This window comes from Mustela nivalis, assembly GCF_964662115.1.
Source record: "Mustela nivalis genome assembly, chromosome: 20".
Classification (NCBI taxonomy): Eukaryota; Metazoa; Chordata; class Mammalia; order Carnivora; family Mustelidae; genus Mustela; species Mustela nivalis.
In genome coordinates this window covers 31,106,315-31,178,403 of record NC_139039.1, presented here as the reverse complement: position 1 = coordinate 31,178,403, position 72,089 = coordinate 31,106,315, and the positions used below count along the sequence as shown (strand labels likewise).

At 35.7% G+C, this 72,089-nt stretch overlaps 1 long non-coding RNA gene across 1 annotated transcript; it reads right to left on the bottom strand.

Moving 5' to 3' along the window:
• Positions 1-20,105: 20,105 nt before the first annotated feature.
• Positions 20,106-26,066, bottom strand: LOC309855472. The gene is made up of 3 exons (XR_014306822.1): positions 25,990-26,066; positions 23,956-24,019; positions 20,106-20,709 (listed from the first exon to the last, which is right to left on the bottom strand). It is a non-coding gene; the product is annotated as an uncharacterized lncRNA (long non-coding RNA).
• Between the last annotated feature and the right edge of the window lie 46,023 nt (positions 26,067-72,089).

The window sequence follows — 72,089 nt, the reverse complement described above, 5'->3', positions numbered from 1 at the left end:
CTCTCTCTCTGCCTGCCTCTCCATCTACTTGTGATTTCTCTCTGTCAAATAAATAAATAAAATCTTTAAAAAAAAAAAGAAAAAGAAAAAAATAGGGTATTCGATTATAGAAAGTTCAGTATTAAATATCTTGGTTGTTAGGTGCAAGTGAAATGTCACATACATGATAAATATACTCATGTGTACCTTAAGAAAGAGAATGTTAGTATTTCATGCAGTTATGAGTAACAGAAAACCATCACTTGAGTGGTATAAACAAGCAGAGGTCATCAGATTATGTAAAGTCTTGAGACTGTCAGCCCAACATAGACATGGTGTCCAGCAATGCTGCTGAGGACCCAAGCTTCTTTAATCTTCATGTTGCACTGGTACAAAGAGGAGAGTATTTTTTACTCATATCATAGGACTAGTTGCCATAAATTCAGGGACTGTGCTTGTTCCAGGAAAGAAGAAGGGAGTAGAACAAAGGACAAAAACTAAACTGCTTTTCCTCTGTGCATGTGCACCTGTAAGAGAAAGATGGAGATAGACTCCTTTCCCCAGGGATTTCTGTTTGTACCCCATTACATAAAACCATGATAAATGCCCCTTCTCCAGCAATGAGAGACTGGGATGTTGAGTATTTTGGCTTTCCAGACTCTAAAATAAATAAAGGCAAAGAAAACATGACTTGAACTTCCTAATGAGTAGGTAAGCCATTAGTCTCTGCCACACTGGTGGTATCTAGAAGCACAGGGAGAAGTAGGATCAAAGATATGAGTATAAGTGAACTGAGGTTATGAGATGAGAAAAAGACCAGAGGTGTTAAAATTATATCTTGGACAACAAATAAGGAGTTCACAAAGTAAAATGGAAGGGAGTCATCCAAAATATACAGTCATAATATAGTGATGTCAAATAAGCCAAGAAGAAAGGAATTTTGAAAAAGTATATAAGAAATTTATACATGAAAAATATTGAAATTTGAACATTAGATTTGTAAACTAGGGGGTAAAGTATGACTTTTACCAGTTTCATCCAAGTATTTTTCATGCAGTAGCTTTATTAAGTGACTAATATAGTCACTGTGTTGGGTGCTGAGAATATAGTAGTGATGAAGACATATTGCTACCTTGCCTCTGTATATATATACACATAAAATGTATATATATATTTAGAAATGTATACATTACATGTAAATCTGTATAGATTCAGATACAAATATACATTTTTAAAAAATGAATTAAAGGAGACAATGAATAAAACAATAAAATAAAATACAAATCAATGGATTAAATAAGCAAGGGACTGAGAGAGAAAATCAGAGAAGGCAACACCAATTAGGTTGGGTTCTCATTGATGGTCCCCCTGATGAGATCCAAAGGAAATATGGTGGGAAGGAAGAGACCCTCTTGCTGAGCAAGTGGCAGGTGAAAATTACTTAAGGTGGGAAAAGCATGATGTACTTGAGAATCTAAAATTCAAGGTAGTTAGAGCATAATGAAGACAGAGGAGTAGAAAATAAAAGGGTGAAGAGACAGGCTTGGGCCATATCAGGCCAAGTTTCTTGGACCATGAAAAGGAGTGGATTTTATTCCAAGTAAAATTTAAAACTTTGATGGGTCTTAAGTGGAAGCAACCCCATGATATGACTTACATTAAATGATCACTTCTGAAGGAAGGTATGTTTTTAAAGGGATACGAGTGAAGGGTGGGGGGAAGAAGATGATGATGATGAATTCCAGTAAAAAGGTTGTGTATTTCTCCAAGAGAGAACGGTAGCTTGGATTCGGGTGGTGGTAGTGACCACAGCAAGATGTCAGTAGAGTTGAGATAGTGTGTTTAACAAACAAGAAACAAGGGTAAGTTAGAGTAAAAATTATGAGCTCTTGTCTTAAGTCAGGTTCCCTAGAAGGAGACTCTGACATAAAGATTTGTACTCGGGCATTTTTGTGGAAGTGCACTTGGGAACGATGCTGTAAGGAAATTAAGAAAGCAGGATGGGGCAGAGGGAGGAGTTTAGATGCAGTTGCCACAGAGGTCACAGCCAATTTCATGGGTGTTCTGAGGTGGATGATGCTTTGGAGTTGTCCAAATAGAAACAATGGGATTGGTACTTGGACCCTTGACTGACTAGTCATTTAATAAGGCTACCCTTTGTAGGGGCATTAACCTTGGGGTAAGGCAGGTTCCTTGGGTAGGAATTAATTCATAGAAAGAGATATACTAGAGGCGTCAGCAAATACTCCTAGAAGATGGGAGAGATTCTGGAAGAAGGGATTTGAATAGTACATCACTTCAACTACTATAATGCTGTAAAATGCACACACACACACACACACACACACACCCCACAAACATCTGTGGTTAATACAACCATGGTCTGGATTTTTTTTTTTTTTTTTTGTATGTGTCTGTTGTTGTTGTTGTTGTTTTCCCCCAAAAAAGTCCAAAGTGAATGTCCTAGGCAAATCTACATGGGTCTCCTATGAGAGTTCCCTCCTATAGTGGATGCAGGAGATGTCCCTGGATATATCCAGAATCTCTCCAGAATATGAGAAGCAAACTCCTTTGGTCATTTCCTCAGTAGCCTTTTCCTGACCTTCTGTAATTTTAGTTTATTTTTGTTATTGCTAATGGCCACAACTGAAATGAGTGTTGGAGAACACACCCTCTTTAGGGTCTTCATAACTTTCAGAACCCAGGTCCTGCTCGGACAAGGCAGGAGGGCAGGTAACGAGGATTGTTTTAGCCTTGAAGAGTCAAAAAAGTTTTCTGAGTTCAGGACCATGATGCATTTGTCAATATAATTTCTTTAGAAATGGAGTCGGCATCTGATTTATTCCATTTCAGCCAGTTCTACGTGCCAGTAATCACCTACAAGGTTCTTTCCCAGACATTGTTCTTAACTGCTTTATTTTGCTCCCTTGCTCTTCGAGTTCTCTTGCCAGTTAATGGAGACTATTCTGAGACTCTGTGGAAGAATAGGAAGAAAGACCTTACTCTGAACCTGACCTTTGGCCTAAATTGCTTTTTTTTCTTTTCTTTTCTTCTTTTCTTTTTTTCTTTTTTACTGAAATATTTTCCCGGGCCCTAGCCATGAAAATCCCTTTTAAATCACAACTCCTACTTTTTAGGATTTATTACCTGTCATCTTTTCCAACCTTGCAAAGCTCTGAATTTCTGAATCCTTTCATTTCTGCTGGCAGACTGGCCCACTATACCTTGAGTTCATCTCTTTCTGTTCAAACAGAGTCAATAACAACCAACCAATAAACACACCTTGAAGATCTGTCTTCCTACCTCTATCCTAGAGATGCTGGCCAATACGGCATATGTTCCAGAGATGGCGGATTTATCAAACATTTTTCTGTAGACGGTTACCATTTTTTCAGTCTTTTGTGTGAGTGTCCCTCTTGCCAACCATCATACAGTTAAGTCAATGTCATATGATTTAGATTTGTTACCTTTACTAAAGTAAATAAAATATATTCTCAAGGGACCAACTTCTATATTAGGGTAAACATGAGCTGCTATGTTAAACAGTACCCAAATTTTAGTGTCTCAGTATAATAAAGGTTTATTTCTTAGTTTGTTCAGATAGAGATCCCAGGGTTCTCATATACGTTATAATTAAAAATTTGAGGGAGTTTTCATTTGGAAGCTATAACAACTTGAGAGTACTTCCCTTCTGTCAGATACCAGGGATAAAGTTTGAGACATTGAAGAAGTCACAGTTGGAAAAGGTGCTGTCACTTCTACTTATTTCAGTTGGCCAGAATTCAGTCTTAGGATCTCATAGAAAAGTACTGGGGTAAGTTTCTGGGAAGCATAGGCTTCCTGTGTATTTAAGGAAGAATGAAAAAGATTGATAGGCACGTGGCACTAAAGGGATGCTGTGATTGATATGATTTTTTTAAAGATTATTTATTTATTTGACAGACAGAGATTACAAGTAGGCAGAGAGGCAGGTGGGGGCGGGGAGGGGTGGGTGGGAGGGAGCAGGCTCCCTGCTGAGCAGAGAGCCAGATAGAGTATTTGATCCCAGGCCCTGAGATCATGACCTGAGCTGAAGGCAGAGGCTTAACCCACTGAGCCACCCCGGCACCCTGATATGATTTTGTTTTGATAGTTTGTGTATGTGTATGTATGTGTTGGTGGGTTGTGCAAAGAGTAGGAGATGCTGAGGTAAAAGGAGTATTAAAAGAAACCAAAGGCATCTTACGGATTATTGTAAGATGGTGTATCAATGGTTTCCACATCTTCATTGGTTGGCACTGGGAATACTTGAATGAATCAGCTGAAAAGAATAGGGACCAGTGATAATAGAGATAGATTTTGAAATCAGAAGTTCAGAGTTAATGCAAGTTCTACAAGTAGGGAAAAGCCTGATTATGGTGCATTAAGAAATAAATAGTTGGTAAGTATATAATGATCATCACAACAGAGGAAGTTTCAAGAAGTTTAACAGAGAAAGGAGTGAGAATATTAGCATGGTAGGTGATGCGGACAAAACCCAAGGTCCACGTTTCTCAGTTATTTTTATACCCACACCTTTTCTGAAGTAGCCTTCTTTAAGTGTGTCACCATATATTATATGTAACTTCATACATATATGTTATGTGTAACTTCATAAGTTATATTGTTATAGCAATGTCCGTCATTAGGACACTGAACTAGAAGTTCATGTTGTAAAATATACGTTATGGTACAACTAAATACATCTCATAATAGGGATACTGAAATATATTAAGTAAAATTTCAATAAAATAAGCTTCATGTTACAAATATATAAGAGAATATGATTCAAGTGGAAAGCTAATTGAATAAGGTAATGCCTGGGATGCTTCCCTTCGTACTGTAAGTTACAATTTTGGGAAAGTGCTCTATTATAATCAGTCATCTACTCGTAAATGCTTAACAACTGCTCTCTTTGGAGGAGGCGGTGTTGGGGGTAGAAGCAACTCACAGGGTAATCTCTGTTCTCTCCTCCCAGTACATACTTCCACCACAGCCTGTTTCAAGCTGTGGACATGACATCACCGAAGGCAGAGTTTAAAAGAGAGGAGATGGGCACAACAACAGTTGGCTTTGGCAAGAGCCAACTCCAGAACATTATTGGCTGTAGTTATGGTTAACTAGTTTAGTGCTGCTTTGGATCTCTTAGCACCTTGGAAATGTCAGCCAGATATTCTGGTATTTGGGATGTCTCAAATGCAAACTGTTTCAAAGAGACTGGTCCTCCACAAACTGTTTTGTTTACTTCTTTAAAGGAAGAGAGATTTATAGGAAAAAGCATGTTAAAGAGGCAACCCTGAGGAAATAAAAAAATATTGAAAGAAGTACAGAGAATGACACAGTCTTGATGAGAAGAGAGAGGTGCTTTTGTCCTTTGAGGTCGGAGGGGAAGTAATGTTGCATATGGATTTGTATGTGTGAAAGGACGTTGAAGGATCCCATGCCTGATAGATTCTTTTGTGCCCATGAAAGAAGAAACAAGGTCACGTGATAGAAGGCTTGGAGCTGATCACAGCCTACTTCTCCAGTTTCATCAACCAACTTTCTCCTGCTTGTTCATTTGTATCACACACTAGCTTTTTATCTGGTAACCAACAGTTAAAACTTCTCTGCGTGGAAACCCTTCACACTTTCTACTCCTCAGTCAAGGGTCACTGTCTCATCCATCTGTGTTCTACTAACTTCTACCCAATACTGTGGTTCCAACTTAAATATCACCTCTGAGCAGCATTCTCTGGCTTCTCTTTCACATTAGCTTTTTCCTATCATACTACCTCATAAGATCTTATATTTTTAATAATACTTACTTCCTAATTTCACGTTTATTTCTGCCCTCATTATTTTTTCCACATGAGGTAAACCATGAGATCAAGTCATACATATCACCTTCTCCTCAGTATTTAATGAATGAATGCATGAGTAAATGAATGAGGGAATTAACAACCAGATGAACAATGAAGACTACCTAGCGTAATTTATAACTTCATCCGAGGGTATCAATAGAGGATGCTTATCAAGAGTGAGAAAGAAAATCTCATTGTCAAGCCATACAAATAAATGTCCCTAAAAATTTGATTGACAAGTTTGTAGGTTTGACAATTCAGTATACACTTATTCCCATGTATCTTCAGACTTTTCTCAAATTCGTGATTGTCAAAAGAGAGGAAGTATTGATCTCCTCAAAGCTAGTCTCCAAATGCATCTGTGAAGAACAGACACAAGCGAGCCCATCTCAGAGACTGTGATGGATTGGATTCTCTGGAAATACAGACATATTAGATGCCTTCCAGACATAACTAAAAGGCCAGTGGAGTTCGGAGGGAAAAGATAAACACAGTAAACACACAGAAGCAGGAATCTCATAGCTCACCTCAAACATTTTTTTCCTACTTTTTAACCTCATTAGACAATGACAAATGGGACAACAATGAAAAAGAGGCAGTGGTGGGAAGGAGACAGGGACAGGGACAACATCAGATGAGCATTCCGTACTCTATCCTCGCACTGTGTGACTAGTTTCATAATGCAAGAGGGACATAGTAATGACAATGATGACGATGGTGATAAAAATTACTGTGAGCCTACAATGTCCTGAGTGGTTTTCATTTTAGTAATGCATTTAAGTGTCACAGCACCATGAGTTAACTACTAGTAGGATCCTCATTTTACATGGAGGAAACTAGATTACTAATTCTACCTAAATAATAGATTTCTTTTATCTATAATAAAATTAATAACTTTTTGAAAAGTTGATCTTTGGTTCTTGAGCAAACATGTGCTTAAGTGGCGAAAGTGTTTAAATGGCATTTAAACAAAAATAGGTCAAATACAGTGAAATTAAAAAGTGCACTCTGATTCCCTTTACCCAGGATGTCATGGAATCATTATCAGTCACTTCAATATCCTATTTTTGCAAAGACCATAAATGTAAAAACATTGTACCTCTAAGCTCTCGGAGAAAAAGCTATTTAACCTTCTAAATCAATGCCCAAACTTTCTATAGTAGTGGGCATTGACACATCTTTTCTATGAATGTATAAAATCAAAGAATCTTGGAACCTGAGGTAATTCTGCTTTATAAGGTTTTAAAGGTTAAAGGCATAGAATGATTTAAGTATTTAGAAGAGTAAAGGAGTGTTTTCTGAAGCAAAGAAATCACTCTAAGTTATTCAAAGGCTTCTTTTTCCTCAGGGTAGCTTAAATAATTGGATTCATGGGTATCTGAATCACTGGCAGGGGGTAGAGAGGAACTAAAGTCACTTTTCATATTCATCCTAAAATATTTGCTCCACTTTATTATGTCTTTTAAAAATAAACTCTTTCAGAGAATTAAATACTGAGTATGCAAAGTAGGATCTCAGGCAAACTATTTTTACAATCATGTAAAGGAAATTACATAAACTTCCTCTAACATAAATTTTATAAAGTTAAACTGGGTAATCATTTAACCATTGATTATTGAGGACACTTTATTTATTATCATCTATACGTTTAACTTATAACTTTATAAGACTGATATTACCATTTAATAAAACAAATGCCATATCTAATACAATTCCAGGTCTTGAATTCTGGATTTTGATGTATTTTGATAGTTAGCTGCCAACTAGTGAACAACACTCTAGCTATCATAAGTTATAATAAAGGTTAACAATTATAAGATTAAGGTGAAATATTTACAGAATCAGCTTGACTGTCACATGTTCTTATATGTCAATGTCAGAATAATAGGGGCTATGTCTCCAGATTAGATAATTCACATAGTATAAATTTTTGTGCAAGGTTTCAAGTTAGGTTAACATATTAGGGATTGTTGATGAGATTAAATACATAAAGAGAAATACTGACTTTTACATCAAGGATATAATCTAGTATAAAGATGCAGTTTTTCTCAGTGGAAAGAAATTCTTAGTGATAAGCTTAGTAAAATAGTTGGCACTAATTCTTAAATAGAGAAAGACAAGTTAGATTGATAAAAACTTAAGAAAAAAGATAACTGAGGAAGCTTGGGTGGCTCAGTTGGTTAAGGGTTTGGGCTCAGGTCATGATCTCAGGGTGGTGAGCTAGAGCCCTGCATCAGGCTCACGGCTCAGCCGGAAGTCTGCAGGAGCTATCTGTCTCTCCCTCCACTCCTCCCTCTGCTTGTGTCTCTCAAATAAATAAATAAAACCTTAAAAAAAAGAAAGATAACTAAACTGATAACAAAAGAGTCAAAGGATAAAACCCTTAAACTATTGCCAATACCATCTATTTTTTTATTTTTATTTAAATTTTAGTTAACATAGAGTGCAACACTGGTTTCAAGAGTAGAATTCAGTGGTTCGTTACTTCCACACAACACCCAGCACACATCACAAGTGCCCTCCTCAATCCCCATCACCCTTGTAGCCCCCTCCCCACCCACCTCTCTCCATGAACCCTGTTTGTTCTCTACAGTTAATAGTCTCTTATGCTTGGTCTCCCTCTCTCCTTTCTTCCCCCGTTCCAATATGTTCATCTATTTTGTTTCTTAAATTCCACATATGAGTGAAATCATATCGATACCATCTAATTTTGACATCAAAAAAACAAGGTATTGGGCGCCTGGGTGGCTCAGTGGGTTAAGCCGCTGCCTTCTGCTCAGGTCATGATCTCAGGGTCCTGGGATCGAGTCCCGCATCGGGCTCTCTGCTCAGCAGGGAGCCTGCTTCCTCCTCTCTCTCTCTCTGCCTGCCTCTCTGCCTACTTGTGATCTCTCTCTGTCAAATAAATAAATAAATCTTAAAAAAAAAAAACAAGGTATTTGCAAGGATCATAGGAAGGAACATTAATGTTTATGCCCAGATTCCTGAAATGACTATCTTCCTACTACTGATAGAATGTCTGTAGCTCCCAGGATTTGGAGTAGATAGTAGTATGCTTATCTAGTTGGTGATTAGAGAAGAAGAGTAGTTCTAAAAACAGTTGGTCAGGAGAAAATGTTGGGTTGGGTATGCAACCACTTGTCTGCTGCTTGTTAAGTTATGGATCAGGAGAATACATCCATATCCTCCTCAGTTGGTCTTCCTGGGCCAAGTGGGAATAAAATCCAAGTAATAAGACTGGTGAAATATTTCTATCTCCTGTTACTCTGAAAATGCCAGAAAGGTCATGATTATTCACAGAGGTCCTTTTTTTAATACTGAACCTTACCAAAAATCCTGATGTCACACAATCAAATATGTGGCTTGCAGTAAAGGTTACATTTTTTTAGCCACATTATGGTTTATAAAATGGCTTTTACTGGATTTTACTGAATTTTGAGTGTTAATTAGCTGATATAATACATGCAAAGTCTCTGCATATTACATTATTAATATATGTAGTTATAGTATTATAAAGAGTATTATTATTATAGTATTACTAATTAGGTACAGAAAGATTTTTTTTAACTTCAAAGTGTTAATAGTTCCCATAATTTTTTTTTTAAAGGGAAAGACTGAGGACACTGATTATAAAGCCAAAGAACTATTACAGAGGCCTTTCCAAATATTATTTAATATTTACTGACTATGCAATAAGCATTTTTATAATCTTTTATATAAAAGAAAAATCTGGGTTTATCACAATATTATAAAGACTAATGTTTGTAATTTAAAATTTATAAAGAATTGTGTATTTCTCACTCATTGGCATTTAATGTATTTTAAAAGGATTTAGAAGTGAATTGGGGATCATTTCACATTTTCAAACCACTTTACTGTTTACGTACATAGCTTATTTCCTTGATTATAAACTTAAACAGAAAACTGGATAACACCTAACTTAACCAAGGTTTATAGAATAAGTAGAATTATTTTACATTAGGAAAGAAATACAATCTAAAGCTAAGTCACTAAAAGATGATCTAGAAATTATTAATTCAAAGACAATTAAAAATCATTAAACTTTAAAGCCATATTAAATGTTTACCAGAGAATGTCTTAATTATCCAAAGACACTGAAATAATTTCTTTAATAACAGAAAAACAATAAACAGCACTGTTTCTTTTCACAGTGAGTATAAACACAGTAAATGTCCTGGGTGGGGCTTTAATGTGCCCTCATTAGAACATTGAGCATGTTAATACCAGAATGGACCAGGAGCTCTTTTGAATGCATATTTAACATATATTGGTGCTCACCATATTTGTATGTTAAAATTTAAGAATTTCCTGAAGAGATAAATTTAAATAATTGAGTTGACATAGATTGAAATTTGATGCAGAGATTAAACAAGCAAATCCTTTTGGCATATCCTAAGGGAAAGTGAATTTGGTTCTTAATAGGAAAAAGTCAAAGTGTTTGGGCATCATCCAGGGAATAACCTCTGTAGAGAAAGAAATTGTAGGCTCAATAATCTGTGATATAACTTGTGCACTTCTAAAAATTTGAGAACTATGAACTTGAACATCTTAAGATAAAGCACTATAAAAAAATCAATAAGTATAAGTCAAATATAATTGTAATCCTAGGGATTCTGGGGGAGAAAATAGAAGAAAGTCCACTCTGTTCAAGATTCCAACTATTAATTTTAAAATCGTAATAGTAGTTGGCAACAAGAGTTAAAAGGAAAAGGGGTCAAACGCAACAACTCAGACTACCACCTTGAGCTGAAGTTAAGCTCAGAAGGTTGCGTAAATGGGAGGGAGACAAACCATAAGTGACTCTTAATCTCACAAAACAAACTGAGGGTTGCTGGGGGGAGGGGGTTTGGGAGAAGGGGGTGGGATTATGGACATTGGGGAGGGTATGTGCTTTGGTGAGTGCTGTGAAGTGTGTAAACCTGGTGATTCACAGACCTGTACCCCTGGGGATAAAAATATATGTTTATAAAAAATAAAAAATTATACTTAAAAAAAAAAAAAAGAAGGTTGCGTAAAAATTTTTTAATGTATGTGGGAAACCAAAATGCCTGGAACAGAACATATAAGCTACTTTGAAATCTGTGAGAGATTTTATTAAAAAGTTAGGTCAGGTGAGAGCCTAGAGATATGATGCAAGTCAAGGATCAAAGAGTATTATTATTTTTTTACATTGTCTTCATTACCCACACCCAGGTCTTGAATATATGAATGCTACCCAAGGAGTAATTATGCAAGACTTAGTTAGAAATAAAATATACCTTAAATATTCCGATTTTGTATTTTCCATAGAAACATAAATAAAACTGAGAATTACGACCCAGACTTCTATTCTCAGAATGTGGCAACTGAAAGACACTTATAGATAGGTGGTCAAGAACAGGAATTTAAAAAATAATAATAATAATTTCTTTGAAATAATTATCCATAATAAAATAATACCAGAACTTTCTAAAACAGAAAAGAAGAATAAAACCTTTGTGAACAATTGTCTGTTGCTGAATATTCACTGCTATGAGCTTAATTATGTGCCCTCCAATATTCATATGTTGAAGCCTGAACACCCAGTCCCCCCAAATGTGACCCACCTCCCCCACTGTGCTGACAGCAGAAGTAAGTGTGCTATTTAAAAGATAGCTAGTAGGAAAAGCTAGTAGGAAAAGGTCACAGGACTTCTGGGAAAGATGGTGGAGTAGGAGGTCCTAACCTCACCTTGTCTGCATATCCAACTAGAAAATACCCCCATTAATGTACAAAAAAAAAAACATGGAAAAGACCCAGGACACAGGCAGAATGTTAGTAAAGGGATAGAAAAGCTTTGATCATGAAAAAGGAAGTGAAAAAAAGGCCAGGATATCACTACTTATATCAGACAGAATAGACTTTAAAACAGATTATAACAAGAGACAAATAAGAACACTAGATAATCATAAAGGGAAAAAATCCAACAATATAACAATAATAAATATTTATGGACCCAAAATGGAAACACCCAAACACATAAAGCAGCTAACAACAAGCTAAAAGGAAGTAATTAATGATAATACAATAATAGCAGGGAACCATAAAAGCCCACTTCCTCAAAGAACAGATCATCCAAACAGAAAACAAGGCAACATTGGCTTTGAATGATACATTGGAGCAGAAGGATCTAACATATATATGCAAAAACAGTCCAACCTAAATACCAAAAAAATACATTATTTTCAAGTGCACATGGAACATTCTCCAGAATAGATCATATGTTAGGCCACAAAACAAGTCTCAACAAATTCCAAAGGACTGAAGGCATACCAGGCATCTTTTCCAAACACAATGTTATGGAACCTGAAATCAACAACAAAAAAAAAAAATCTGGAAGAACACAAATACATAGAGGTTAAATGACCTGCTAATAAACAATGAATGCGTCAACTGGAAAATCAAAGAGGAAATAAAAAAATACATAGAGACAAATGAAAATGAAAATACAATCATCCAAAATCTTTGAGATGCAGCAAAAACTATTCTTAGAGGAAAGTATAGGGCAATACAGACCTACTTCAAGAAGCAAGAAAACTCTTAAAAAAACTAAAATTGTACCCATAGGAGTTAGAAAAAGAACAATAAACAAAAACCCAAAACCAGGAGAAGAAAGGGAAAGATAAAGATTAGAGCAGAAATAAATGAAATAGACACTAAAATAATAATAATAAAATAGAATAAAGAAACCAGAAGCTGGTTCCTTGAAAAAAAAAATTCAACAGAATTGATAAACCTTAGCCAGAATCATCAAAATTAAAAAGAGAGCGAGAGAGAGAAAACTCAAATAAACAAAATCACAAACGAAAGGGGAAAAATAACAATAGACACCACAGAAATACAAAGGATTATAAGAGAATATTATGAAAAACTACATACCAAAAAATTGGAACACTTTAAAGAAATGGATAAATGCCTAGAAATATTTAACCCTACAAAAATAGAAAATTTGAACAGATCCATCACAGCAAGGACATTGTATTAGTAATCAAAACCTCCCAACAAACTAAAGTCCAGCGCCATATGGCTTCACAGATGAATTCTACCAAATATTTAAAGAAGAATTAATATGTATTCTTCTCAAACTATTCAAAAAAAAATAGAGGGAGGAGTCTATGAATCCAGCATTACTATGATACCAAAACCAGATAAAGACACCACATAAAAGAGAGAACTCCAGGGCAATATCTCTGATGAACATAGATGCAAAAATCCTCAACAAAATACTAGCAAACTGAATCCAACATTAAAAACATCATTTACTGCTATTAAGTGGGATTCATTCCTAGGATGCAACAGTGAACAATAGTTGCAAATCAATTAATTTAATACATCTCATCAAAAGAGAAAAAATGAAAAACCTGTGATAATTTCAATGCAGAAAAAAAATCATAAAACACAACATCCACTCACCAAAACCCTCAGGAAATTAGATTTAAATGGGAACATACTTCAACATAATAAAGATCATAAATGAAAAACCCATACCTAATATCATACTCAGTGGTGAAAACAGAGCTATTCTTTCATGGTCAGGAACAAGATAAGGATGCCCATTCTCACTGCTTTCATTCAACCTAGTACTGGAAGTCCTAGCAATCAGATGAGAAAGAAGAAATAAAAGACATCCAAAATGGTAAGGAAGAAATAAAACTTTCAGTATTTGCAAATGACATGATACTATATACAGAAAACCCAAGACTCCACCAAAAACCTACTAAATAGATATATAGAACTGATAAATTTCATAAAGTCATAGTATACAAAATCAATATACAGAAATCCATTGCATTTCCATACACTAATAAGGAAGTACCAGAAAGAAAAAAAATTAACAATCCCATTTATAATTGCACCAAAAAGAATCAAGTGCCTAGTAATAAACATAACCAAGAAGGTGAAAGATGTTATCTGAAGCTATAAAACATGTATGAAACAAATTTATGAGTACACAAACAAATGGAAAGATATCCCATGCCCTTAGGCTCAGAGAATAAATATTGTTAAAATATCCACCCTACTCAAAGCTATTAACAGATAGGAGCCTGCTTCCTCCTCTCCATATCAAAACACCAACAGCACTTTTCCACAGAGGTAGAACAAGCAATCCTAAAATTTGTATGGAACCACAAAAGACCCTGCATAGCCAAAGCAATCTTGAAAAAGAAAAGCAAAGCTGGAGGCATCACAATTACAGACTTCAAGTTACATTACAAGGCTGTAATGTTGAGAACAGTAGGTTACTGGCACAAAAATAGACATATGGATCAATGGAAAAGAATAGAAAACTCAGAAATCAACCCACAACTATATGATCAATTAATCTTCAACAAAGCAGGGAAGAATGGCCAATGGGAAGAAGTTTCTTCAACACATGATGTTGGGAAAACTGCACAGCTACATGCAAAAGAATGAAACTGGACAAAATTCTCACACCGTATGCAAAAACTCAAAATGGATTAAAGACCTAAATGTGAGATCTGAGATCTAACATCCTCATAGAGAGCACAGGCAGTATTTTACTAACATTGGCTACAGCAACATTTTTCTAGACATGTCTACTGAGGAATGGGAAGCAAAAACAAAGATAAACTATTGGGACTACATCAAAATTAAAAGCTGCTTCACAACAAAGGAAATAATCAACAAACCTAAAAGACAACTTACTGAATGGGAGAAGATATTTGTAAATTGTAGATCTGATAAATGGTTAGTATCCAAAATACGTAAAGATACAACACCCCAAAACCTCAAATAATCCAATTAAAAAGTGGGCAGAATACACAAATAGACTTTTTTCCAAAGACAGACAGATGTCCAACAGACATATGGAAAGATGTTCAACATCACTCATAATCAGGGAAATGCTAATCAAAACCATGAGAAGATATCACTTCACGCCTGTCAGAATGGCTAAAATTAAAAAACACAAGAAACAACAAATGTTGGTGAGGAGGAGAAAGGAGTCCTTGTGCACTGTTGGTGGGGATGCAAATTGGTGCAGCCTGTCGAAAACAATATGGAGGTTCCTTAAAAAATCAAAAATAGTTGGGGCACCTGGGTGGCTCAGTGGGTTAAAGCCTCTGCCTTCCGCTTGGGTCATGATCCCAGGGTCCTGGGATTGAGCCCTACGTCGGGCTCTCTGCTCAGTGGGGAGCCTGCTTCCTCCTCTCTCTCTGCCTGCCTCTCTACCTACTTGTGATCTCTGTCTGTCAAATACATAAATAAAATCTTTAAAAAAAAAATAAAAAATAGACTTACCATATGGTCTAATAATTCTACCGCTGGATAGTTACTGAAAGAATATACAGACTCTAATTTGAAAATATATATGCACCCCTATGATTACTGCAACATTATTTATAATAGCTGAATTATGGAAGGAATCCAAGTGTCCACGGAGAGATGAATGGATAGAAAGAAATGGTATGTATATGCATGGAAAATTATTCAGCCATAAAAAGAGTAAAACCTTGCCATTTGCTACAACACGGATGGAGCTACAGAATATTGTGCTAAGGTAAATAAGTTAGTCAGAGATAAATACTATATGATTTCAATTGTATATGGAATTTAACAAACTTAACACATAAACAACAACAGCAAAAAAGAAACAAAAAAAAAAAAAAAAAAGGACCCTTAACTATGGAGAACAAACTGATGGGTACCCAAAGGGATGTGGGTGGGTAGAGGGGGAAGATAGGTGAAGGAGATTAAGAATACATATACTGGGGCGCCTGCGTGGCTCAGTGGGTTGAGCCTCTGCCTTTGGCTCAGGTCATGATCCCAGTGTCCTGGGATCGAGGCCCACATTGGACTTTCTGCTCAACAGGGAGCCTGCTTCCCCCTCCCCCACCCCCGCCTGCCTCTCTGCCTGCTTGTGATCTGTCAAATAAATAAATAAATAAATAAATCTTAAAAAAAAAATACATGTACTGTGTTGAGCCATCAGTAATGGGCAGAATTGATGAATTGCTATATTGTGCACCTGAAACTAATATATATCTGTATGTTAATTATACTGGGATTAAAATTAAATTTAATTTAATAAATTTAAAGTAATATAAATACTGTAAACAAGGAAATAAGCAAAGAATAATAAAAGACTACTACTACTTAATGACGGGTTATTTCAGATCATCATTTCATTTTATGGGTAAGTTACAGGTATGGAATCAGTTCACCCAATTCACTTTACTTGTGCTACGTTGCTTCTCGCTCTGACCCCCTGGGGTTTTGACTCTTCTATGCTTCTCTTCCGGCCACTGTGAGATTCTTAGGTTCAACCCTGAACCAGATAGAAGAACCTTCTTTTAAAACTGTGAAACTACCTCAGACACTAACGACTGATTTTTGTTTCCTGGGGATTCCATAAAATATCCCAGGCAAGAAAAAGAACAAGTTCCAGAATAATCAATACATCACAATATGGACAATAAGTGTTAACTATTAATACTGCAGACATAAAGAAATTACTCTAATATTTTAATTTATTGCTTCAGCTTTATTATTACTCTTAGTGCAATCGTATTCTCATACTCTTTTGTTAGTCATTTACTTCTATGGTTTATAAAATGTTATTTAATAAGAACATTTAATTATTTCATACATATGAAAAAATGTTAGTTCTCCTAAGTAAAATAGTATATTAATCTCTTTTCAATTTTTCTCCATTTTCATTATCTTTAAAGGGTTCTATACTGTAATCATAAATGTGATTTAATCTCTCCCACAGGTAACTTAAAAAGATACTTTACTCATGATCAGGTTTCTTTTGATCCACTGGTAGATCTTTATCAGGCTTCTATTTTCTTGAAGTCTTTGATACTGGAAAAGCTATTCAAAAGTAATTTTATTTTCTAGAACTTCAATGCGAGAATCAAAGATTAAAACCTCTAATTAGATGATAGATAGCAACCAAAGATCCATTTGAGTCTACTAAGCCCTCGTTTAAATTCCAGATAATTCTTCCTTTAAGTAAAAAATTGCTCATTCTGTTTTAACAAAGATTCTGTTTTATCATTTTCTTACTTGAAGAAATTTATATAAATATAAATGAATATGAATTTATAGATTATTGTATAATATAGATGTTAAAAGAATAGTTTCAGAATAACCATTACAAGATATCCATGTAGTTAAGAATAAAATGTCACTAAATATGGAATTTATTTTCAAAAATAATTTTAGTATTGAAAATTATGTTACAAATGGAAATGGAAGTGGTGATTAAAATAATTATTTCTGTAAACTGTGTAACCTGCTGGTTTCTAAGTTTATATAGACATGAGCTTTAAATTTTTAACTTTTGACTGCTTTTCTTTTTCTGGTGAAGCTGGACAAATTATACAGATTATGTTTTTTAAAAAGAGGCACTCAATAAATAGGGCCCATGGATTGTCGCTGTGTTAAATCTCTCCCTCTAGCAGGATTTTTTACCCTTAGTCTACTCACTACCTGGGCTTTCTGCCTCTCCTATGCTCTCAAGATTTTCTTTACACACAGAATTCTGTAGATTATCTACTTGGAAAAAACCTCAGGACATTCTTTGACACATTCATTAACCGATGATTCTTGCTAAGTACATCCCATAGGATATGATCCAAATGAAATCATGCAATTATAAGAAAGAGACAAAAGGAAGGCTTGAACCAACACAATGACTGAGGCCACAGAACCAAAGACAAGGCATTCAAGATGGCTCATTGACCTACCCAGAGATGGAAGGAAAGTGTCTTTTCCCTCTTGCTTTCTCATGACATCATCTTTGCCCTGGGCTCCATTCTCAGTAACGGATTCCCACTGCAACACAGTCAAATACAGCTGTTTCTCAAGGGTCTGTTCTCTTCCTTTTTCAAGATGAAAGGCCATAGAAATAGAAGGGTCTATTCACTCAATTCTAATCTAATCTCCTGCAAATCACTGTCACTAACTTTTATTTATACAACTGGATCCATGACAATTCTTTTTTCTTTTCTTAAGATTTTATTTATTTATTTGACAGAGAGAGATCGCAAGCAGGCAGAGAAGCAGGCAGAGAGAGAGGGGAAACAGGCTCCCTGCGACCTGAGCTGAAGGCAGAAGCTTTGACCCACGGAGCCACCTAGGTGCCTCGATCTGTGACAATTCTAAATATTTTCAACAGATCTAAATGGGATCAATCCTCTTTTAAAAGACTGCAATATTCTTAGTCCATGGTAAGCAGAGCCTTAACATTTAAGAAACAAAATATGCTACGAAATTGAAGATTCTTTTAAAAATTTCTATATGAATACATTAACAATAATGTATTAGTTTGCTTTTTACACTAGGGAAAGACATAAGATACAAAGATTTTATGTCGGTATCTATGGACATTGGGGAGGGTATGTGCTTTGGTGAGTGCTGTGAAGTGTGTAAACCTGGTGATTCACAGACCTGTACCCCTGGGGATAAAAATATATGTTTATAAAAAAATAAAAAAGTTAAATCTTAAAAAAAAAATATATATAATTAGAGATGTAAAAATGTTTATTGCCTTTGTCTGAAGCCAAATCTAGATTTAAAAGTTTATATTGTATTTGGTCTTGATTTTTTTATTTTGAAAGGTCAAATGTAGGATGTGATTAAGCATGGGGAGACTTTCAGCTTGCCTAATTAAAAATAAAAAGCAATACTTTAAAGAATGTAACTTTTACATCTACCAAATAAGAAATAATTAAAAATTACTAAAACCTTGTGTTGTGTCACAGCAAAAAAAAGCAAACTTCCAGTTGATCAGTAAAACCACAAATGGACATCAAACATTTTGGAGGGTATTTTAATAACAGGATTCAAGACCTACAAATTGTTAACAACCTTTCAACAAGGAATTTATTAAGGCAAGGGTCATGGACCTAGGATACAATAAACTGTTGAAATAGGTTGAAAGTCCAAAAGCAGAAGAGATGTTAGGGTTTGGTATATTCGCAGAATGAATCATCACTTACCAGTCATCAATGTAATAGATATTTAGATACTATATTTGAATACCAAGTGGAATTTTTTACTTCCTCTGAGTATGGAGACTAAGAGCTAGAACAAAGTAGTATAAAGTAATTCTACTTTCTAAAGTGAGATCAATAGAGCCAGGCACCCTCTACAGGGTTCTCATGTCACAGACTGTATTAAACATTCCTCTTTTGAGTGTCATTTCTGCCTTTACTACTACAGATAGACCATACCTTTTGCCCTGAACTTTCCAGTAGCCAAATGGTGTTGATTCAGTGGGCTAAAATCACAAAAGTATCATGAAATTTCTAATACGAGGTCCTAGGTTTAAGAGGTACTTGTCCCAGGCATCCTCAGAATGAAAGCTTATTCAGCTGGTAAACAGTGAATAATACCTGTATAGCAACATAGCAACTCTAAATGGTAATACTTATTTTTTCTAAATTCCAATGCAGTTAGTATAGTGTATGGTGTTCTATCGGTCTCAGGTGTACAACAATGATTCAACAATTGCACACATCACTCAAGATAAGTGTTCTCGGAATCCCCTTTACCTATTTCACCCATTGCTAGGACTTTTATTAGTACCCAGCTTTTTCTTAGCCAATATATACATCCTATTGCCTTGAGGAGAACTAGGTTGATTTGGAGGAAGCATAAAGACAAAAAAAAAAAAAAAAAAAAGTTAATGAATTAGTGTTCCTTTTTGGTTTCTGTGTCTTCCAAACTGAATTTGTAAAGCCAAAAAGGAAGCCCCAAATAGTAGATCATAATAAAATACTGCACAACTACAGAGGCAAAAGGAATAGAACCTTTGGGTCATCACCAGCAAGGCTAGAGAAGGAAAGAAGCAGGATGGGGCTAACACTTGGGGTATCGGGAGGCTGAAGGGTGGGGGCTTGGGACGTCAGGAAAGAGCAGCCCTGGTGGAACCACTGAGGATGTACGGTCCTCGCTGGAGCCTCCCAGTACCACGTGGGCTCAGCATAATACTGCAGCCCAGAGACTTGAGCAATCCCCTGTCAGCCCCAGGTCAGGAGTAGATGACCCTCCTTCTGAGGAATCATCAAAAGGTCGACAGTCACCCAGAGCTACGTCACAGTGTCTACATCATTCACCTCATTTCATCGCAGCATGATGGTGCGCCATCATCTCACATCATCACAAGAAAGTGGGGGAGGGGGGATGATTACATAATTTGAGAGATCACATTCAAACAACTTTTACTATTGTATATTGTTAACCTTGTTTCTTTTTATTGTTAGTTATTGGTCTCTCAAGGTGCCTAATTTATGAAGTAAGCTTTATCATAGGAGTGTACATATAGCAAAAAACACAGTATGTATAGGGTTTGTATCCCTGCTTACAGGCGTCCTCTAGGGATAGGAACTACTGGATAGGAATCTCACCATGCAAAGGAGCTATCTTAGCTGTGTTTGCTATTGCCAGCTCTCACAGCTCACTTGCAGTGTTCTTTGGAAACAGACTCCTGAGGCTGAACAGGGAATACAGTGTGGTGTTCTCTTGTTACTTGGGTGGTGGTGGTGGTGGTGGTTTTTTTGTTGTTTTCTTTTTCTTTTTCTTTTTTTTTAATACCTGAAAATCAGTGATGATAAGAAAGGAAAACCTCCAAGATTTGTCCTTGAGCGTGGAACCGGAGAGTGATAAAACCCTCACTCTCGACTACAGATGAAGACATTTTAGAGGAAGAAAGTCCATAGACTTAACCACATTCTCCAGCGATGGCAAATCACAGCAAAGCCCCAGTAGCTGGTAATGAAGGCTGAGGGCTGCATTCTTGTGGCTGAGATTGGGTCCTGCTGGATAAGTAAGCTTAACCGAAGAACAATCCATAGGACAACTGCAGGAATAAATACACCACGGATCATTCAGTCCATATATTGGTCCATTGAGATCTCCAAGGGGGTAAAAAAAAAAAAAAATTAACAGTGCTATTTTTATTCATCATTTGATTTAAATACCTGTGCTAACTGTGCTATAGTATTAATGGGTAAATCCAGAAATTATTCTGGAACAAAAAAAAAATGAGGCCAACTCCAAGGTCTAACAGGGGAACTATTGATCACTGCCAGTCTTGGGGCAGCTAAAGAGGAGATCAAAGAGGGGAAGGAAGAGGAGGAGGTCCACACTGCCTTGAGAGTGTAGACACTCCTCTGGATTTTAGCTGTGGGGTAAGAGACTCATCTGGAAAATGGGTTCCAGAATGCAAGGATGTCACCTGGAAATAGGAAGAGAGGTTGAGGAAGGGCAGGTGAGCAGGCTATTCAAGGTCCACTCTAGGCACGTTAGGGCAAATACCTAGATTTCTGCCCCTACTTGTTCATTAAATAATTTAAATCACTTCCCTGTCAGTTTTGCCATTTGAGGTGTCTGTTGACTACTTTCTCCAAATACTTACACTCCACACTGCTACAAAATTATTAAAGAAGACAGTTCAAGTGATACAAAATGATACAATTTTGCCGAGTTTCCAAATAGCCTTTCCCCCAGTTTTGGGTTTTTTGTTTATTTGTTCATTTGTTTTCTTCCCTTCTGAAGAGCTGTCCTCAATTTATAGGACAGCTGTTTTTCATTCCTCAAAGAACTGGGTTGCAACCTGACCAATATCAAGGTGCCGACTCGGCAATCCAACTATACTATCTTCCCTTTGCTTCTGTGTATCAAGGAAAAGATCCTCGGCTAAGACAGAAATCAAAGATCCCTAATGTTCTAGATGTAGAGCAGTTTGTCTTTCCCTCTGAGTATACAGTTTCATTTATTTTGGGAGAGAAGGCATAAAAAAAATTCTGAACAGGCTCTGAATATCATCTTCCAATATGGCCAATTTCAACCCACAGAGCGAACTTTTAAAAAGCAAAACAAAACAAAACAAAGCATTCCTTTGAAATATCTTGTCAGGTTTCAGTAGTGCTGAACAGTAAAATATTCGTGGCAAAAGTGAACAAACCCTGGACACAAGAGGCATCTCTAAAGAAGGTGCAAAACCTCCTGCCAACACATGATCCAGAGCCAATCCCAAAGTCAAGCAAAAGAAACAAAGACAAAGTAATTCCCCAGAGAGCCTGCCACAGTAGGTAGGATTCAAGTTTCATGCAAATGGGGTGCGACCATCACTTCTATCTGGCCATATCTGAGAGACCTCCAGCCTGACAGCTGCCAAGTTCTCAGGATGGGAAAGGAGACAGACAAGGAGGTGATGGCTGTCCCTAGGTGAAAAATAGATCAATAAATAATAGGTCTAAATTTGGAAATGAAGAGACAAGTTGAAATTTTATTTTCCTCTGGAGACAAATTGAAATTTTATTTGCTTGAACCAGACAGAAGAGCTCACTCTGGTAAATCCTCACCCTTGGCCAGTTTCTACCAGTTTTCCCAGGATCTCATCAACTTTGAGCAAGTAGAGTTTATCACAGAGAATAGAGCTCACATATTTACCAGAATTTGGTGTTTTTTTCCATGAATTTTAATTTCAGTTTCCCTTGGCTGTTTAAGGGAATAAGTGGTAACATTTTATCAGATTCATCAATCATCCCATCAACCCTTGGAGGGGCCCCATCCTGGGGCTCTTCAGAGATAGTATAGGAGCATCTATAAGACCACTAACTTGGGGGTCTTCTGTTTACCATATTGCAGTCTCCTTAGATCGGAAGGCAGTTCAAAGGATTAGCAGGCTCTGAGTACTCTGGTAAATGTGGAGATAGGGGAGTAGTAGGAGTCACATCTGTCTTACTGTCTTTGTCTTAAGTACTACCTCTTGTGTCTTTAATTTTTTATTAACCTTTTGCAATAAATATTTCAATGAAATTATTTTTAAATTTTGGAGTTTTTGGAAGTTTTCTACATGCCAGTTAAAACAACCCATTCTTTTTGTTGATTTGGGAGCCCTTGTGGTCAAGGACATTTCTTTCTTTCTTTCTTTCTTTCTTTTTTTTAAATAAAGATTTTATTTATTTGACAGAGATCACAAGCAGGCAGAGAGGCAGGCAGAGAGAGAGAGGAAAAAGCAGGCTCCCCTCAGAGCAGAGAGCCCGATGCAGGGCTTGATCCCGGGACCCTGGGATCATGACCTGAGCTGAAGACAGAGGCTTTAACCCACTGAGCCACCCAGGCACTCCAAGGACATTTCTTAACTACTAAGCTACTCAGGCGTCCCAAGGACATTTCTTAAATAAAGAGCTTGTCTCTCTGGAATGTTCCCCATAATGGCCATTATAATTATAGGTTGTTTTAGTAAGATTTTGCCATTTCTGTAAATATCCACAACCTCCAGGACCATGATTCTCAGATACAAAATAAGCTGTTATGCTGGAAAGTGGCAGGGCACACTCAGTTCTCTGAAACTTGAGGACCCCATTCCTCTAGCTAAGACTTGGGTTCCTCTGACTGGAATTAATACCTAGGAAGGCTGTGCTTCCTGGCTGAGGATCTTACAGTGTTTTCCAGTGAAACTTGTCTCACATAAATTTTCTTGAGGTTAGCAGGGGGTGTGGTGTCCATCTAGCTGTTCCATGACCAATGTACCCTAGCACAAGAAATCTTAGAGCTAGGTGGTGAGCACTCTAACAGCTTTAAAGCTCTCCAACCACCAGTTTGACAGCTTTGGCTTCCAAGATTCCCATTTGCAAAAGATTTATTATTCCTTTCACAAGATTTCTTCATAGTGGTGGACACCTTGATGGCTTTTAATGGTCTGGCTTTTCCCCACATAGACATTTTTTTATTAATTTTTAAAATTATTTTATAAACATATCATGTATTTTTATCCCCAGGGGTACAGGTCTGTGAATCGCCAGGTTGCTCACTTAGATTTTGATTTTGGTGGTCAAAACAGTCTCAGTTTCCTGTGTTAATTATTTCTGCATGTCCCTCCATGATTTATGCTGTGGACTTACCTTATGGCATTGTGAGTCTCCTCATAGCCATCACCACTTTTGGACATTTCCTTCTGAGTCCCCCCATGGTGCCACTCATTGCCGACCCCCCATTCCTGGCAACTCTCCAGGAATTTAATAAACTCCAGAACCGTTCTAGGGCCCCCAAAACCTTTCTGGGAACCAGAACTTTAAGGACTCAGCCGGCACCTCACCTGTGCATCTCGTCCTACAGGCCGTTGGCAGTCAGCCCTGAATTTCATTCCTGGTTGTCCAACACTGTTTAAAAAAATGATTAAAGAAGACAATTTAGGTGACACAATCCAAATTTAACACTGCTTGAAGTAGACCTTTTTGGTTACTGTTTTTCTTGAGAACTTCCAAATGGGGTGGAAGACAAGAAGCTTTTATGGGCTAAAGACTAACACAAGGAAGGAAGAGACAAAACACTTGATAGGCTGGGGTCCCACAGTCACTTTGTTTGTTGAGAAGACCCGGAGGAGGCTTTGTGCTTGGGAACAGGCTGACTGTTTATACTGTGTTTCTGGTTAACTGGGGCATTACAGGGACACGGAAGTTATCTGAGTTTCGGTTTGCTGACACGGCACCCCAGGCAGGAGCAGCCCCAGCATGGGCCTAGAAATGTATTTCAACACTACTTATTAAGTTGGCCAATGTTGCAAAACAGAAATAAATAAAAACACCAAGCATGCTAAATTCGGTTGTGATTCCTGGTTGTTTCACACAGTTCACGTAATATATGCATCTAATAAATAGGAAAAGCAAATAATAAAGATAATAATAAAAAAAGCAAAATAGGAAATCTCTTGTATTAAATATCTCTTGTATTAAAAACGCAGCCAAGCCAAAATAAAGGTTTCTATGAGCATGACAGAGATATAAATTCACCTGGCAGCCATGAAATCTTGGTTAGATGCAGGAGACAGGTTTTGTGTTACACACTTTCAAAAGTTGGAAGATTTTTCAGCTTTCTTTTTTTTTTTTTTTTAAGATTTTATTTATTTATTTGACAGACAGAGATCACAAGCAGGCAGAGAGGCAGGCGGGGTGGGGGGGAAGCAGGCTCCCTTCTGAGCAGAGACCCCCCGATGGGGGCTCAATCCCAGGACCCTGAGATCATGACCTAAGCTGAAGGCAGAGGCTTTAACCCACTGAGCCACCCAGGTGCCCCTCATCTTTCTTATTTTCACAAACATTTTTCACAACCAATATTTTGGACACTGTGGACTAACACAATGTTCAGGATTACACCCCTTATATCCTGGTAACATGAATATTTATGCTGCCAGTTAAGACAACTGTAGAGTCCTAATAACTTGAATGATGGTATTTTGTAAAAATTTCAAAGCCCATTGAATGTGTTTGCCTCAATACAAACCCATACAACCTCCAGATCTCTAACGTCCTAATGCTAACGACTGCCAGACATGGCACACTAGTGCACTCTTCATTTATATAACCAACAGCTGGTTGGTTGTATTTCTTCTTGGAAGTCTCACATTGAAACGTTGACATCAAAGTTAACTTGACCACAAACTAACTCCTGATTCCTCTCCTCAGAGATGTCTTCAGATCCTCCTCCACTGCAGTAAATAGTAGCATTCTCCACGGTGTGGTTTAATCAGGAACCTAAGGAGTAGCCCTGTTCTCCTCTCTGCTGTACATCCACATGAATCAGTAAGTCAGACTTTTTACATCCTCAACATATCTCCAAATTGCCCAGTCTCTATACATTTTTGCCAGCATCCTAGTTATAATTTTTCACCTGGACTATGGTGATAGTTTCATAATTTATCACCTACATCTGTTCTTGGCTTTGCTCTCATTATTGTCCACATACATAAAAAGGAGTAGTTTTCCCCCAAAGATTATTTACCATGCTGTCCTCTTTTCTTCTGGCTACTCATCACTTAGCTCTCAACTCAAGCTCCACTTCCTCTGAGAAGCCTTTTTGATCTCTGTCACAGGGTAAGGTCTCTTCAATAGCTTTCATAGCACCAATCATCAGTCTCTTAGAGAAATTCTAATATTACCATTTTATATTGACTACATGATTACTTAATTGGTAGTTATCTTCCCCACAGCCTCATGTGAGCTGAGCCATGCCAATTTTATCTATTTTACCTTAGTTCTAAGAACATCAGGCTCTCAGCGGATGCTCTAAACCCATGTTAGGAGAGTAAGTATATCCCTTAGATAAGTCCCTATAGATCTGGACATTAGCGAACCTTGCCGGGGGTCTCTTTCCTTTGTCAACTCTACCCCAGTCACACTGAGCTTCTTTCACTTGCCAGAAGGAGTTTCCCATCTCAGAGTATTCCAAAGAGAATTCTCAAAGTAATTCTAGATATTACTTCTACTTGGAATGTTCTTCTGATGGTTCTTGATAGAGGTGGCTTTCTCTCACCGTTCCATGGCCTACATGTATCTTTCTCAAGGCGCTATTACTTGAACTCTTTTATAGGTTGGTTCAACTTCTTGGTTTTTCTAAGTTATTGGTATATCATTATTTTCCTCCCACTGTTCACCAAAATCATAATTCATATGCAAGTGTTACTTATAGATCATTGCCTCCTCTCTTCTATATAAGCTTTCTGTGGAGAATAACATTATTTTATTCACCAACATATACTCAGAATCCAGCACAGTCCCAGACACCTAAGGACTTAGTAAATATCAAGTGTCTGACTCTTGGTTTTGGCTCAGTTCATGATCTCAAGGTTGTGGGATGGAGTCTTGTGTTCAGTGTGGAGTCTACTTTGGATTCTTTCTCTCTCTTCCTCCTGGTAATGCTCTCTTTCTCTCTCAAACAAATAAATAAAATCTTTTTAAAAATAATAAATCATAATCACATAAGAACACTTACAGTTAGGTTCAAGATTTTTCTCAATAAATAATTTAGGGTCTACATTATCTCATATTTGAACAGGTAAGACTAGGTAATAGATCACTGTGAAAATGCTTTATATCTAAATAATTTTAAAATAGGTCTCAGCAAATATGCACGAAGGCCATGTAAAAAAAGAGTACATCCATAGAACATCCAACATTAACCAAGGTAATTCTGGTGTACTTTTAAGGGTAAGTTGAATGGGGGAAAAGTCCAACTTTAGTTAACTGAATATGACAGGTTGCTGTGTAGGGTTTTTAGCTATAAACAAGTTCCATATTTTGAGAAATGGCATTTGTCCAGAATAGTTTCTTTCTTGGCAAGATTTAGATCACAATATCTGCTATTTCTTACAGTCAGCTGGAAACAGTATATTCTACTGATTTAAGACTGTGGGCTGTGGTTTCAGACATACTTGGATTCTAATCCCATTTCTATCCTAATAAACAGCTATGTAGAAATTTGGACAATTTGTTTAACATTTGTCAGCTTAAAATGAGGGAAAAAATGTTTGCCTCTTCTGTAAAATTAGGTAACATTACTTAAGACATTTTCATCATGACTTCCAATTTGTCAACCTAAACTAGGGTCACCTGCATATAGAAACACATATTATCTTTTGCTTTTTTATGATAACATCCAGGCAGAGAAGGGCTAGACAGCAGGTGACCTGGGCAGGCTCCTGGAATGCCAATCTACAAATAGTACTGTTTCTCTGGGATTCTAAATATTACTGAAAATGTAGAGAACCGAATTTATCAGATTACATCACACATCTGCTTCCTATGTGTCAGGCAATGTTATAAGCTTTTTAAAATATATTATACTGCTTAAATTCGGCTGCTAAATAAAGATAAATGGGACAAACACTTTGCTGAGCCATCTAAGGCATGCTGAAAAGCCTTATAAATAATGCGTACAGCAAAGTGCTGTGGTTGAGTGGCATATGCAAGTTTATGACAAAAGGGGAATTTCTAGGGACACAACATTGAGAGAGGGCTGGCCGCAGTGGTCTTACTTTGCCTGTCCCTTTTGCATCGTTTAACCACTTTCCAAGTAAATGTTGAATAAATATTTAAATAATTGGGTTTAATAGGGGAACCACTCTTTCTAATATACTTTAAAAAAAAGATTTATTTATTTGACAGAGATCACAAGTAGGCAGGAGTGAGGATGAAGCAGGCTCCTCGCGGAGCAGAGAGCCCGATATGGGGCTCAATCCCAGGGTCCTGAGATCACGACCTGAGCTGAAGGCAGAGGATTTAACCCACTGAGCCACCCAGGTGCTCCTATAGACTTTATTACTTGTTCTACTTTTAGATGCAAGCATGTGACTAACATACAATTATGCTAGCAAATCACTGAAATCAAACTTCTATAAGAAGTTTAAAAGATTGGGGCACCCGGGTGGCTCAGTCGATTAAGCATCTGCCTTTGGCTCAGGTCATGATCTTGGGGTCCTGAGACCGAGCCCCACATCAGGCTCCCAGCTCAGCAGGGGAGCCTGCCCCACCTCTCCCTCTGCTCCTCCCCCCTGCTTCCGTGTGAGCTCATAGGTGGGCTCTCCCTCAAATAAATTAAAAAAAAAAATCTGAGGCAGTTTAAAAGAGTATATTCTTTGTTATCAAATACAAATTATTACAGAATTTATCAAAGGACCATTTGAACCAACCCTGACTTTGGGAGTAAAAATCAAATGTAGGTCATTCAGGGACACCAGTAGCGGGCTTTGGAATTGAGTTCATTGAACTTAGTTGGCAACATGTTCCTATCCGTTAAGGAATTAAACAAAAGTCAGAAACGCCCTGACTTTAGGTTTTCCCACCTGGGTTTTGAAGTGGTAAACAACCACCAGAGCAGACGCTTATATGATCCTCACGCACACAATACTGGCCTGAATAGCTCTGTTTAGCAAAGTAGCAACAAGAAAATTCATAACTTTAGAAGGAATGCATATTAAGAATACAGATTATGATCTGGACGAAACAAAAAAATTATATATCTTATCCTAAAACAATATACTAATATGTATTGCTCTTAGGAAGTCTCAAAGTATTTAATTTATGGAATAGTCCTACAAATTAGCTACAAGATATATTTGCATTCTCAAGATAAAAAATGTTAAACAATATTTTAATCTATATATCTATACTCTATTATATATCTATATGTTATATAGATATATTATCTATAATATTAATCTTTGATGAATACCATTAATTTAATATAAAATACTTCTGGGTTTAAAACTATATTTTAATGCAATAGTGAGCAAGTAGATATATATAACCTTACATAATGCCACACTGGAAGAAAAAAATAGGCTTTCCTGAATATAAAATTTATAATGCCCAATAAGTAGTAAGGGAAAAAAGCGTTCTGTTGCTTAAAACACAAAGTTTAGAAATAAACTAAATGATAATGCAATGATAAGGATAGCAACATCTCAGACCTCGTCTTGGGGGCCTCCGCCTCTCCTACCCTGCTCCCCCCACCCTGCTCCCTCTGGCTGTCTGAGACCACCTTCTCACCTGCCGGCGCCCCTCAGCAGCGATGTGCCTTCTTCTGGGACACGCTGGGTCCTGCTAACCTCCTGCGCCTGTGCCACCGTGGACTGGGAGAGAACCGGGTGATTATAACCAGCGTCCCGTGAAGGGGGGGCGGGGCAGTGTCAAAGCTCCTCCTCGGGCCCCAGACTCTGACGCCCGCCCTCAGGGGGCAGCCCAGCCCCCCGCGCTGACGTGCCCCCCGCAGCCTTAATGGGCGCCTTCATCCCATTAAGCTCTCAAATTCCTTCCACCTGCGGAGGAAGGCACGCAAACACAAAATTTGGAGGTCAATGAAGTAACACGAGGATGATAATGATTTCAACATTTTTGGACTTCCTCTAGAATAAGATAACATTTTTTTAAATATATGTTCTAGACGTAAGTGGAGCTGCACAAAAATAGAGGAAGGTAGAAACTCTGATTCCTCTTTGATAAGTAGAGGGGCGGAAACTTGGTCTGATTAACTTACCCACGGAAACGGCTAGTAGGTGATTGAAATGAACTGTAACCCATCGTTGTGCCCAGAACCTACCTCCAAGTCAGTTATAACTTTATTATGGAATGGCCATTTCATCAAGATGTTACAGTAGTAAGGAAGTCTTACAGCAAATATTCTTGTCTATAAATATAACGCATGCTTAATACATCTGTATATAGTAATGAGTTATATCAAAGAAATTCATGACATATGCATTATATAAAGCTTTACGTATTTTTACTCATTTATATCTTTATCCTTATTTTTTAATTTCTTCATTCATTTCATAATATATATATATTAAACTCATCCAAATTTCCAGCTACTTTGCTAGTTCTTGTTCTCAAGACTCATAGTATTTCATTTCACAAATATAAAGAGCAAGAGGATATTCTATAAATTCGGCAAATACTTTTTTTAAAGATTTGCTTGATTAAACTTGTGAAACTTTTTTTAGCAAATACACAGAAACATGATTAAACTACTTTTGGTTCTTGTTATAAGACTGTCTTAGCACATAAGTTTGAGGAGAAAAATATTCACCAAAGTTTTGCTATAGATTCTATCAGAACATTTGTTTATTTTTTGCTACTTCTTGTTTGTTTTAATTTACAAGTAACCATCTAAGCAAACTAGAGCAGGCTTATAAGATATGCATTATAAATTAAAGTCATCTATTTGAATCTCCAAATATTTAGATCAAGGCAATATTCATTCTTGACATATGCAGAAAGGAGAAAATTGACTTCCTGTTCTCATCATGAGCCCTGGCTTGCAAATGAGGAGTGTATACTTTTAAATGCATACAATTTTGACCTCAAAATTACAAACTGTTAACTTCAAGAGCTATAGATATAGCCTCTTTGTAATGCTCTTGAAAAACCTCTTTAAAGTGCTCAGAATTTCTGGGCGCCATCCAGAAAACCAATTAAAAATGTCCTGTATGGAGATGGGGAAATACAGTTGTGCCACTAAAGCTTTTGCCATAAGGAAGGGAGGCATTAGCTACATTGAATAACCTTACATATCCTTAGCACAATCACCTCAGAAAGTCTTCTCTTAAATACGCGATAAAGGAAACGCTCCATTTTCATTACAGTTCATTTGTATTGATTCACCACTGCATTACCTTTGAGAGTTTTGATACACTATATTGAATTTATGGAATTATAGAAATTAGGGTTGTAAAAGACCAATCAGCCTATCTCGCTCAACTCATCAGTTAAGGATTATTTGGTGTGACTTATTCTTTAGGGTTTAGCAAAATTGTAAATTAGTTAAGCAATAGTGCTTTTGGGAAATGACCTCAGTGATAAGAAAAGTTGGGGCACGTATTTTTCATCATTATCACTAAAAAACAAGTTTTTAACCATATCCTAGCCATTGGGATTTCAAAAATACAAATCAGTTTTTTCCAGTATTTGAACTTTCCCATAAGGAACATGGCAATGCTCTAGTATATTTAGTACTAAATACTAAGATAAGTATACTAAGTTAAGTACTAAATACTAAGATAAGTATACTAAGACAAGTATACTAAGTACTAAATACTAAATAGTAAGAAATATTACACAAGTGCCCAAGGTTATGCATTTAAAATCATGCTAATATCTTTATTACCAGGAAAAAAATGATTGGATTTTTTTTAAAACATAGAATATAACATCAAGAAACCCATTCTGTGGGAAACCCATTCTCAAATGTTCTTATTCATGTCATGAATTTTCACAAGTCTAACTTACTAGAAAACTTTCCATGACTGCTTTCCTCACCCTTAGTTAACTCCCATAATCCCTACAACTCTATCAACTCCTTTATTCACTCTGACAATCCTCACTTTCTATCTATGGAAATTTAAAAAAAAAAAATGGCCACAGAATCTTTAAAATATTTCAGTGCAATCACCATAGGTTAATTTTCTACAAATGACATATTCAAGAACATTTCCTTCAGTAAGATGAAAGTTGAATAAATCCCCTGATCCCTCATCAAACTCTGTAAGTCAGTCTATGTTGATGAATATTCTGTTACAAACTATTGTGTCTGTTTCCTAGATTTAGCATGGAGTCTGAAATGGGGAAAATGAGAATTGCTCTCACATCCAGCTGCAATCAATCATCTTGGAAAATACTCTCATCCCTGTGAGTGACACAACATAATAATTAAAGTCCTCTTCTGTCAGAAATTGAATAGATTCAGAAACAGTTTTTGATAGAAATAGACTTTTTAACTTTTAATTTTCAATTGTTCCTAATGAATTCCCATAAGCATACATTAGCTCACTTAATTCTTTATTCTTTCTTGCAGAAGTGAAATCCTTTAAGCAATGGGGAATTATTATTTTTTCCATTTTTATTTCCCTCTGCTCATACATTTTATTATATTTATATCATATAGTAGAGGTTTTGACAGGATCATGTGTTTGGGAACTCTCTTTTCAATGTCTATTACTTATATACATCTATTGATCAGATGTAAAATACTCTTGATGCAGCTTAAAAAGTAATTTGAATGTGTTCATTGTAAAATAAATTAATTTTTACAAGCATATTTTATTTAATACCATTGTTTTTGTGGTCACTGTCTCTTAAAATTCAAAATCATCTCTATTACTAATCCATTTCTCTCCTCCTTTTTATTTACTTTTTTTCAGTGATTCTATCTCAAAGTGATCCAGTTGAGTAACATTTTTCTTTTTATGTATTCTGATTTTTCCTTATAAAATATTTTTTTCATAAGCTACCTTGAAGAAATGGAGGAACCAAATTTCTTACCTTGGTTCAAAATAGGTTCCCTTTCACATTTCAAATGCCCTTGAAACCATTAAATAATTAACTCAGCAGTAACCTCATCATAGTATCTGATCACTTACTCTGTTCAAGTCTCCAAGCTTAGCTATTCTGAGGAAATTAAAGTTTTGATGAATTTTAGATAAAAATAGATTTTTATGAACGATAGAACTCTGTAATCAGAAGTGATGGGAAGCTTTAGCAGAGAGTTCTGAATGCATCCTTTAATTCACAGATTGATCAAGAAGGCACCAAGGATTATGCTGAGTGAAATAAGTCAAGCAGAGAGAGAGTCAATTATCATATGATTTCACTTATTTGTGGAGCATAACAAATAGCATGGAGGACATGGGGAGTTAGAGAGGAGAAGGGGGTTGGGGTAAATTGGAAGGGGAGGTGAACCATGAGAGACTATGGACTCCGAAAAACAATCTGAGGGTTTTGAAGGGACAGGGGGTGGGAGGTTGGGGGAACCAGGTGGTGGGTATTAGAGAGGGCACGGATTGCATGGAGCACTGGGTGTGGTGCAAAAATAATGAATACTGTTATGCTGAAAATAAATAAAAAATAAATTAAAAAAAAAGAAGACACCAAGGACAGAGAAGCAGGAGAGAATGTTCTCCATGACAGAATAATTAAAAAACAGCTGCCAATAAAGAAAGATGTTTAATTTGCATGTATGCCTAAGGATGCTCATTAGTACTTTTTATATATTTCATTAAATGTTGAGAAGGCAGTTAATGTATGTGAGGGACTGTGGTAGGTATTGACAGAAAACGATTTCTTTCTTTAATATTAGGTAAGTGGAGTAGATAACAATTTTGCTGAGATATCCAATAGTTTCTATGCAATGAATAGTTCCTTCAAGTTGCTGGCAATCTATTTAAAGAAGGAAGCAATAACCACCAAGAGCAAAATTATAATCTAAGACTTTACTAACAAGATATCTCACAAAGTAGTCTGTGATTAAGTCAGAAGTGATTCATATAGACATCATATACCATTGAATGGAAGAAGGAGCAGTAAAATAACCATCTACTGATTTCATGTCCTTGAGTTCCTCATCTGTAAGGACCTCATAATGCATGATACTGTGGTACTGTGGTAAGGGACAAATGAGATTACCTATACGATAAATAATATCTTGTATTATTATAACTTGTGTCTATAATAAAGGTACGTTGTAAAATGTTCAGAGCTATACAGAGGTAGGATTTTTTTTTTTTTTTAGTTTCAAAAAATTGTTGTTATTTCAAGCAGTGATTCCCTACTTGGGACAGTTTTATCCCACAGAGAACATTTAGCAATGTCTGGAAATAATTTTGGTCATCAGAACTTGAGATGTGGAGAAGCTACTGGTAGTTAGTGAGTAGAGGCCAAGACTGATGTGAAATATCCTGCAATGAACAGAACAGCCCCTTCACCCAGCATAGAAATTTCCAGCCCAACAAGCCATTCTGCCAAGGTTGGGAAACCCTGTTTGAGAGCATTTAAGAAGTGACTCATAAGTGAATTGTAAAAGATACTACATCCTAAAGAATGGTTACGTATTGAAGAGAGAGGAAGTATTCTTAGATGAGGAGGAAGACTGAGTGATAGTGAAGTTTCTGGAAGGAACTTTGTTTTTCATCCATGGATTGTGAAGGCAGCCATAGAGCAATAGAGTGAAGTGGGCTTGTTGGTGCAAATATCCTGGGCTGTGCTTAAGAGAGTGATTACTTAGTTAACATGGAGAAATTTAAGACTAGTATGATTTTGGAAAGTTTGTATGTTTAAGTTGTAAGGAAATACTGAAGCAGAAAAGACTAGAAACAAGGGGGGAAAATCCAAAGGCTATTATAATAGGCCTTATTTGTGTTAAGGGAGACATGGCAATGAAAACCAAATGGAAAGGGTAACTGAAAGTATGAAGAAATGCCAAAGATTTTGGATTGTAGGAAGGGAGATGGAGGCACGTAAAAAGAGGTTATCACTGGTTTATCTCAGAAATGAATATTCATTACTTCAGACAATGTAGAATACCATGATCTGTACTGATTATTTGGTGAATTGCATATATTAGGATTATTTTTGCTGAAGAACTCAAATTCTGCTTCTCAGAGATTTTCATTATCATAAGGTAAATAATATGGAATATCTATAATCCAATGTACAAGGAACATGAGAGCTTAGAGGAGTTAGTACACCCTAGTCTCATTTCTGGTTAAATATGTTGCTTAGAGAAAATGAAATTAAAACTGAATCTTGAATTAGGGAGAATTCGTCAACTCTGGGATATCCTATCATTAACTATCTTCAACTCTTTCATCTAACTTCTGCTTTCTTGGGGTATACAAAGCTTTCAGTGTTCTCTCACCTGTTGGTAGGTGCAGAATATTTGGGGTAGGTACTTTAGTCTCTTCTTTGTCCCCTAGCTGCTTGCACAGGCACACTATTTTTGCCTTAACTCCCAGGACCCAACAAGAACTGGATAATAAGCATTCTTGGCTGTCATGTTCTCACAATATTCCAAAAACTGTATTCTCTCTCCAACTATAAAAATACTGCAGCCCCACCCCCATCTAACCATGCTGAAAATCTAGCTTTCTCTACAGAACTTACTCTTCTCAAAACAAAACTTAAAGAATTTTATCTTGGCAATGAAAACTATAATGTGGGAGGCAAGGGGAAGATAGTTTTGTCACATAATGTATACTTTCAAATCTTCCAGTCTTCCCCTCTTATAAGTGATTGAAATTAAAGTCCAAAATAAGAAAGAACATCTCCTCTCACTCTACAAGAGTCTCTGCGCCTCCAAAGATGAAAAGGGAGTATTTGGGGGGAGGTGTGGGGGTGGGGGTGCTGGCAGGGACGCTGTCTCTGGATATCTCATAAATCATTTCATCTGGATACCTGTATCATCAATTTGAATGAGAACTGGCATTACTGACTCATTTTAGGTGTGCTATCATATCAGCCAGGGGGAGAGACATTTAAACTTGCTTAACGCTTTGCTATTCCATAGTAGGGTCTGTCAAAAGGAGTCATTCAGTAAGAGTTCAAATGGTCTTTCTCAGTTTCTTTATATTACCATTCCTGCCAGTCACCTTGTCATTCTTCCAATCAGCCAAGCTAGGAATGTGAGTATTAGTCTTTCACAATTTTCTTTTCTTACTCTATTGTGTAAGTTTCATGTCCTTCTGGTACTTTCCTTACAATATTTCTTAGGGTTGTTCTAATCCCTTCTGTTTCTGATATTCCTACTCAGGACAGCATTTAACACAGTTGAAAGAATATAGATGTCCTGAGTGCATTTAAATCTTTGGTCTCTCACCCCCAGGCTAACCTAAAAATACAACCCAACCAACAGAGGGAATGTAACTTTAATGTCACTGAATCTAAAAGTCAAAGGGTTTAAGACCATTTCTATGCTATTATGATCATGGGTTTCCCTCTCATTGTTACTTTTACTCATCCTTATTTTTGTTTGCTATATGTGTAATTACAAATTGACACATATAAATTCTTTACATTCCATATTTACTTTTCAATGTTAAATGAAAAATGTTGCATGTTTATAAAAATTACACCATGATTTTTCATAGAAATAAATGTATTGAAGGGGAGGAGCAAGATGGCAGAGGAGCAGGAGACCTAAATATCATTGGTCCCAGGAGCTCAGCTCAATAGTGATCATACCATTCTGAACACTTGCAAACTCAACAGGAGATTGAAGAGAAGAAGAGCAGCAATTCTAGAAACAGAAAAGCAACCACTTTCTGGAAGTCAGGATGTGCGAAGAAGTGAATCTGAGGTAACATATGGGAAGAGAGACCATATCATCAGGGGAGGGGGAGGAAGACTCTGTCAGCCACTTACCGGCAAGCGGTAGAGCAGCAGAACAAATCAGAACTTTTGGAAGTCGACTCCACTGAGGTCATCGCTCTAGAGGCTAAGCGGAGGGTGGAGCCCTCGTGGGGACAGTGTGGTCTCAGGACACTTGGGGTCACAGAAAGGCCAGGGGTGTCTGAGTGTGGCAGAGCTCCCAGGTATCAGAGCGGGGAAGCCAGATGCAGAGATGGAGCCAAGGGGTGAGCTCTCAGCTCGGGGTTACCTTAAACCATGATCTGAGGCTCAATCAGGCCACTGCTTTTTGAGCAGGGACTCCCCAAGTGGCAGATCCAGGGAGGCCCCTTCCTTCCTCCTCTGGGAGGAGTGGCACGGGAGCATGCGGCAGGAATTTGCTGGGTTTGGAGACTCCAAATGGGGCCGTGCACCAGAGATAGCAATGCTCCATCACAGGCTGGGTGAGCTCGGAGTGCAGTCGGAGACAGAGACGGGACTGCTTTTCTCTGAGGGCGCACTAATTTCCCTAGTTAGGCAATGGAGGAGTAGGGCCCCAAGCCCTCAGCTCCTCTGGGCTGGAGATTAGGAGGCTGCCATCTTCATTCTCCTCCTCCAAGTTTGTATAGAAATTTTGAAGGGAACAAAAGCTCCTAAAAGCAAAACCACGCAGATTACTTAGCCTGGCCCCTGGCAAGGGCAGTGCAATCCTGCCTCAGGCAAAGACACTTGAGAATCATTGCAACAGACCCCTCCCCCTAAAGATTAGCAAGAACATCCAGCCAAGACCAAATTTATTAATCAATGAGGACTGCAGAACTCCAGAGCTAGGGGAGTATAGTACATAGTATTCATGGCTTTTTTCCCATGATTCTTTAGTCTTTCACAGCTTTTAAATTTTATTTTTTCTTATTCTATTTTTTAAAAAATTTTTCCTCTTTTCTATTTTAACATTTTTAACTATTAATACCTTTTTAAAAAAGGGTATCCCTTCACTGTATTCAACCTTATTTTTTGTATACATGTAGGTTTTTCTTTCTCTACAATTTTGGGATACAGTTTCTTCTAATAGATCAAAATATATCCTAAATCTAGTGCATGGATTTGTTCTAGTCTCCAGCCTGATCACATTATTTCCTCTTTTTTTTGGACCAACTTCTTATCTTATCAACTCCTTTTTTAGAATATTTTTAATTTTCATCTTTACAGTCATAATCCATCCCTTCATGTTTACCCCATATATCTGTGTTTTTCTTTCTTTAAAATTTTGAGAGGCAGGGCACCTGGGTGGCTCAGTGGGTTAAACTCTGCCTTTGACTCAGGTCATGATCTCAGGATCCTGGGATCAAGTCCCACATGGGGCTCCCTGGTCAACAGGGAGTCATCTTCTTTGTCTCTCTCTCTCTCTGCCTGCCTCTCTGTCTACTTGTGATCTCTGTCAAATAAATAAAATCTTAAAAAAATAATTTTGAATTTTGGGAGGCAGTTTCTTCTAACAGACCAAAATATACCCCAAATCAAAATAAAGTGTGTGGCTTTATTCTATTCACCAGTGTGTGTGTGTGTGTGTGTGTGTGTGTGTGTGTGTGTATTCCTCTTCACCCCCTGGTTTCAGGTCTCTTCCAATTTGGTTAGTTTGGTTAGTGTATATTTTTCTGGGGTCATTGCTACCCTTTTAGTATTTTGTTCTCTCATTCATCTATTCTTATCTGGATAAAATGACAAGGCAGAAAAACTTACCTCAAAAGAAAGAACAAGAGGCAGTATTGATGGCTAGGGACCTAATCCATATGGACATTAGTAAGATGTCAGAACTAGAGTACAGAATGAGGATTATCAAGGTGCTAGCTGGGCTGAAAATGGAAGATACTAAAGAATCCCTTTCTTGAGAAATAAAAAAAACAAATCTAACCAATTTAAAAAAGCTATTAAGTTGCAATCAAAAATAGAGGCTCTTACTGCTAGGATAAATGAGGCAGAAGAGAGAATTAGTGATATAGAAGACCAAATGATGTCGAATAAAGAAGCTGAGGAAAAAGAGAGATAAACAACTACAGGACCATGACGGGAAAATTCGAGAGATAATTGATACCATAAGGCTAAACAATATTAGAATAATTAGAATTCCAGAAGAAGAAGAGAGAGGGGGGGGAAGAAGGTATATTGGAGCAAATTATAATAGAGAACTTCTCTAATTTGGCAATGGAAACAAGCACTAAAATGCAGGAGACACAGAGAACCCCCCCCCTCAAAATCAATGAAAATAGGTCAACACTGAGTCATCTTATAATAAAACTTACAAGTCTCAGTGACAAAGAGAAAATCCTGAAAGCAGCTTTGGAAAAGAGGTCTATAATATACAATGGTAGAAATATTGGATTGGCAGCAGACCTATCCACAGAGTCCTGGCAGGCCAGAAAGGACTGGCAGGATATGTTCAGAACACTCACCAAGAAAAATATGCAGCCAAGAATACTAAATCTAGCTAGGCTATCATTGAAAATAGAAGGAGGATACAAAGCTTCCAGGACAAGCAAAACTAAAAGAATTTGTAAACACCAAATCAGCCCTACAGGAAATATTGAAAGGGGTCCTCTAAGCAAAGGGAGAGCCTGAAAGTAACAGACCAGAAAGGAACAGAGACAATATACAGTAACAGTCACCTTACAGGCATTACAATGGCACTGAATTCATATCTTTCAGTAGTTATGCTGAATGTATATGGGCTAAATGCTCCAATCAAAAGACACAGGGTATCAGAATGGATTTAAAAAAAAAAAAGACCCATCAATATACTGATGGCAAGAAACTCATTTTAGACCCAAAGACACCTCCAGATTTAAACTGAGGAGGGTGGAAAACAATTTGCCATGCTAATGGACATCAAAAGAAAGCTGGAGTGGCAATCCTGATATCAGATAAATTAGATTTTAAGCCAAAGACTATAATAAGAAATGAGGAAGGACCCTATATCATACTCAAAGTGTCTGTCCAATTTTAAATATCTATGCCCATAACATGGGAGCAGTCAACTATATAAACCAATTAATAATAAAATCAAAGAAATGCATCAACAATAATACAATAATAGTAGGGGACAGTAACACCCCCCTCACTGAAATGGACAGATCATCTAAGCAAAAGGTCAACAAGGAAATAAAGGATTTAAATGACACACTGGACCAGATGATCATCACAGATATATTCAGAACATTCCATCCCAAAGAAACAGAATACGCATTCTTCTCTAGTGCACATGGAACATTCTTCAGAATAGATGACATCCTGGGTCACAAATCCAGGCTCAACCAGAACCAAAAGATTGGGATAATTCCCTGAATATTTTCAGACCACAGTGCTCTGAAGCTAGAACTCAATCACAAGAGGAAAGTTGGAAAGAACCCAAATACATGGAGGCTAAAGAGCATCCTCCTAAAGAATGAATGGGTCAACCAGGAAATTAAACCAGGGAATTAAAGAAGAATTGAAAAAAAATTATGGAAACAAATGAAAATGAAAACGCAACTGTTCAAAATCTTTGGGACACAGCAAAGACAATCCTGAGAGGAAAGTATATAGCAATACAAGCCTTTCTCGACACAAGAAAGGTCTCAAGTATGCAGCCTAACCCTACACCTAAAGGCGCTGGAGAAAGAACAGCAAAGAAAGCCTAAACCTGGCAGGAGAAGAGAAATCATAAAGATCAGTGCAGAAATCAATGAAAATGAAACCAAAAGAACAGTAGAACACATCAATGAAACTAGGAGCTGATTCTTTGAAAGAATTAATAAGATTGATAACCCCCCTGGCCAGACTTATCAAAAAGAAAAGAGAAAGGACCCAAATAAATAAAATCATGAAAGAAAGAGGAGAGATCACAACCAACACTAAAGAAATACAAACAATTATAAGAACATATTATGAGCAACTATACACCAGCAAATTTGACAATCTGGAAAAAATGGATGCATTCCTAGAGAGGTATAAACTATCAAAACTGAATCAGGAAGAAATAGAAAACCTGAACAAACCCATAACCAGTAAGAAGATGGAAGCAGTCATCAAAAATCTCCCAACAAACAAGAACCCAGGACCAGACGGCTTCCCAGGGGAATTCTACCAAACATTTAAAGAAGAATTAATTCCTATTCTCCTGAAAATGTTTCAAAAAATAGAAATGGAAGGAAAACTTCCAAACTCATTTTATGAGGCCAGTATTACCTTGATCCCCAAACCAGACAAAGATCCCATCAAAAAGAGAATCACAGACCAATATCCTTAATGTGAAAATTCACACCAAAATACTAGCCAGTAGGATCCAACAGTACATTAAAAGGATTATTCATCACAACTAAGTGGGATTTATTCCTGGGCTGCAAGGTTGGTTCAACATCTGCAAATCAATCAATGTGATACAATACATTAATGAATAAAAGAACAAGAACCATATGATACTCTCAATTGATGCTGAAAAAGCATTTGACAAAAGTACAGCATCCTTTCTTGATGAAAACTCTTCACAGTATAGGGATAGAGGCTACATACCTCAATGTCATAAAAGCCATCTATGAAAAACTCACAGTATATATCATTCTCAATGGGGGAAAACTGAGAGTTTTTCCCTTAAGGTCAGGAACACAGCAGGGCTGTCCACTATCACCACTGCTATTCAACATATTACTAGAAGTCCTAGCCTCAGCAATCAGACAACACAAAGAAGTAAAAGGCATCGAAATCAGCAGAGGTCAAACTCTCACTCTTTGCAGGTTATATGATACTTTATGTGGAAAACACAAAAGACTCCACTCCAAAACTGCTAGAACTCATACAGAAATTCAGTGAAATGTCAGGATATAAAATCAATGCACAGAAATCAATTGCATTTCTACACACCAACAGTAAGACTGAAGGAGAAATTAAGGAGTCCATCCCATTTACAATTGCACCCAAAACCATAAGATACCTAGGAATAAACCTAACCAAAGAGGCAAAGAATCTGTACTCAGAAAACTATAAAGTATGAAAGTAATTGAGGCAGACACAAAGAAATGGAAAACTGTTCCATGCTCCTGGATTGGAAGAACAAATAGTGTGAAAATGTCTATGCTACCTAAAGCAATCTACACGTTTAATGCAACCCCTATCAAAATACCATAAACTTTTTTCAAAGAAATGGAACAAATAATTCTAAAATTTATATGGAACCAGAAAAGACCCTCAATAGCCAGAGGAATGTTGAAAAATAAAATCAAAGTTGGTGGCATCACAATTCCAGACTTCAAGCTGTATTGCAAAGCTGTAATCATCAAGACAGTATGGTACTGGTACAAAAAGAGACACTTAGGTCAAAGGAACAGAATAGAAAGCCCAGAAATGGACCCTCATTTCTATGGTCAACTAATCTTCGACAAAACTGGAAAGAATGTCCAATAGAAAAAAGACAGTTTCTTCAACAAATAATGTTAGGAAAATTGGACAGCCACATGCAGAAGAATGAAATTGGACTATTTCCTTATACCACACACAAAGGTGGACTCAAAATGGATGAAAGACCTCAATGTTAGACAAGAATCCATCAAAATCCTTGAGGAGGACACAGGCAGCAACCTCTTTGACCTCAGCCACAGCAACTTCTTCTTAGAAACATCACCAAAAGTAAGGGAAGCAAGGGTAAAAATGAACTATTGGGACTTCATCAAGATCAAAAGCTTTTGCACAGCAAAAGAAACAGACAACAAAATCAAAGGACAACCAACACAATGGGAGAAGATATTTGCAAATGACATATCAGATAAAAGGCTAGTATCCAAAATCTATAAAGAATTTATCAAACTCAACACCCAAAGAACAAATAATCCAATCAAAAAATGGGCAGAAGACATGAACAGATGTTTCTGCAAAGAAGACAGCCAAATGGCCAACAGACACATGAAAAAGTGCTCAATATCACTCAGCATCCCAGAAATATAAATCAAAACCACAGTGAGATACCACCTCACACCAGTCAGAATGGCTAAATTAACAAGTCAACAAATGACAGATGCTGGTGAGGATGCAGAGAAAGGGGAACCCTCCTAAACTATTGGTGAGAATGCAAGCTGGTGCAGCCTCTCTGGAAAACAGTATGGAGTTTCTCAAAAAGTTGAAAATAGAGCTACCCTACAAGCCAGAAATTGCACTATTGGGTATTTACCCTAAAGATACAAATGCAGTGATCCACAGAGGCATGTGCCCCGAATGTTTATAGCAACAATGTCCACAATAGCCAAACTATGGAAAGAACCTAGATGTCCATCAACAGATGAATGGATAAAGAAGATGTGTATATTATATATTATATGTAATATATAATATATATATAATAAAATACTTTATATATATAAATATATATATAAAGAAGATGTGTGTGTGTATATATATATATATACACACATATATATAAAGTATTCCATTGTAATAATTGTAATAATTATTCTAATTGTAATAATTCCATTGGAATACTATGCAGCCATCAAAAACCCTGAAATCTTGCCATTTGCAATGACATGGATGGAACTAGAGGGTATTATGCTGAGAAAAATAAGTCAATCAGAGAAAAACAATTATCATATGATCTCTCTGATATGAGAAATTTGAGAGGCAGGCCAAGAGGTCATGGGAGGGGAGGGAGGGAAAAAATGAAACAAGATGGACTTTGGGAAGCAGACAAACTATAAGAGACTCTTAATCTCAGGAAACAAACTGAGGGTTGCTCGAGGGAAGGGAGGTGGGAGGGACAGCATGGCTGGGCGATGGACGTTGGGGAAGGTATGTGTTATGGTGAGTGCTGTGATATGTGTAAGCCTGATGAATCACAGACCTGTACCCCTGGGTCAAATAATACATTATATGTTAATATACATTATATGTTAATAAAAATAATCTTTTAAAATGGGGTATTTACTATCATGAAACTACATAAAACTTTTAAAGATTTATAGAAAGTAGAATTGTATATAAATGTAAAATGATAAACTTGCAAGAAAATTCCAATTACCGGCCCATCCTGAGTAACCTAAACTATTAATCATGTGTTTATGAGTAGCCAGTAAGAAAAATTTTCTTCTTACATCCACACAAAGGCCAGTAGGAAATCTATATGATCCCCTTGGATTAATTCCCCAGTCCCGCCACAACAAACTGACACAAACTCAGTGACTTGAAACTACAGAAATTCATTCTCTCATAATTCTGGAGACCAGAAGTTTGAAATCCAGGTGTTGGCATAGCCCTAGTCCCTGAATGGTTGTAAGGGAGAAGGCTTGGCTGTGCCAGCTTCGGGTAGCGTGCCTCCAAACTGAACCTCCAGCTTCACATGGCTTTCTTCTGTGTTCCTGTCGGTTCTTCTTCTCTTTCTCTTACAAGGACAGGATTTAAGACTCCAGCTAAATGGATGATCTCATCCCAAGACCCTTAACTTTGTTATCTCTATGTATAACTTTACATACACAGGTAGGAGGTTCTGACTTGTATTTTTGAGGTACACATTTTTAGCTCATTAGACCCATGGAGGATTAAATTTGAGCTAATAGCTTTCCTTTACTACTGTCATCCCCCTTACCCTAAAGTGAGATTATCCAAGGCAAACTTTTACCTCTTTTATTATCTGTATAACTGTGTTATGGTATCTACTATTACATATCAATTATAGCATAATTCTAAGTGCATATTAGTTATTAGTCCTATTAATAGAAACATTCTGATTTGTGATGGTTCCACTTACCTACTTCATATATATCATTTGAATATAAGTTGTGTGTGCAAATTAAACATTTTATTTTAAGAGTAAGAGCAATTAAATGATCAGAAAACGTCTTTCCTTGATAAAAAGGATATTTAAATGAACATTTATTCAAATAAATTTGGTACCTCAAATAGGCCATGTGTCATTTCTTTTGGTGACACTCCACTTTATACATTCTTCCTATGTTTGGGGGAATTTCCTTTATCATTAGTCTCTGCCACAGACCATAAATGCCAGGTGCTCCTTGTCCCAGTCCCCTTTGTTGTTAGGGTATGGGGGAGTGACTTTGTGCTTCAGCAATAAGATGAACCCAACCCATTCTCTGGGCTATCCAGCAGGGATGTGGCACTAGCTGTGGGAGTGGGGACATTTAGTTCTCACAGTGGCAGATTGGGCTGTGTGACAGTCACATGGGCTCTGCAGCCATGTAGTGTGCTCTGGGGTCTTACTCCACGTGGTACAGCGTTCAGACCTGCTGCGGGCCTTCCCAGAGATTACGTGGGCTATCTGTCATTACTTATTAGACTACTTTCTTGTGTCACTGGCAACAAAGAACAATGATTGATATATCAACTCATCAGACTCTGTTCAATGGCAACAACAAATAATCCAATATTTCAATTTGAATTTAAAAACTGATGAGGCGGCACAGGGAATGAAAAAAGATCAGAATGTAATGGCTTCTCGTAACACAAAGAAATGAGTAAGACCCCAGATTTCTTCATCAAATACTTTATTTATATAAAATATAAGTTTTAATATGTAATCCGTTCTTTAAAACTTGTCCAGAAGAAAAGGAATATCTTTATTTTGGTAGCTTGTCAATCTGCATGGAAAATAATAAGTAATAAACAAGACAAAATGTATCTTGGTGAAAATGATTTATTTGGTATTGTTAAATCAGGCACAAGAACTGATGTCATCACCATTGTTAGTTTTTTTTTATTATAAACTATAAATTTCTTAGAAATCTCTCTTATACTTCATAAATATTCTATTCTTTTCCCCAGTAATACACAAAGCCAAGATAAGAAATTTTCATTTTTATTTAATTTCACTATATGTATTTATTTTGCTACCAGTATTGTAAAAAAAAAAAAATAGCCAAGTTAAGGATCTAATTTCATACAAACATAAATAAACTTTGGAGAAATTAACCCAAGTATCTAAATATGATTTCATACAACTTATTTTAATCAAATGAAAGAATGCGTTCTAAGTTCCAAACAACAAACTTTATGTGAAGTTTTGTAACATCACTGCCTGAAAACAGAACTTACTAATTAAGCTTCTTCTATAATGAAATAATATGAAGAAGTTATTAAACAATGTCATCGCTGAACGTGAAAAATAAGTTTCGCATATTGGAAAGGATGAAGGTTTCAGAATAGACTTTGAGATTTGAAAAGTAGCTTTAACCTTCGTCTTCACTTTTTGAGAATCATCACGCAAATTGCTTTCATAAGAGCCATGGAAAGCTGATAGGAAAATAGAAAATGACAATTGTTGCAATATTAAATGTTGGAAAATAAACTTTTGTTTAATTAAGAACTTAAAGAAAATCATTTACGTGATGAAATCAGCAATGAAAAGTAGTGCCTTCAAATCTGTCCTTAACCCTGTGCTGTCTGAACCTTCAAACAAAACCATTCTGCAACAATAGGAATCAATGACTCATTAAGAACCTTTTAAGAAAAAAAATCAATGTATTTTAAACTCCCTCTACATAGAAAATACATAGGCCACTTTAGCAAGCACTTAGAATACGTCCCCACTACAGCTATTTTTATTTGCATATTTGCTGAGCACCTGTAATTTGTTCTCCAGGCTTTTTCTCTCAGCTAATTCTTATTGTCTGAGGAAGAGAGACATTCCACAGCTCATGTGCTTGTAAGAAAACTCGTAAGTTTTCTTACATTTTTATTTTTTCTTATTGTGAACATTGATTTTTGAGGAGAATTAGGCTGGAAAAAAAAAGAAGTGATTTGTATTTACCATTGAGGTCAAAGAATGCCCTCCTGAGTCAAACATCTTTAAGCACATTATCTTATATTTTACAGAAAGAGGAAAAATAACGCAGAAAATTGCTGTAATTTAAGGTATAAGTTCTAAAATTTTAAAATTATTTATATTTAAATTAATTTGGGACAATGCTTTTCAGTAATTTCTAAAATAATTTTAAAATTGTACTTATAAAAGTAATCAGTACTGATTGATTGATTGGTTTGTAAGAATATTACATGACTACAAAATTTCTGAAGCTATAAAGCTTGCTTAATGGTTTATGTGCCCTTAAAAAGTTAGAGATAGACAGACACACTGAAAAACACAAATAATGTAGGCAGTTGGATTAAAGAAATTTGTACAAGGTTGAGTCATAGCTTTAAAAAAAATGAACGATGATAACTGTGTCTCAAATAACATATTTTTTGGAACTCAATCTTGAAAATTAATTGGTGATTCAGTAATTAAACAAAATTTAAGGGAACAAATGATGGGAAGAAAGAATAGATTATGTGAAGGCACAGAGGCATGAAACAGTATGTTTGGAACTATAGATCCTTTATGAGTTCTAATGTTTGAGGCAAATGTAGTACATGGTTTATTTCCTATTTTATTTATTAAGACAAAATTCACATATTGTAAAATTCATTTTAATCATTGTTGAGTGATTCAGTGGTTTTTAGTGTATTCACAGTATTTTGCAACCATCATCACTATTCAATTCTAGAACATTTAATTAACCCCTAAAAGGAATTCCTGCTAGTAGTCAAACCTAATTTCTCCTTCAACATTTAATCTACTTTTAATTTAATTTTTTAAAATCTATTTTCTATCCCAGTGTTGCTTATTCTGGACATTTCATATAAATGGAATCATGCAATAAATGGTCTTTTGTTTCTGGCTTCTTTCAGTTAGCGTCTTGTTTTCAATATCCATCCATGTTGTAGCATGTATCAAAACTTTTTTTTTTTTTTTGCTGATTAATGTTCCATTATATGACTATACCACCTCTGTTTATCTCTCCATCAACTGATGGACATTTGAGCTATTCCCACTTTTTGGTTATTATGAATAATGCTACTATATACGTTTGATGTATATATATATATATTTTTTCATTTCTCTTGGGTATATACATAGAAGTACGATGATGGGGTCATATGAAATATCTATGCTTAACAATTTGAAGAACTGCCAACCTGTTCTGCACATATTGTAGCACTTTACATTTTCACAAGCAGTGAAATAAATACAGATTATTATATCTTATATAAACATAAACTTTATATAAGTATATAAATTATATATATATAAAACAAATTCTATAGGATGTAGAAAATATATATACAATTATATATATGTAATTATAGCCAGCCTAGTGAGTACATGATTGTATCTCACTGTGGCTTGATTTTTACAGTTCCATAATGAATGAATATGTTGAGTATCTTTCATGTGCTTATTGGCCATTCATATATCATCTTTGAAGGAATGTTTATTCAAATACTTCACTTATTTTTATTTATTTATTTTAAAGATTATATTTATTTATTTGACAGAGAGATCACAAGTAGGCAGAGAGGCAGGCAAAGAGAGAGAGGAGGAAGCAGGCTCCCCGCTGAGCAGAGAGCCTGACGCAGGGCTCGATCCCAGGACTCTGGGATCATGACCTGAGCCGAAGGCAGAGGCTTTAACCCACTGAGCCACTCAGGCACCACTTCACCTATTTTTAAATTGGCTTATTTATCTTTTTATTCTTAAGCTAAGAGAGTTCTTCCTATATTGAGGATCCTAACCCTTTATCATATATAGGATATGCAAATATTTTCTCCCATTTGGGGTTTTCATTCACTTTCTTGATAGTGTTCTTTGATGCACAAAACTTACTTTTTATGAAGTTTATCAGATTTTCAAGTTCTTACTTTCTGTGAAGTTTAATTTGTCATTTTTTCCTTTTGTTGCTTGTGCTTTTGGTGTTCTGTAGAATGAAGTATTACCAAATCCAAGGTCACAAAGATGTCCACCTATGTTTGTTTCTAGAAATTTTGTAATATTAACTATCTTATATTTAGATCTTTGATCCATTAAAAAAATGTTTATTTAAACAATCTCTACACCCCAACATGGGGCTCAAACTCATGACCCTGAGATCAGAAGCCACATGGTCTTCCAACTGAGCCAGACACGCACCCTCTTTGACCCATTTGGATTTAACTTTCATGTTTCGTAGGGATCGAGATTCATTCTTTTTGCACGTGGAGAACAAGTTGTTCTAGCACCATTTGTAGAAAAGATGATTTTCCCTGTCTACATGGTGATAGCATGCTTGTTGAAAATCAAATTTCATAATTGATGGATTTAATTTGGAACTCACAATTATATACCATTGATCTGTATGTTTATCTTGTGTCAATACCACACCATTTGGATCACTGTACTTTTACAGTAAGCTTCGAATTTAGGAAGTGTGAGTCCTCCAATTTTGTTCTCCTTTTGCAAGATTATATTGGCTATTCACATCTTTGGCATTTTTATTTGAATTTTAGAATCAGCTTTTCCATTTTTGTAAAATATAAGTCAAAATTTTCATAGAGATTGTATTGGATCTGCAGATCACTTTAGGGAATATTAGCAGTACTGAGTCTTCAAATCCATGACCACAAGATCTCTTTCCATTTATTTTGTTCTTCAATTTCTTTCCACAATGTTTTGTAGTTTTGAATCTAGAAGCCTTCATTTGCTTGGTTAAATTTATATCAAAGTATTTTAGTTTTTAAAATGCTATTACAGGGGCGCCTGGTTGGTTCAGTGGGTTAAAGCCTCTGCTTTCGGTTCAGGTCATGATTCCGGGGTCCTGGGATTGAGTCCCATGTGGTGCTCTCTGCTCAGCGGGGAGCCTGCTTCCCTTCCTCTCTCTCTGCCTGCCTCTCTAACTACTTGTGATCTCTGCCAAATAAGTAAATAAAATCTTTATAAAAAATAAAATAAAATAAAATGCTATTACAGAGAGAATTATATTGTATTCTTAATATCATTTTTCAGATTGGTCACCATGTGCAAATACAACTGATTTTTCAATCTTCGTTGTGTATCCTGCAACTTGGCTGAACTCATTTATCAGCTTTAATCTTGTATATATGCATGTGTATTCTTTGGGGGTTTTATGTATAAAGCCATGTTTTCTGCTAATTTTTTTTAGTTTTAGTTATTCCTTTACAATCTTCATGTCTTTTATGTATTTTTTCTTTACCAGGTGCACTGGGCAGAAGTTCCCCTGCAATGTTAAATTGAGGTGAGGAAAGGGGACATCAATAATAATCAGGGAAATGCAAATCAAGACCACAATGAGATATGACCTCACACCTGTCAGGATAGTAATTATTAAAAAAATAAAAATTTTTAAAAAGATATCAACAGTTGGCAAGGATGTGGAGAAATTCGAACCCTGTATACTATTGGTAGAGATGCAAAGGATAAAACTACTATCGAAAATAGCTTAGAAATTCCTCCAAAAATTTAAAATAGAGCCACCATGGGATCCAGAAATCCTAGTTCTGGGTATTTATCCTAACGAACTGATATCATGATCTTGAAGATACAAGCATTCTTATATTTATTTCAGCATGATTTATAACAGCCAAGATGTAGAAACAAACTGAATTATTTCTTTGTGCATAAAGAAAAATGTGGTAGACACATACGATGGAATTCTAGTCTACCTTAAAAACAAAAAAAGAGAGAGCAATATATCACAACATGGGTAAACATTGAGAACACATGACCTCCCTGATGCCCAGGTAGAAGTCAGAGTTTTTTCAAAGCCCTTTCTTCCCAAACGTTTAGTTGGTCTACTCTTTGCCCCAGTTGTTATCTGTTGCTTTAGGTAGTAACACCAGAACATTTTCTGTAAATATTTTGACAATGTTCCCCAGAACAGTGGCTTTAAGCACTCTGTGATTTCCCAATCAGGAGAGTTAAAGACACACAATTTGAGCTGTTCTTCCAGGGAGTCTCCAGTCAAATCACATAAAAATTCTTTATCAATGAAGTCTGTCCTGCTCCCTCAGGTGCAGGGACCAGAAAAATGCAAATTATTATTTTTAAGTCTTCTACTGAAATAGAGAACAGAGGACAGGAATAAGGTAAATTAAGACACCACAATTTTTGCTCTCACAGAAAATCAGCTGAGATTTGGCAGGGGGGGAGGGAATGGTTTGTTTGCTTGCTTGTTAGTTTTTTTAATGAATGATTTATCAGATGGCTACAAGCTTTTGGTTGGGTTCCAGGTTTACCAGCTTCCCAACAAAAAAAAATTGGGGGGTAGTTTTTTGTTACATTTGTCACTATTTTTACAGAGGGTGGCCTTAAACTGTTTTTTACTCTGACCCTTTCTCTGACATCACTCTACTACTTTGTCCTTAAACCCTAATTATTACTCCTAATTATTACAGTTTGTGGCAGACTGAAGCATCCCTCTACAACACAAGTGTCTGTTCCGTAGGAGGATCTGGGTAGAGCAGCCAGTGGAGAGCAACTTTCCTGCCCCGCCCCACAGAACACATTGGCTTCTGTTCTATAGTGGAGAAAGCCTGTTCAGGGGAATCTTAAGACCATTTTGTCCCTGTTAAGAGAACTGACTATATTTGGGTCAGACTGTGGATCAATATATGTCCCAGAGACTATGGAAACAATAGAGCAATTAAAGGAAGCTGAGAGCTTGAACAGGAAATGTAGTCTCTAAGGCACACTCAGATGCAGCATAATTAGTGAATATCTTTCTGGTTCAGAGAGTTTAAACACAATCTTTAACCTATCAGTAGCTGACCACTAAATGACCTTGATCCAAGAGTGGTTCCTAGGAAGTCAACTTCAAAGATAAAATGAAGGAAAAACTATTTGAGCAGAGCTATCAGAGTCTGCATACTGCAGGGAATAGTTAAGTAAGCTTTTGGTAGATGTCTTTTTTTTTTTTTCAAATGATGGAGATTGATTTCTATTGCTGGTTGCCTGAATGGATGCTAGAATCCATTTTCTCAAACGATTTTTCTGTGTTCTTGCAGTATCATATGTTACTTTTTCTTTTTTCATCTATTACTATGTAAATTACATTAGTTGATATTCCATGTTGAACCAACCTTGCTTTCCTGGGACGAACCCATTAGATTGTGATGAATCATTCTTTGTATGTATTGCTGGATTAATTTGCTAAGATTTTGATGAAAATTTTTCATCTAATTCATGAGGGATATTAGTCTACAATTAATTTTTTTAAATGTCTGATTTTGTTAATGCAATGCTCGCCTCATGAACTAATTTGAAAGTATTTTCTCCTCTTGTATATACTTGAAAACATTTTGTAGAATTGGTATTTTTCTTTTTAAATGTTTGGTAGAATTTATGAGCAAACACATCTGGAGTTTTTTTTTTTTGGAAGGTATTTGAGTAAGAGTTCTGTTTCTTTAATAGGTATGGAACTTTTCACATAAGTCTTCTTGTGAAAGTTTTGGTGGTTTGTGTGGTTCAATGAACTAGTCTTTTCAACTCAAGTTCTGAATGTATGGAATTAGAATTGTTTGTGAATTCCTTTATCATTCAGTTAGTACCTGAAGAACTTATGCTAATGTCTTCTTCATTCATGATGTTTCTTCTATCATTTTCTTGGTAAGTCTGACTAAAGGTTGAATTAACTGATATTTTCAGAGTAAACATTCCATTGCAATTTTTTTCTATTTTTCATTTCATTCGTGTTTTTATTTTCTCTTTTAATTTGTTCTTTTTTTTGGTTTCTTAAGGTGCAAACTTAGAACACTGATTTAAGAAAGACCTTTTTCATTTTTTAATTTTAGCGGTGAATGCTAAAAAACTTCTTTCCAAGCACTGCTTTAACTTTATTTGATAAATTGGCATATTATATTTTAATAATTTAGTAAAAATATTTTAAATTAATTTTTCCTTTATCTTTAACACATGGGTTATTTAGAATATTTTATTTATTCCAAATTATTTGGAAGTTTCCATTATCTTTCTACTATTCATTACTAGTATATTTCCTTTATGATTCAATAATACAGTTTTATTTTTATGTACACACACACACATATGTATAGTTTATAGTTTATAGAGTTTACTTTATGAACTAGAATACAGTCACACTTGTTGAATGTTCCATATGTTTGAAAAATATGTATTTTCTACCATTAATGAGTGTTCTATAAATATCAGTTAGAACAATTTGTTGACAGTGTTGTTCAGGTCTTCTAATATCCATACTAAGTTTCTGCCTCCTTGTTTTATCAATGATTGAGAGAGGAGTCTGAATTCTCTCATCGTAATTATGGAGTTGTCTGTTTATCCTTTCAGTGCTGTTAGTCTTTGTCTCATATATTTTGAAGCTTTGCTGTTAGATGAATACAAATTTAGAATGTTTATGTTTTATTGGAGAATTGATCTGCTTCTCATTATGTAATGTCCTTCTTTATCAGTGATAATATCCCTTATTTTGAAATTTCATTTATGCAATACTAAATAGCCAAAATTTCTTTTTATTAATATTTGTGTCATGGATCCTTTTCCATCCTTTCACTTTGAACTAACGTTTGTCTTTATACTTACAGTGAGTTTCTTTTTTTTGTTTTGTTTTTATTTATTTGTTTGACAGAGACCACAAGTAGGCAGAGAGGCAGGCACAGAGAGAGGAGGAAGCAGGCTCCCTGCTGAGCAGAGAGCCCAATGTGGGGCTTGATCCCAGGACCCTGGGATCATGACCTGAGCTGAAGGCAGAGGCTTAACCCACTGAGCCACCCAAGCACCTCTTAAAGTGAGTTTCTTATAAACAACATATACTTGGGTCTTGCTGTTTTTAATCTCACTGAATAGTCTCAGGTGTGAATTTGCATTTAGATCATTTACATTTAAGGTTATTATTGAAAGGTTTGGATTGAAATCTTCACTCTTTTTAGCTATTTTCTAGCTATTTTTTCAGGGTTTTTGTTTTGTTTTGTTTTTCCGCATTCTGTCTTCTGCTTCTTGAATTCCCATAATGTGTAATTAGATCATTTATTAGATTATTTGTCTCATATACTTGGTTATTCTGCCTTTTTCATTACTTTTTTCTATTAGGTGTCACGATAATTTCTACAGCTTATTTTCAAGTTCACTGATTCTTCCCTCCTTTATATCATCTGTCTTTATTTTACTGTGACTCCTTTATCTTTTTCACTATGTTATCATTTCTAACGTTCCATTTCATTCTTATAGTTTGCACCTCTGTTGAAATGACTCAAGTGATTTTGCATGCTTTTTTCCATTAAGGTCTTTACATATTAATTATAACATTTAAAATTTCCTATCCTATAGTGCCAACATCTGTGTCATATTTCCACTTGATTCCATCGATTGTTTTCTCTTTTGGAGGTGTGCTGCCTTTGATCGTCTTTTCTTGTGCTTCATAATGTTTTCTGAAAACTGATTCTGTCCTGTAAGACAACACAGACTGAAAACACCCAATTTTTATTCTTAGAAATTGGCACGCCTTTCTTCCTGCAAGGCATGCAATATGGTGGTTTGTGTTAATCCAGTCAACAGCTGAACTTGGCGCCAGGTTTGTTGTCACTGGGATCACCCCCAGTATACTACAGTTTTCAAACCCCTTTATGATACCATGTATTTAGTGGGAAGGCTGGGTTGCTAAATGTTGTTTCTCCGTGTTCCTGCAAGCTCGCATTTTGGTCCTCCTTCTGCACTGAACCTCAGGCAGAGTCAGCCCCTCACAGATCTCACAGCACCATTCCATGGTTCCATTTACTGAAAGTCTTCTAATTCGGTAGTGGAGGTTTGGGAAGTATTATGTGTTGTTCTAATTAAGCCGCTGGTTAAGCCTGATTAAGACAGGCCCCTCGTCCTAGGGATATGACCTTCTCGGGTGTTCCTCTCTTCCTCCACATGGTAGTTCTGGTCCCAGCAGGGATCCAGCCCTATGCCTAGTGCTGGACCGTTTTATTCTGTTCACTTCACTTAGCCATGATCAGCTTTCACTGTGCCCTAAAAGTGGCAGTGTTTCTTGTCTCTTCCCCCATCCTTTAAGACTTTTGTTTCACAGGAGAGTTTTATAGACTAAATTGTGTCTTGAGTCTGTCCCCAGCTTGAAGCCCTAAGCCCCAGGGTTACTGTGTTTGGAATGAGGACCACAGGGTTGTAAGAGTGAAGCCTTAATCCTACAGGACTGATGTCTTTATAGGAGGAAGAAATGCCAGTGAATTCTGTATGCTTGCTCAGAGGAGCGACCATGTGAGGACAGCGAGAAGTCGGCCATCTCCAAGTCAAGGAGGAAGGCTTCAGAACAAATACTGTTGTGTCAACCAACCATAGCTTAGTCCTGGATTCCAGCCTCCAGAACTGTGAGAAAGTACATGTACATCACTGAAGCCTCCCAGCCAAGGGTATTTTGTTATTGCAGCCTGTGTGAACTAATACATGAAGACAGAAAACATAGCTTGGAGTTTTGTGAGGTCCCACTGTGGCTATGCCTACCCTGCCCAAGATTTGTGCCACCAGCAAAGCTTTCCAGATACTCTTCCCAGGAGTCTGTACATGTGCTAGGTAGGGTTAGTGGGAAACAATTCTTCAAAAGTCTATAAACTACTCTCCTGGTGTCTGTGGTCCTCAGAATCTTTCCGTCCTCAGCATTCTGCTCTCATCGACTCAGCCTCCAGCAATGGGTCGCCCATTCCAACTAGTTCTTTGTACTTGCATTTCACTGTGTCTGCTCAAGGAAAGCAAGGGCTCAGATCCCATCTCTGCACAGGGTACCTCTCTCTCAGGCATAGGAGATGATTTGGTTGTCTCATAATCTAAGTTCCCTGTGGATTCATGACTGGTTATGTATTTACAGTTTGTCTGACTTTTATATGATCGAATGCATTTCCCCACCCCCTCTGTAAATCCTTGAGCAGAAAATCAACTCTCACATGTTTTCTATGTATGTGGTATTTTGTGCTGCAATCTGGTTAATATGTTTAAGTATATATTAAATATCACGGATTTGTTCTTAGCTATTTCTAAATGGCCATTTTAAATAAGAATGGGATTTTAAATTTTACTTATTATATTTTTATTTCTGTTAGAATAATTTTAATTGTGGAATCCAATTTTGATTTTTTTCACAAGTATTCTTCCTTATAGTTTCTATTTACCTTTGTATTGTTTTATCATTTTTCTGCATATCTTATTTATTGTCTGAAATGATAATCCCAATATCTAATACCCATAAGTCTCATTTTCTTCTTGTTTCTCTGGTTTCTCACTCAGATTTATTTGCTTGTATACATTTTTTTAAAGATTTTATTCATTTATTTAAGAGAGAGAGAAAGAACACAAGAGCAGACCAGAGGGGCAAGGAGAGAGGGAAGAAACAGACTCCGTGCTGTGCAGGGAGCCGGATGTTATGCCTGGGGTTTGAACCAAGGTTCCTGAGACCAGGACCCAAGCCTGAGGCAAGGATTAACTGATGGAATCAGCCATGTGCCCCTTTACTTGTATAAATTTTTTAAACTATGGATGGAGTAGTGTATTCTGTAAAACTGAACTATCCTTGAATGCCAAGAATAAAACATGATTGGTCATTTTAATACTCTCCTGTGTTGGTTTTCTCAGAATTTCACTTGAAATTTCACAATTAAGACTGTTATGTAGTAACCTAGAGTAGTTTTATGACTATCATTTACTTAGTTTGAGCTGCTATCTTACTCTGTGTTTGGAAGACCTTAATTGTCATAAGATTTATCTTTTTTATGAAAGGTGTTTTGTAATAGATCGATGAAAACCTCTGAGTCTACATTTAGGTCTAGGTGTTTAATCACTCTTGGAATATCCTTCCTAGTTATTGATCTATTCAATTTTTCTACCTTTCTTTTAGTACCTTATGAAAATTTACATTTCAAAAAGATATTTTAAACTTAAATTTTTAGTGTATTTTTACTTAATTGTATATAAAATGATTATAGCTTTTTAAAATTGCATTTACAATTGTAGTTCTTTCATTATTTTGTTTGTACTATTTATGCATTATTATTGTTCTTTTTGTTATTATTCTTTATTAAAACACTTCTAGAAGTAGAATTCTCTAGGTATCCTTCTTAAAATGGACTGTTTTTTTCTAATCTGGACTTCAAAAAAAACAGGCTTTTAAAATAAAAAAAATTTAAAACTTTAAAAAACAGGCTTTGTATTATTTTTTTAAATTTATTTTATATTTGTTTCTTGTGTTTTTTTAAAAACTGATGGACCTATAATTTTTTGGGGAGGGTTTCTTGTTTTCTTTCCTAAGCTACTTGGATGAATACTGGTGTTAATGTCAACAGTCATCATTCAATTATTAAAATATGCTAACAAAATATCAATATCCATTTACTCTAAGATAATTAATGCATTATGTAGTACACTTATTTAGAGAGAGATGGTTTTCATTTAGCCAAAACCTTTGATAAATACACCTATTATCCATAATAAAAACGGAAGTACAATGCCTATCAATATGAGTATGGTGTGATTGCAACCTCAGTTCCTCCTAATCCTAAAGGCATTTCAATTGAGCTGTGAAATTCATCCCACTGCGGCATAAAGGTGTACTGATGAGGTTTAGTTTACAACCAAGGAGACCATTTAGAAAAATTTTAATAAGTAAATATAGGGTAGGAGTCAACAAGTTTCTTAATTCAGGTGAGGCAGGAAAGTACTGAGAAAGGGCTAGATATGAGAGCCACTTTAAATGGAAGCCAATATTATGTGCAGCTGGTTTCTTTTTCTAAGAAAAATGGTGTGGATCACGTTTGGTCTGAGACTTCAAACTCAGTGACAAATCTCATGATGAGCATTATTAAAAAGAAATTTGATCACTTCTTAATTCATTACTGGATTTGAATTTTCCTCTTCAATAGAAACATACTGTACCAGAGATGTTAAGACCAGAAAAAGAATATGGAAGCTTTTAGTCAAAATGTGTACATCTCTAGTTCATCCCCTTAGAAAACAAATTTTTTCCAGGCAAATTATTGCATACTTACCCTAAGATCCCTGTGTTTATTTCCCACTGGCTCTCAGAATGTGTTCTGAAAATAACACTGTAGTAATATTCTGTGAAACTATTTTATAGGAACTCTATAAAATTACACAGAAAACTAAGAAAATGGTAGATATTACTTGGAAAATCAAGGTACCTCTCTGCTTTCAGGAGTCAATGTTATATTCATATGAGATGGAAAAAAAAATGTTTTCAAGCTTCTGTTGTTGAGTTTTTATTCGTAAAGAAATATGCCTCATGTTTCCAGGAATAGAGCCTAAACTTTAAATTGTCCATTTTTTCATTATACTTTACATTTAAATGCTGGTTTAGAGTTTAGAAAGTGGTTTGTCTTGTATGACTGCACTAAGATTCTGACAACTCTAGGAAGAAGGGAACTGAGGTGTTCCCGCCGTTGTATATAGGAGAAAGTTAAGATTGGAAAAAGACGGACACAGCTCTGAGATCAGTGATCTAACTCCACCTGTGCTTCCCGGAGATGGACAGGTAAGGTCTTTTATAAGAGTGGCTTAAGACACTTCAAATGTGGAATGACTTCTAGCTGCAGCATAATATAACCTATCTACACTGATACTCAAATCACTTCTACTTATGTGGTAATTGCTATTAAAATAGGCAGATGATAAGATGTCTGGTGTGGTGCTACGGTAATTTGTTTGAGCCTCCTTTCAAAAACAGCAAAAATTGCTGATTTTCTAATACGTAGAATTTGAAAAGGGGTAATCACCTCGGATATATTTTTGGAGCACAATTGCTAAGCCTCTTAAATAAAAATTCAGTTTTAATTATTCCATCGGATTTGTCTAACAGCCGTTAGCTGAGTGTTCTCTATTTAACAATCCAAATGTAATTCAACTGGTTTTGAGAGATTAAGGGTACTTAACTGTCTAACTTGATTTCTGGCTTCCTTGCAGTACCTCCACCCCCCAAAGGAGGGAGTTCTTTTACTTTCTTATGAGCTCAGAATACGAGAACTTGGGAATTTCATTGTACTACATTTTTTCAGATTTTATAGTTTGCCATATTATTGGAATTGGAATTGTGTTAGTGGCAGTGTATGAAGTGTTAAAGGATCGTGTATATTTATGTATCTGTATGTATATATTATCTGTCCAAATGTTTTCTTAAGGAATCTGTGATTCTAAAAAAAAATAATAAAATAAATTAATGAATTAATGAAAAAAAGGAATCTGTGATTCTATCATGTTTCTATCAGTCAATTAAAAAATACAAAAGCCACCTCAAAATCACTTTGTTTCTTGCCTGTTTTTGTTCAGATTCATGATTACAATCAATCTTTATGTTGCACGCACTCTGTGATGGCTCTGGGAAAGTCACCTTCACTGGCATCTGTGTTTTTCCATAGGAAAACTTGGTGTGGTCCGCATTGTAGGAAGCCCAGTTTTGGAAGGTGGGCAGCTGAGAGTCAACATCACGTATTAGTTACAAAAAATGACAAGTCAAATAGATACGTGAGTCATAATTACAAACTGTACTTTTGTGAGTAAAACATCATGATTTTTTAAGGGAAAAAACAAACAAACAAAAGGAAAGAGTGTGACTTTTGCCGCTTCATCTGCCACCCAATGAGCTCTTGTAGGGTGTTTTGGATTTGGTTTCCTGTTTGTGGTCTAGAGTTGCCTCCAGGCCTCATCCCTGGGGCCAGGTCTAAACAGGCTGTTGTATCAGTTCTAACAGGGCTGTGTCTTTCTGTTCTGTTTCTGGTCCATGGTGATTTAAAACTATAGCTTAAATAGGTTTTAAGACTTAAAAAAAAAAAAAAATCTTTTAACCTATCAGAATAGTATTTAGGTTTTGGATAGGTAAAATAAGAAAGGTCTAAAGTAACTGGACATTCGTGCCTATTGCTTTGTTTCCTACGGCATAACCTAATTTGTATTTGTGAATGTATCCAATCTACTCAGTGTGACATCTAGAACAAGAATCCACCTTCTTACCACCAGTGTAAAAAAGTGACCTACTAGATTATCACTATTACTAGATCCGACTTAAAAAAAAAAAAATGTGGCCAGTCTTTTTTGGTGAAAATGACACATCTTTCTATTATTCTGATTGCGGTGAGAATAATCAATTTTCATGAGTTTCTTGGCCATTTGTATTCTTACTTTTTTTTTACTTGTATTTTGTTTGGGGATGATGGCTTTACTTTATTGGTATTTAGGAATTCATTTTAAATTAGGGTTATAAATCTATATCCTGTTGCATAAGTTGCAGATATGTTTTGCCAGTATGTAACATAAGCACTAATTCTGAATATGCCATTCCACTGACAGAAGTAAATGTGTTCACATCTGTCTACTTTTTCTTTTCTAACCTCTGGGATTCCTCATTATGTAAAGCTCTTAAGCATAGTGCCTGGAACTACAGAGCAATGCAAAATCATTAGCGGTTATTATTCTCTTTCGCTTTCAATGAAATTCTCCTGAATTAGAGTGGAGGGCTTCATTTTAGCAGAAAGTCTTTCTAAAGGCAGGTTCTGTAAATGCAGGGAAGGAGAAACTTTTCTACACACATATACTTTATGATTAATAATCTAAGGAATGGTTAGTTTCCCACAGTTATTTCTGTTTATTTTAGTCTGTTGATAGCGGGGAGGGGGGGTTCTCTGTATCTCTAATGGGAAGAATGATGTCCAAGGGCAATTTTAATTTTACAAGGTTTGGGTGGGAGATTCGTCTACTCTGCATTGTTTCCCCATCAAATCTCAACTAAAATTTTCTATCACTTTTAGTTCCCCAAGTGATATAATTTAGATGCTCTGGCATCATTACGAATTTATTAATTTTCTTTTTTTCTTATTATTATATTCTGGTATTTCAGAGAATTTAGGGGGAAGTTTTGGTAAACATTCAATCTTCAGTCTCCATGAAGAGATTCAATTTCTTGCCTTCATAAGTAAAAATCTTACTTTAGTTTTTTTTTTTATTATGAGGAGATGTAAAAGGTACAACTATTTATTGATGATAGGAAACACATTTCAAAATATGTGACTCAATAAAATGCAAATAAATAGAAAGAAGGTTTGGTAACATTTATGATATACATATTGATGTAGTATATAAACATGAAACAGAGAAAGCCACAAAATGAGTTCCATTTTTTATTGAAGATATGTAACATTCACGAAAATAAAATATAGATCAAAATTTTTTATATTGTATAATTCATGATAAAAAACTTAAGAGATAAAAGAAAAATTTACAAAAATTATGAAAGGGAAACTTGATCACATAGCACTAATTTTTTTAATCAGTTGAGTTAGATAATTAAAATACAAAATGTAAGAGATCTGAATAATATTATAATAATATACTTCCTTTCTGAGAATGCATATTTATTTTTAACCACTTGATAGAAAAATGAAATTTATTAGATTATAAACTATGCTTTCATATAATTTATTTAGGAGAAATCATGTAGACTTATTCACTGACCATGTGATAGAAATAAAACAAAATTTATAAATTCATTTTAAAAAGACAAAGAGGACTTATAGTACCACATTCAATACTACCATGTGTTAAAATTTAGAAATCAAAGGAGAAAAAAAAAGAATATTTACTTAAAATGTATGTAGTGTGAACATAACCATTAGTAGAAATGCATGCTAGTCTTAAATTATTAGATTATGAGGTAGGCTGAATGATAGTAAGAGAAAAATCTCACTCAGACTTTTAAAACTGGAACAGCAAAAGCCTAAAATAATATTAGAAAGTATTTAGTAAGAACTTTAACTGAAATTAATACTATTAAGAATAAAATCAGAAGCACTACGTATTTACTTACAATCTGTTTCTAATATGAATAAATATATATTCACATGTCAGACCAATATTAAAAAAAGAAAACATTAAAAAATTTGGGAAAATAATATTGATATTGTTATAGGTACAGAAGATATTTATATCCTTTTCAAAAATAATTATTTTATTAAAATAATTAAAAATCTTTATGTAAAATTCTGTGTTCCAGAAAAAAATTGCCTAATTAGAACAAAAGAATGATAAAAGAAATTACATAGAAATTTATTATAAAAAGGAGAATGCCAGCAACAGGGAGGAGTAGGAGATACCAGCCTTAGTCTTGGAAAAACAACTGGTCAGTTCCTTACAAAGGTAAATATCCCTGGGAAGGCTGAAGTGTTCAATTAAAAATAACAGCCGGGGGGGCGCCTGGGTGGCTCAGTCAGGCGGCTGGCTGCCTTCGGCTCAGGTCACCATCCCAGGGTCCTGGGATCGAGCCCCACATCAGGCTCTCTGCTCAAGGGGGAGCCTGCTTCTCCCTCTGTCTCTGCCTGCTGCTCGGCCTGCTTGTGCTGTCTATCCCTCTGTCGAATAAATAAATAAAACCTTAAACAACAACAAAAAACAACAGTCATCCACTGCATTCAGTAACAAAGAAAAATCACCTGAAAAACAAAACAAGTACACAAAAACCTTGGAATTTGCATGACATTTCAGGAGGTGTCCAAGAACAAATTTAGTGTATCCTTTTATCATTAATTAACAGATAGAATGTATAATACTCACAAATATACCACAAACGTAACTATATTGAGGTAAATTTGCAAGAAAATCGTTAAAGAAAGACATGATTAATATTTTTCAAGTTTTCTTAAGGGTATCAGAGACCAGATATTAAAGAAGCATATGATTAGACAAGTGATATTCCTTGTAGTAATTATGGATCCAAAAAAGCCATCTCTGTTTTCTTGTGTTTGCCCCTTAGGATGCACCTTCCTTGTGCATCTTGCCCTTTAGGAGGGGAACTAGCATATGGACTTTATTTGCGGAGCTTCCTTACCCAGTGATTTCTGGTTGGGTTTAGCCAATAAGAAGTGCTGGCAGGGAAAGCAGAGCCTTAGCATGTGTTGCCTTGACCCTTCCCAGCATACTCACCTCCAGTTGGCTTTGAACCCTAAGTGGGTGCAGCTCACTTCTCTCTGAGGATGTCAAAGCTTACCACTACCATTTCCCAATACCCACTCTTCCATGGGTATTCCTTAGTATGTAAAAATTCTTCACAATATCTTCTAAGCGTGTCATCTGCTTCCTATTACAACCCTGACAGATTCAAGGACATGACATTTGTAAATAAATTTATAACATTATCAAAATTATAACCTTTTGAAACTTGTTAAAATAAATCTCCAGGAGAAAATGTGTTTTGTGTTTTTTTGAAAATGTGATGTTTATAGAAATTTAGAATTATATAGCCAGACTGGCACTATTAAATATTAAACATAAAAAACAATGATTGAAACAGTGTGGTAATAATTTAGAAATTACAAAGATAAAGGGCACAGAATGTGCCAGAAAAAACCCTAAATAGGTCTATGTGTGTATATCTACATCGTGGAGAAGAGGAGAAACAGAGAGAGATTATAGTATCATAGTACAATTGTTTCCAGATTTTTCCCATAATCAGTATTTTAGGAAAAGCCTTTAATTTGAGTCATGCCTTCTCAACCAGTGATGAAATAGAAATAAGAGAATAGAGAAACAAATTATAGTATATAATATGATTATATTTGAAATCATGAGAAAAACACTCTGAGCCGTGGGCATTCACACCATAAGAAGATGGGGACATGAAAAGAAATCTGTAAAGGAATCTGAGAGGGAAAGAAAACAAGATTTCATATCAGAATTGGTGTAAATATGCAACAACTGTAATTGTATAAATAATTTGTAATATAGTCAGTTGAGATCATTGTAAACAGATGATAAAAATCAGGTTTAGGAAATAATGATAGGGAATATAATTTAAATAAATAAAATAGGGGACATGATATGTTGAATATACTTTCATTTTTATTATTCTCTGTATGTTTGCATATAAATATATTTTGATTTATATATAAATGTTAAATTATAAGATGGATATAATAGATTAATATATGATGTTGATGTTTGTGCTTTTCCATATGCATTTAAAGATTTTATTTATTTATTTGACAGAGAGAGACAGAAAGAGAGAGGGAACACAAGCAGGCGAGAGCATCGAGCAGGGAACCCGATGTGAGCCTGGATCCCAGGACCCCGGGATCATGACCCGAGCCGAAGGCAGCCGCTTAATGACTAAGCCACCCAGGCACTCTATGCTTTTCTATATTTTCAGAATTCCCCACAATAAATACTCACTCTTCTTATGGTGCTATAATAGATGCAACAAATTACAGAATTCGAAAATAATACCCAAAACTAATTGACTAAAAATCAGGTTTTGTTCAGAGAAAGTTTCCTAGAACTATCTAGACCAGAGCAAGATATCAGAAGCCTAGAATAATGAACATTTTGAAGCCAAGTCTTAGTTAACAGGTAAATGAAAATCATGGATATTGTGTTCCTGATGTTTTACAGGGAAATTCAGTTCAAATTTTCTTTGTAATTCGGCCAGTCATTTGAAAGAGAGGAGGTTCCTTTCCTAGGACCTAACTTATTATAAATGTGTTGGGAGCAACTGATTCCTCAAAACTGTACAAGTTTTTGAGAAATTTTTTTTATAAAAGTAAAACAATTTTTAGGAATCTGGTGAAGTTTGCAGCTTAGTTAATTTTTGCACTATAATCACAAATATATAACCATGATCCAATTTTCCAATATTTTGTAAATAAAATTATACCACCACCACAGAGACTTCCTCTCATGACCTGTCTCAGATGCAAATGCTCCCAAAATAACCACCATGCTGACTTCTATTATCATTGGTTAGGTTTTTTATTTTTGCCCTTCCTGTTTGGGACTTTATGTAATGAAATCATAAAATCTGTCCTTTTTTGGGTCACATTTCTTTTGCTCAACATTTGTTTGGAAATTTTCCAATTTGTTGTGTTTCATACTGGCTTGTTAATTTACATTGCTCTGTCATATTCTGCTGTATAGATATACCAACATGTGTTTATCCATTCTTTTGTAGATGTTGGTCCTGGCATAGGGTTTTAATAATTTGCACTGCTGTGAACCTCCTTGCCCATTGGTGAACTTATGTACACATTTCTGTTGAGTATATTACTAAAGCAGAATTGTTGAACCATAAGACATATATTTTCACCATTAGCAGATACTGTTAGTTTTCTCATGTTTCTATGAGATTGTGACCTCATCAGCAGAATATGGGAGTGTTTTAGATCTTTATTAATAGCACCATCTCTCGATTTCATTTCTTATGTGGGCATAAAGGGGTAGCATATTGTTTTAATTTGCATTTATCTGGTAATGAATGTGGTTAAGGAGATTATCCTGTTTACAATTTGTGTATCTTCTTTCATGTGGTACCTGTTCAAGTCTGAGGAATTTCTTGGGTTTCCTCTTATTCATTATCAATTTGAACATGCCTTGTGGATATGATATATACATTTTTTCCACTAAAATGTGGTTTTCTTACTTGCTCTCTTGAGGGTATCATTGGAAGTACATGGATTCTTCATTTTAATAAAGTTCTGTTTATCATTTTTTAAATAAATATGCTTTGAGGTACCCCTTAAATATTCTTTCCCTGCCTAACAATCATAGAAATATTCTATATTTTTATCCAGAAGTTTATTAACACCCATATCTAGGAATAATGCTTAGGTATGAAATCTGTTTATATTCACTTTTTTTATAATACAAGAGAGGGATTGAGATGCATTTTTTCCATATGACTATTCTATATCTCAGTCCATTGTTTTTTTTCTTTCTGTTTTGTTTTCAGTCCATTGTTTTTGAAGTATTCATTCTATACTCAGATATAGATGTATATACACAAAGATCTCTATTTCTATCAATCTATTTTTATGTATATATGCATCTTTATGTCTGTGTATATGGACATACAAAGTTCATGCACATACACATGTAGGCATATTAGCATATATATGCCATATATGAATATACAGACATTCATATATAGCTTATTTCTTACTAATTATGAATAAGAGGTTATTCTTCTTCTCATTACTATAAAATACACATTTTTAAGGTGGAAAGTACTTAATTACTGATAAATAAATTTATTTACTAACAGGGTAGAATAAACACTACTCTGTTACCTTTTATAGATTTTGAGTGTTTGAATATTTTAATTGTTGCCACCACCATGTACACTTGATGGGACAGATGTATTGAACATGCTGAGGAGATGACTCTTGCCTATCACAAGTCCTATGACATCTAAGACCATACAAGAGAAAGACAAGGGTCTAATTTGTTCACTGGACTCTGATTCCTCTGCTTCTAGTCTCATTGGCTGTAACATAAAATGCTAAATTAAATTACTCATTTCGTAATAATAATGAGCACATTTGGGAATTCAATCAGGATAGTAGGTACAGTGAAGTGAGTATAAGCACACACAGTGCAGAGTTTTCAAAGGTGTTAATGAGTGACAGACTATTGCTTTCTTTACAGTGTTTGACTTTGAAGAATAGTAGACACAGACAAGTCAAGGCAAGCATTAATTATTCTAGCAGTGGAACAAAAGTTAATATTAGGATTTGGGTCTTAGTCGTTGAACTTCACTAACCTCTAATGTGTTTTCAAGCTAAGAATGTGTAAATAACATTACACTGAAAAATGTAAGCCTCAAAATTAGAGAATGAGGTAAGTTACTGTAACATTACTGTAACATTACCATTTCATAGAAAGTGAGGCTAAAAGGGAAATAAGCATCCTTTAAAAAATTTATTCAGGACTATCAAATATTCACCAAGTGGCAAGACAGTTGCTTATATAATCACGGCAATGTTGAAGGAAGGTCAATGTAAAAGGATTTTTGAAATTGTAATTATTTGAATTTTGGACCATAACAATGTTTCTTACAATTACATACAAATAATACTCTTCAAAATGATATAGATATAATAAGGTCAAGATAAAAGTCAATATTTTTATACATCAACAGTTAATTGCTTTTGCCTATACTCTGATCTTATTTCAGTCTTATTATTAAGCTCTGATTAGAAACCATATTTCATATCCATCTTGAATTATATCTTGCACTTAAACATCTACATCAGTACATTCTTTCTTTCTTTTTCTCTATTTAATAGGCTACATGTTAAAGAGGTGTCTCTTGATGGAAACATGCCTATTCATTTTGAAAGGTGACTTTCCTGACAATATCAGAAAAATAAAAGACTCTCCTCATACATGAATTTCAGACCTTATTTTATTATCTTTCTCAATACTTTATCAATCTGATCTTCCTCGTCCTGACAATGTCTCATTTTTCGTGTAAAATAGAAAGAATAATAATGATATATTTGAATGAAATAAAAGATTCCGGGGCACCTGGGTGGCTCAGTGGGTTAAAGCCTCTGCCTTCGGCTCAGGTCAGGATCCCAGGGTCCTGGGATTGAGGCCTGCATCGGGCTCTCTGCTCGGCAGGGAGCCTGCTTCATCCTCTCTCTCTGCCTGCCTCTCTGTCTACTTGTGATCTCTGTCTGTCAAATAAACAAATAAAATCTTTAAAAAAAGAAAGAAAGAAAGAAAGAAAAGATTCCATAGATTGAAGAGAGCTGTGAATCCTTGTGTAAAATTTTCAGCAAAACAAACAATAAACTAAAACCATGAATAATTCACCACTGATTCCAAAATATGTCCCATGTACACTTTATTAGTGAGTTCTCTTACTCTATATAAATGTTATTCTTTATTCTATTCATTATTCTTTTTAAAGATTTTATTTCTTTATTTGACAGGCAGAGATCACAAGTAGGCAGAGAGGCAGGCAGAGAGAGAGAAGGAAGCAGTCTCCCCACTGAGCAGAGAGCCTGATACGGGGCTCCATCCCAGGACCTGGGATCATGATCTGAGCCGAAGGCAGAGGCTTCAACCCACTGAGCCACCCAGGAGGCCCCCATTATTCTTTATTCTATTAAGTATATTTCAATCTTATGAATGTTATTACCAGAACATATATTGTTGAAAAATATTTTATCGAGGTATAATTGACATATAGCACTATGTAAGCTTAGCCTATACAGCATAATGATTCAATTTACATACATTATAAATGATTACCACAGTAAGCTTACTTAATATTCATCATCTCATAGAGATACAAAAAAAAGAAAGAAAGAAAAAGACTTTTTTTTTCCTTGTATTGAGAACCCTTAGGATTTCTTAAAAAAATTTTTTTAAGATTTTATTTATTTATTTTACAGAGATCACAAGTAGTCAGAGAGGCAGGCAGAGAGAGAGAGGGGGAAGCAGGCTCCCTGCTGAGCAGAGAGCCCGATGTGGGGCTCGATCCCAGGACCCTGAGATCATGACCTGAGCTAAAGGCAGAGGTTTTAACCCACTGAGCCACCCAGGTGCCCCCACCTTAGGATTTCTTAACTTTCAAATGTACCATGCGGTTGTACTAACTGTAGTCATCACATTGCATATTGTATCCCTAGCACTTTTTTATCTTATAAATGAAAATTGGTACCTTTCACACCCTTCATCCATTTTGCTCCCCCCCCCCACTCCAATAACCACAAATTTGATCCCTTGGGGTTTGATTGTTTTAGAGGGCACATATAAGTGAGATCATACAATAATTGTCTTTTTTTTTTTTTACTTCTTTCACTTAACATAATACCTCCAAGGCCCATCCACATTGCTGTAAATGCAGGATTTCCATCTTTTTCAGGGCTGACTAGTATTCTATTGTATGTATATGTGCGTGTGTAACTAGCTAGCCCATATCTTTATCCATTCATTCATTGATAAGTACATAGACTGTTTCCATGTAAATAATGCCATTATAACCATCGGGTGCATTTTTTTTTTTTCGAATTCCTGTTTTTGGTTTCTTTTGGTAAATATCCTGTAGTAGAATTACTGGATCATAGGGTAGTTCATTTGATTATTTAAGGAGCCACCATAATGTTTTCAACAGTGGCTGCTCTAGTTTATGTTCTCACCAACACTGCACAAGGTACCCTTTCTCCACAGCTCACCAGCATTTGTAATCTCTTGTGTTTTTGATAATAACCGTTCAAACAGCTGTGAGGTGGTAACTAATTATGCTTTTAATTTGAATTTCTTTTATGTTAATGATGTTGAGGACCTTTCCATGTACCTGTTGTACGCCATATATCTTCTTTGGAAAAAATGTCTATTCATATTCTTTGCCCAGTTTTTAAGTGGATTGATTGATTGATTGATTGATTTTGCTATCGAGTTCTATGAGTTCCTTATATACTGTGGATACTAATCCCTTACCAGCTATATGGTTTGCAAATACTTTTTTTTCCCATTCCATAGGTTGTCTTTTTATTTCGTCAACTGAGTCCTTTTTCTTAGCATTTTTTATGTACAATTTTATATTCACTCTTTGCAAAACATTGGCTTTTAATTTTAATAAAACATATTTTCAGACCTTCTATCGTAGTTTTCAAATTCAATGACACAAGAATTTGGTTTCAGTGTCTATGACACATTCTCTGTAACTCCCTGTCAGAATCCATGCATCCAGTTAAAAGACACTGAATACACTATCTGTCCTGGACAAAGATGTAGGCATACCGGGTTCAAGAATGAACCTACCAGACAAGCTCTGGTTCTCCTATAGTTGATGTCCCTTGAGGAGAAGCAATAATATTAATAAAATAAGAAAGTAAGAAAGAGCCTAATTCTATATCTTGAGAACTTCTAGAAAGGTAACCAAATATGTTAATAAGATAGAAAAAGATAAAAGGAGAAGAAGCCTCTCTGAGGTGATATTTGAGTTGAAATCCAAGTAACAGGGGTTCCAGGTTGGCTCAGTTGGTTAAGCTTCTGCCTTCGTTCGGCTCAGGTCATGATCCCAGAGTCCTGGGATCAAGTCCCACGTGGGACTCCTTGCTTAGTGGTGAGCCTGCTTCTTCCTCTCTTTCTGCCCCTCCCTACTACTTGTGCTTGTGCTCTCTTGCTCTCTCTCTCTCTGTCATAATCAATTAATTAATTAATTAAATGTCATAAAAATCCAAATAACAGATAAGTCACTCACATGACATTTTGGAGACTTCATGTAAAGAAGTGGGGATTGAAGCAGCCTTGTATCAGAAGCCCACCTGGTGTGTTCAGGAAATAAAGGGACCAACTAGGGCTGGAACCTAATGATCAAGAAGGAGAGAGAGAAATGAAATTAGGGAGCTCATGAGAAACAGTGGCAAGAGGCTCTGAATGAAACAAAGTTGCATTCAAATTTAAATTTTAAAAAGGCACTGTGAAAGGGAAGGAACTGAAAATCTTAGAAAAATACATTTATCAAAATTAAAAAGAAAAAAATAGTTAGAATATATAATATAACTATTAGCTTAGTTAGTATTTATGGGGACTTCATTGATTATAATTAATGTGCTAAAATACTGAAGCAGGAAAATTTCCAGAATGTAGTATGGATATTCCAAAAGAAGGAAAACAGGAAGGTGATGTAGAAGATAGGGTGAGAAATCGAAAAAATGGTCCTACAAGAAATCCAGAAGGAAGAATAGAGCTCATTTGTGTGTTAAGGAATATAGTTGATCCTCAAAACCAAATCCAAACAAAAATTGGGGATTAATAAGATCCTTATAAAATGCATGTGACTCTTTGGAGACTGTTCTTACAAATACCAGGTTAAAAAAATACCACATTCTCACTTCTGCTCACCACACTACCACTGTCTACAGACTAATTCCTGGGTGAATTGGCCTTTATTCTCTTAACAATTAATGATGCTGTGAATCAGAAGCAAGTAAGTGCTGGTAACCCTCTCTCAGATCTACATAATTCTGACCTAAAAAAGAAAACTTTTGGGGTTCCTGTGTGGCTCAGTTGGTTAAACAATGGACTCTTGGTTTCAGCTCAGGTCATAATCTCAGACTTATGACAGAGAGCCCCAAGCCACGCTCGTGTCCAGGGTAGTGTCTGTCCCTCTCTCTCTGTTCCGCCCCCGCTCACCAATATGAATAAATAAAATCTTTAAAAAAAAAAAGAGGAAAACTTTTACTGAGAAATCTTTGCTTTGTATGAAACCTCCCACTGATGTCAACTGACAAATATCGTTGCAAATTTGGGTGTGACAGACTGTTTTCTGCCTTTCATTTATCTTATCCATGGAGTCTCCAAATGGCAAAGATCATTTCCTAAATGAGGTTAGACTATCACGCATTTTTTTCTAATTCAGATAAAAGAAAACCAGCTGAATTCAGGGCGTTACAGGAAGGCAAATAAAGAATGGGCATGAACAAATCTCTCTGGTCTTTCACTTCTTCCTAAGGGTATATTATGATTGTTCCTGACTGGCCGAAATATTTAGCTTAGAAAGAAATCTCAAAATAAAATGTTTGGAAGAAAGTGATTTTATACTCTTCGTGCTTTTAACCCAAGTTCACGATTACTGGAATGTATTTCTATTATTACATTGTACTTAGTTAACACGAGGCAGACTACATTTCCCTTTTGTCAGTTGTTTTAAGTTTGGTAAGCAAAAGGGCTTTCATAGTAGTTTTGCCTTAGATAAAACTTGGAGCCCATTAGACAAGTGTAATTATTTTTAACACCATTTATTCTACCAGGGGGATCAGCAAACGTTCATAATTCTTCCTATCATCCTAGGAAATCAACAGAAAGCTTAGATATAAAAGACGCTAGAAGACTTTATTATTTGGAACCTGGAGTTTGAATTTGGGAAAGACACAGTGAGGAGATTTTAAAGGAGACAAGATTATGCACTTAAGTCATAAATATCTAAAAGAAATAAATGAAGCTCACATTTTCATAATGCATAGTAATGAAACAATTATTTGCAAAGTTTATCTTTAAAAAATATGGATTCAAGAACCTACTAAAAAAGACTAGAAAGTTAATATTTGGATGATAAAAAGTAAACTCTACTATGTAGGCAAAAAGTAAATTATTTTAGAAAAGTAGAAACTAAAATTCTCATTTTCTTTTTCTCTTTTCTTCTGGGATATTATTCAAGTAACAATTTGCATAAAAGGATTTAAAAGCTACCTTTACTAATATTAATCACATAGACCTATAAACTGACACACACACTCAAATATATAATGTAGATATGTAATTTTATAAAAATATATAAACAGATAATCAAGTTAAAGCTTCCAGCATTTTAAATACCTAACAACTGTATCTATCAACATATTTAACAACTATTTAAAATAAGGCAATATTATTTAATGTATTTACTGTTTTAATAAGTTATGACTGTTACCTCAATAAGGAGATAATTTTCTTGTATACATATTTATAAGCTTCTACTACAAATGTATCCTGTGGTTTTAACACTTGTGTAGTTTCAGATATTCCTATTAATTAAAATCTTTAACCAAAAGCAATTTACTTTGTTTTATCCAAACACAAGAGAAAACTAGACAGGAAAACCCAGATATTTTTTCATTAGCAAACATTTCATATCACTTAATTTTAATGTGGCAAAATAAGCATTATTTTAATACTATTCAAAGGCATTTGTATAAAGTTTTATAGTCTTCCTACTAAATAAGGATAAATTACAACCAAGTTCAGCAATCACTGATTTGCTTCTTATTCTTGCTTAGAAATTGGAAAGCTATCCTAAGATTACATTTTAATTAAGTCAATTGAACATTTGTCTAAGATTTTAAAGTCAACAAAAGGACCTGTATACACACTTTCACTAACAATTTATTTTTTTAATTATTTGCATTATTATGAGATTTTATAAGCTTTAACTTTTTCAAAAGATCCTTCATTGTAATTCCCTATAACTGAACATAAGTTTATATGGTTTTTAAAACATTAAACATAAGAAAACAAGTATAGCATATTTGCCTCATAAAATCAATACAGTTTGGAAAGTGTTCATAAATAATTTAACTCTATTCATCTTGTAGTAGAATATGGTGATTATGTTATTTTTACATAGTAAAACCAAGGTAGAAAAATAGAATTGTCTTCGAATCAATACTGTTAACT